The sequence below is a fragment of the Sapajus apella genome, unplaced genomic scaffold (assembly GCF_009761245.1).
Source record: "Sapajus apella isolate SASKATOON/1434 unplaced genomic scaffold, GSC_monkey_1.0 scaffold7, whole genome shotgun sequence".
NCBI lineage: Eukaryota > Metazoa > Chordata > Mammalia > Primates > Cebidae > Sapajus > Sapajus apella.
In genome coordinates, this window is record NW_022436947.1 from 34,535,634 (window position 1) to 34,604,797 (window position 69,164).

Genomic DNA, 69,164 nt, shown 5'->3' on the forward strand with positions numbered 1-69,164 from the left:
CTTTATCTTTCTTCCAGAATGTGTCAGTTCTGTCCTGCCTCAGGATACTTGCACAAAGTGCTCTTTCTTCCCAAATACTCTTTTTCTTCCCCTTAAGTGTATCTAGTTGATTCCTACCCCTCTTGCAGATTTCAGCTCAAACATGTTTCTCAGGGAAGCAGTCTCAGACTAGGTCAGGACCACCTTTAAGACTTTGCTGCACCTCTTATATCATTCTTCCATACCACTCACCGTGGCTCATAATTAATACTTGCTCAATCTCTGCCTCGCACCCTAGACTGTAAGCTCTATGAGAGCGGGAACAGGGTCAGTTTTCGCTTCACCACTGTAGCCCTAGGCCCATGCACAGCACTTTTACTTGGCACAGAGTAGATGCTGGATACATAAACAAGCCAGTAATGACATTTTACTGTGAAGGCAGGCAGCCAATGCAAGGGACAGAATGTTATTAATTCTATGCCTCCAACAATAAATACAAAAGGACTCAAACAAGAAAAAAAAAATATGAATAAAATTTCTAGTGACATATTTATGTACCTTTTAGGAACTGGACAAGAGGGTGGCTGGGAAAGAATATATAACTCCATACCCATATGTCCTCTGCAGCACTGTCAGATTTGTTCTAAAAAGGTACAACTTCCAATAATAGATTCTAAAAGAAAAGTTTTGGGGGGTAGTGGTTTGAATGGAACAAGAAAAGAATAGCAGTTTATATTAAAATGCTATCTTTTAGACTAAATTCTCATTAGATCTCTTTGTAAAATAGATCTACCATCCTCCTACCCAAAACACCTACAAAAAATGTATTTTAAAAATAATGGATCATAAAATAAGAAGCATATGTGATCAGAAAGAGAAAGCTGAAGGTAGGAAACCATGGTCTATACTTTCAGAAGAGAAAACTATCTCAGGAACGCAAACAATTGTGGAGATACTTTAAACCTGGTGCTGGGAAAAATTTTCTGTTAAGGATCATGTTGAAAGTATTTTGGCCAGAGTAGGGTCTAGGCATGAAGACGCTAGTGAGCACAATTTAAGGCAGCGCTTATGCTTGGGGTCACGCAAGTGTAGGGCCAGCCTTAAAAAGGAGTGCTTCCATATTGCACCTGGGTGCCTCTCTTTCCTCAACTACTCCCAGCCCTGTGAGTCAGGAGGTCTCTGTAGCAATTAACTCTTCCAGGGAGGAGAAGGCAGTACAGATGATGCATACATGAACAAACATTGATGTGTTTCAGCCAAACATCCTTTACAAAAATAGGCAGTAGAGTGAGTTTGGCCCAAAGGCCGTAGTGGCTGACCCCTGATCCAAGCTCAAGATCCACAAATGCAAGGCCGTGTTTGGGCAAGAATATGAAAGACTGCAATAAAAAGAATGAGACATCAGAAGAGACCTCTGCCCTTTTAGCTCGGTTTCCTTGACTCTATATTGAGCAGCAGACAGTATTGGTATGTTCAAAAATGTCATTTCCCCCCTCTCATATTTAATGCAAGCGTGACTGACTAAAAATTCTAGTTTAAAAATAATTTTCCTTCAGAACTGGAGATATTGCTTGTTTTCCTCCAGTATTCTGCATGGCTGAATCGAAGTCCATCAGCATGTTGCTTATTATTCTTTGGTAAAAACTTACCCTTTTTCCTCTGGGAACTTTTAGGATTTTCTCTTGATCTTCAGAGGAAAGAAAAAAAATTAACAAGGGGGAATAGTAACTGGAGAGCATAAGAAAAAATGTCAGGATGTGCCCCAATAATATGAATGAATGAAGTTCTTCTATTGATAGAAAAAAAACTCTATTTTTTTTAAATCCAGTCATATGCTTTTTATAAGAGACGTACCTAAAATGAAATGACCCAACAATTGAAATCAAGTTTTGGAAAGAAAATAGCTAAAGTCAATGTCAATAAGAAGAAAATATGGTGATGTTAATTTTGCATGCAATAAAATTCAAGATGAAAAGTCATTAAATGGAAAAAGGGGAATATTTTAATGAAAAAAGTAGAACAGTAAAAACCCTTAATTGACAATACGACAGCTAAAGCATAAAACTGAAAATGTTATTAATACAAAAAGAAATTGACAGAGTTGTGGGGCAAGATGGTGGAATAGAATCAGCTCCAGTCTTCAGCTCCCAGCGAGATCAACACAGAAAGTAGGTGATTTCTGCATCTCCAACTTAGGTACCTGGCTCATCTCATAACTGTACCTGGTTATACAGTGGGTGCAGCCCACGGAGGGCGAGCCAAAGCAGGGTGGGGCATCATCTCACCCAGGAAGTGCAAGGGGTAGGGGAACTCCCTCCCCTAGCCAAGGGACGCCATGAGGGACTGAGCCATGAGGAAAGGTGCACTCCAGCCCAGATACTACCCTGTTCCCATGGTCTTCACAACCTACAGACTAGTTGATTCCCTCAGGTGCCTACACCACCAGGGCCCTGGGTTTCACGCACAAAACTGAGCAGTTATTTGGGCAGACACCAAGCTAGCTGCAGGAGTTTGTTGTTGTTGTTCATACACCAGTGGTGCCTGGAATACCAGTGAGACAGAACCATTCACTCCCCTGGAAAGGGGGCTGAAGCCAGGGAATCAAGTGGTCTAACTCAGCAGATCCTACCCCCATGAAGCCCAGCAAGCTAAGATCCACTGGCTTGAAATTGTTGCTACCAGCACAGCAGTCTGAAGTCAACCTGGGACACTCAAGCTTGGAGGAATATGGGTGTCTGCCACTACTGAGGGTTAAGTAGTCGGTTTTCCCCTCACAGTGTAAACAAAACTGCAGAGAAATTCAAACTGGGTGTAGCCCATGACAGCTCAGCAAAGCCGCTATAGCCAAACTGCCTCTCTAGATTTCTGTACTCTGGGCAAGGCATCTCTGAAAGAAAGGCAGCAGCCCCAGTCAGGGGCTTATAGATAAAACTCCCATCTCCCTGGTAGAGAGCACCTGGGGGAAGGGGTGGCTTTGGGTACAGCTTCAGCAGACTTAAACATTCCTGCCTGCTGGCTCTGAAGAGAGCGGCAGATCTCCCAGCACAGCACTCAAGTTCTGCTAAGGGACAGACTGCCTCTTCAAAGGGGTCCCTAGTGCCTCCTGACTGGGAGACATCTCCCAGCAGGGGTCAACAGACACCTCATACAGAAGAGCTCTGGCTGGCATCTGGCGGGCACCCTTCTGGGACAAAGCTTCCAGAGGAAAGAACAGGCAGCAATCTTTGCTGTTCTGAAGCTTCCATTGGTGATACCCAGGCAAACAAGATCTGGAGTGGACCTCCAGCAAACTCAAGCAGACCTGCAGCAGAGGGGCCTGACTGTTGGAAGGAAAACTAACAGAAAGGAATAGCACCAATGTCAACAAAAAAGACGTTCACACAAAAACCCCCTCTGAAGGCCACCAACATCAAAGACCAAAGATGGATAAATCCACAAAAATAAGGAAAAACCAGTGCAAAAAGCCTGAAAATTCCAAAAACCAGAATGCCTCTTCTCCTCCAAAGGAACATAACTCCTTGCCAGCAAGGGAACAAAACTGGATGGAGAATGAGTTTGATGAATTGACAGAAGTAGGATTCAGAAGGTGGGTAATAACAAACTCCTCCGAGCTGAAGGAGCATGTCCTAACCCAATGCAAGGAAGTTAAGAACATTAAAAAAGGCTAGAGGAATTGCTGACTAGAATAACCTGTTTAGAAAAGAGCATAAATGACCTGATAGAGCTGAAAAACACAGCATGAGAACTTCATGAAGCATACACAAATATCAATGGCCAGATCCATCAAGTGGAAGAAAGGATATCAGAGACTGAAGATCAACTTAATGAAAACAAGTATGAAGACCAGATTGGTGAAAAAGAATGAAAAGGAATGAACAATGCCTCCGAGAAATACAGGACTATGTGAAAAGACCAAACCTATATTTGATTGGTGTACCTGAAAGTAACAGTGAGAATGGAACCAACTTGGAAAACACTCATCAGGATATTATCCAGGAGAATTTCCCCAGCCTAGCAAGACGGGACAACATTAAAATTCAGGAAATACAGAGAACACCATAAAGATACTCCTTGAGAAGAACAACAGCAAGACACATAATTGTGAGATTCACCAAGGTTGAAATGAAGGAAAAAATGTTAAGGGCAGCCAGAGAGAAAGGTCAGGTTACCCACGAATGGAAGCATATCAGACTAACAGTGGATCTCTCTGCAGAAACCCTATAAGCCAGAAGAGAATGGAGGCCAATATTCAACTTTCTTAAAGAAAATAATTTTCAGACCAGAATTTCATAATCAGCCAAACTAAGCTTAATAAGCAAAGGAGTACTAAAATCCTTTAGAGACGAGCAAATGCTGAGAGATTTTGTTGACACCAGGCCTACCTGACAAGCAGTCCTGAAGGAAGCACTAAACATGGAAAGGAAAAACCAGTACCAGCCACTGCAAAAACAATGTGCAAAAATCACAAACATTACTATACACGAATGACAGAGAGCCATATCATGAGTGAACTCCCATTCACAATTTCTACAAAGAGAATAAAATACCTAGGAATACAGCTTACAAGGGATGTGAAGGACCTCTTCAAGGAGAACTACAAACCACTGTTCAAGGAAATAAGAGAGGACACAAACAAAAGGAAAAACATTCCAAGCTCATAGAGAGGAAGAATCAATATTGTGAAAATGACTATAATGCACAAAGTAATGTATAGATTCAATGCTAGCCCCAGTAAGCTATCATTGACTTCTTTATAGAATTAGAAAAAACTACTTTAAATTTCATATAAAACCAAAAAAGAGCCCATATAGCCAAGATAGTCCTAAGCAAAAAGAACAAACCTGGAGGCATCATGCTACCTGACTTCAAACTATACTACAAGGCTACAGTAACCAAAACAGCATGGTACTGGTACCAAAACAGATATATAGACCAATGGAACAGAACAGAGACCTCAGAAATAATGCCACACATCTGCAACCATCTGATTTTTGACAAACCTGACAAAAACAAGCGTGGGGAAAGGATTCCCTACTTAATAAATGGTGTTGGGAAAACTGGCTAGACATATGCAGAAAACTGAAACTGGACCCCTTCCTTACACCTTATACAAAAATTAACTCAAGATGGATTAAAGACTTAAACATATGACCTAAAACCATAAAAACCCTAGAAGAAAACCTTGGCAGTACCATTCAGGACATAGGCATGGGCAAAGACTTCGTGACTAAAACACCAAAAGCAATAGCAACAAAAGCCAAAATTGACAAATGGGATCTAACTGAACTAAAGAGCTTCTGCACAGGAAAAGAAACTATCATCAGAGTGAACAGGCAACCTACAGAATGGGAGAAAATTTTTGCAATCTATCCATCTGACAAAGGGCTAATATCCAGAATCTACAAGGAACTTAAACAAATTTATGAGAAAAAACAACCCCATCAAAAAGTGGGCAAAGGATATGAACAGACACACCTCAAAAGAAGACACTTATGCAGCCAACAAACATGAAAAAAAAGGCTTATCATCACTGATCATTAGAGAAATGAAAATCAAAACCACAATGAGATACCATCTCACACCAGTTAGATGGCAATCATTAAAAAGTCAGGAAACAACAGATGCCAGAGAGTATGTAGAGAAATAGAAACGCTTTTACACTGTGGATGGGAGTGTAAATTAGTTCAACTATTGTTGAAGACAGTGTGGTGATTTCTTCAGAAATACCATTTGATCCAGCAATCTGATTACTGGGTACATGCCCAAAGGGTTATAAATCATTCTGCTATAAAGACACATGCGCACTTATATTTATTGCAGCACTATTCACAATAGCAAAGACTTGAAACAAAAACCCAAATGCTCATCAATGATAGACTGGATAAAGAAAATGTGGCACGTATACACCATGGGATACTATGTAGCCATAAGAAAGGATGAGTTCATGTCCTTTGCAGGGACATGGATGACGCTAGAAACCATCATTTTCAGCAAACACAGGAACAGAGAACCAAACACTGCATGTTGTCGCTCTTAGGTGGCAGTTGAACAGTGAGAACACATGGACACAGGGAGGGGAACATCACACACTGGGGCCTGTCAGGGGTCAGGGACGAGGAGAGGGATAGTGTTAGGAGAAATACCTAATGTGGATGATGGGTTAATGGGTGCAGCAAACCACTATGGCACTTGTATAACTATATAACAAACCTGCACGTTCTGCACATGTATCCCAGAACTTAAAGTATAATTTAAAAAAAAATTGACAATTGCACAAACATACTAGGAGACTTTAATATATATGCACCGAAATTGATGATCAAGTGAACAGAATTAAAGAATATAATTAACAAATTTGACCTAAAACATATTTACACCTTTTCAAACAAAGAGAGAATGCATATTATTTTCCAACACTCATGAAATAGCTACAAAAATTGAATGTAAGTCAAAGGGAAATACTTCAAATTCCAAGAAATTCTTGAAAGCATAAATCATAAAGTTTTGATTCGCTGATAAGAATTATGTAAAAGTAGGAATTAAGAGAATAAAAACATTAAAAAATGTTTCTATACAATTCAAAGTGTTCTGACATTAAAGCTAAAATTAAAAACTTTTAAAATAAACTAAAAATGAGAAATAATTATCTAAAACTTAAGTAATATAGTCAAAGTAGTACTCAGGAAATAGTATATCAACTTTAATATATTTTAAAACAAATTGTAAACCATGTTAAGAAACTACAAAAAACAAAAAAGCAAACAATAAAACATGAAAAGTGAAATGCCTTTGATGGAAAATATGATTTGTTCAGTAATATTACAAGTGTTTCCCTTGAAAAGAGCAATGAAATATATCTTTGACAAGTCTAATTATGAAACAACAAACCACGTTAGGATGGAAGATTTGTCTCTATCTCCATTAGAGATGGAGATTTGTTTTAACCTTTGCAGATTACTGAAAGTATTTCTATGATGTGAATGATCTTCCTGGAAAATATACATAACAAAACTTTTGAAGAAATTAGAGAGAGAAAGAAAGAATCTGAATAGATAGAAACTACAGAGAAATTTAAAAGGTGTCCAAACATCTCTGTTTAAAAAAAAAAAAATGCAGCCAGGCATAGTGGCTCATGCCTGTAATCCCAGCACTTTGGGAGGCCAAGGTGGGTGGATCATGAGGTCAGGAAGTCAAGACCAGTCTGCCTAACACAGTGAAATACCATCTCTACTAAAAATACAAAAAACTAGCTGGGCTTGGTGGTGCATGCTGTAGTCCCAGCTACTAGGGAGGCTGAGGCCGGAGAATGCTTGAACCCGGGAGGCAGAGGTTGCAGTGAGCCAAGATCATGCCACTGCACTCCAGTCTGGTGAACAGAACAAGACTCTATCTCAAAAAAAAAAAAAAAAAAAAAAAAATTATCAGGGGGAAGAGGACCATGGCAGCCTTAAGTTTCAACCTCCCCAAATCCCTCTCAAGAAACAGAACAACTGGGATAAAAGTAATCCTTTTTCCCTTTGTGTTGGTCACCTTGCATAGTAAAAACATCATTACTGACTTGTTGATTTATTCAGCCTCTGCTTTGCTGCAAGTGTTATGCTAGGAGCTGGGTCTACAGTGGTGATGAGAGAAGTGACCCTGTTCCCGGCTCTCATGGAGCTTGCTAGCGAGGGAGGTGGAGACTGATCAAATATTGAATTGTATGCTCTGGGTGAGTGATATGAAGGATGCAAAAGGTGCAATAATGTCTAAAAGGTGGTCCTGACCTAGTCTGAGACTGCTTCCCTGAGAAAGTGATGTTGGAGCTGAAATCTGCAGGTGGAGTAGGAATTAACCAGGTAAACTCAAAAGAAAGGAGCATTTAGGGAAAAGGAATCATTTTTGCTAATGGCCTAAGGCAGCACAGCCCAGGAATTGGAAGAAAGCCCAAGTGCCCTTTTGTGATCCATTCCTTGAATGTAGTTGGAACTTGAGCTTGCTTCCAACTAGTAGAATATGTCTGAGGTGGTGTAATACACATGAGCACGTGTACCTGATCACATTACCTAAGATGGCAACACATTGTGTAGGGAGACTTTATCTCCCTTGCTGGCTTCAAGGAAGCAAGCAGCACATTGGGACAGTTCACATGATGATGAATAAGGGTGGCTTCCCACCAACACCCAGCCGGAAACTGAGACTCTTAGTCCAACAGCCTACAAAAATGGAGTGCTGCCAATAGCCACATGAGCTTGAAAGTAGATCCTGCCTCCTCTAAGACCTCAACCCTGGCCAGTACCTTAGTGATAGCTTTGTGAGACCCTGAAGCAGAGGACCTGGCTAAGCCAAGCCCAGACTTTTGACCCACAAAAACTATGAGATAATAGATGTGTGTTATTTAAAGCTGCTAAATTTGGTAATTCATGACCTGAGGACTAATGATCACTCTCATGAGGGAAAGTTAGGTGGCATGATCATGGCTCACCGCAGCCTCTATCTCTCAGACTCAGGCAATCCTCCCACCTCAGCCTCCAAGACAGCTGGGAGCACACTCTCATGCCACCATACCCAGCTAATTTTTTGTAGATATGGGATTTCAAGCCCAGGCTTGACTCAAACTCCTGGGCTCAAGCGATCTGCTGGCCTCACCCTCGTAAAGTGCTGGGATTACAGATGTGAGCCACTACACCTTTTATTTAACTGTGTGCCTGTTTTCATTTGATAGCATAGTGGGGTGACTGTAGTTAACAATAATTTATTAAATATTTCAAAATAGCCAGAAGATAAGATTTGAAATGTTTCGAACACAAAGAAGTGATAAATGATTGATGCAATGGATGGCCTAAGTACCCTGATTTGATCATTATACATTTCATGCATATATCAAATATCATATGTACCTCATAAATATGTACAATTATGTATCAATAAAAAAATAAGCAGAAAAAAAGCAAGGCAGCATTCTACCTTGCTCACTAAAATATTTGCTCTTAAAGCCTTCCGCTACCACGGAGGCAGCCTGATTACCTTTAAGCTGACATGTTGTGAGGAAGCCCAAACTAGCACATGCAGAGTGATCACGTGAAAAGTCCCTAAGACTACAAGAAAAGAGAACTGCCCAGCCAGTCCTTGCACTAGCCCCTCCTCATTCAGCTCTAGCCCCCATCTGACTACAACAGAGACCTCAGCCAGAAGCACACATCCAAGTCCTTCCAGAATTCCTTACCATACCAACTGTGAGATAAACAATTTTTTTTAAGTTCTAGGGCGATTTTTTAATAAAGCAATGGATAACTGAAACAGATAGTAATACTATAATAAACATTGATTTAATTTGGATAATAATATTGAAAACCCAACTTGTTATTTTGAAAAGTAGTTAAAAAAAAAGTATTTATTTTGTATGAACTCTGTATGTCCAGATACCCAAGTAGTATGTAACAGAAAGTTTCCCTGTGTAGATGTATTTCTGCTAATAGATAAAAAGAGTGATTGAATATCATCACTTTCTAACCCCAAATGATGAATGAATCTAAACATTGAGCATCAACAAATGCCAACATCACAAAAAAAGAGTAGCAAATAAATATAAGTGCTTCCTGATGGACGAACATGCTACCTTTGAACATGTATTGCAACAAAACAAAACACTAAGGACCAAGCCTGTGGATTTACAGGAACTACAATTTATAGAAAATACAAAGGATTGTGAAAGATGTGAAACTATGTCATAGGCATGCATTCAGCAAAATCCAGGCCTGTAGGATCCGCTACTGTAGACACTAGCCATGTGTGGCTATTAAGTACCTGAAATGTGGCTAATCGAAATTAAGATACATTGTAAGTATAAAATATACACTAGATTTGTATCCAAAAAAGAATGTATTATATCTCATTAATAATTTTTATAATGATTACATGTTGTGCCTGGATTCTCATTTTATGTCTATCGGATAACACTGGTCCACACCATAAGAAATTTCATGATAACTTAATTTTCTCAACAAATAAATTGCAGGGGGAAAAAAGTTATAAAAGAAAAACCTAAAACTCAAAACAGACAAAAAATATGTTCATTTATAATGTGTGGACTTCATTTGTGGTTCAAACAAATTTAAAAATATGATTTATGATCCAGTTGGAAAATTGAGCACTGATTTGATTTTATTAAGAAATTATTGGGCTGAGCACTGTGGCTCATGCCTGTAATCCCAGTACTTTGGGAGGCCAAGACAGGCAGATCACTTGAGGTCAGGAGTTTGAGACCAACCTGCCAACATGGTATATGGTGAAAGCCTATCTCTACTAAAAATACAAAAATTAACCAGGTGTGGTGGTGCATGCCTGTAATCCCAGCCACTCAAGAGGCGGAGGCATAAACATCACTTGAACCTGGGACGTGGAGGTTGCAGAGAGCCAAGATCATGCTATTGCACTCCAGAATAAATTCTTTTTTTTTTTTCTACTTTTCAAAACAAGTTGGGTTTTTAATATTGTTATCCAAATTAAGTCAATGTTTATTACAAACAGAAAAAATGCACCAGGCCAAGTTTTATTGTAGAACAAGGTCTAACAAATAACTGGTAGGTAATATAAACTTTTCCTTTGCTATACAAAGCTTCTCAGCTCATTCTTTTGAGGCTATTATAACTCTAATGGTAAAACCAGAAAAAGATATAGTACAAAAGCCAGAAAATTCTAGGCCAATATAATTCCTGAACACATCTATGAAAGTCCTAAGTAGTATATTAACAAATCGAATGTAGCAATGTGCTAAACACTAAAGGCCATTTCATGTAATTTATTGCATGTAAAGATTAAAGAGAAAAAATGTGGAGAATTTCAGTAGGTAACAAAATTGTGTTCTATAAAAATCAATTCCCATTCATGTTTAAACCAAAAAATAAAATTGTTAGCAAACCTGAATATAGAAGTCAACTTACACTTTTTACCCTCATGCTTCTGAATTCCATAAATATTCAAGATACTTAATATGTTCACTACTTGTGTAATTTTTTAAAAATTGAATAAGTCATGTATAAATGACCACATTTACTGCATAACTGTCATATCATTCACTTTCATATCATTGTCAGAAAAGCCTTTGCCACAAGATCAGAAGTAATACAAACTTCTAAAAGTGTAAAAGTAATGGGAATGAATAAGAGGACATAAATTTATGATTTTTAATATATATCCATATACTAATTAGAATTCAGGGCCCATGGAGTATTAATGCCTTCCCAAATTATCTAAGTCATATTTCAGTAGATTCACAAACAACAATAATTAGTTTGAGGATATGCTAAATGTCCTGATTTGATCATTATACAATTTATATATGCATTGGCACATCAGTTATACTCCATAAATACAATTACAATGTATCTATAAAAAATAAGAAACTGGTACCTTTAATAAAAAATAATTAGTTTCAATTATTTTATTGTGAAGAAATTTGTGAGTTCTTAGTAAATTTAATGGTTCTGGCACACAGTTTTAAAATCATTCTTAAAACTCCTTGAACATTGTTGGCACATGAAAGACTATACTAGCATATTAAGAAGGTGGGGACAGAATAAGAAAAAGATAATCTTCTGAAAGTAAAAACAACATGTAATGTGACCATAACAACAAAAGCTGAAGAAACAGCTTACAAAGAGTTAGAAAATGACCAATCCTTGTGTCAAGAAGACATGGCTCAAATGTCACTTAAATTGAACTGTTCCCCCTCTGCAATTGCTATGTAACTTGCATGGCATATTAAAATGGAACCTGTGAAATTTGTCATTTTTATGTGATACTATCCAACAGAAGGATGCATTGATTCTAGAAGGCCAACAGTGCTAACCTTGACAGAAATTTCCTGGAATAAAGAAAGCTAGTTTCCCAGACTTAAAAGGGTTAATGAACATATATTTTGAGAACATTGAACACTCTGTATTTCATCTTATTCTGCACCTACCAAGCCGATTATTGATATGTGAACTGGTTTTCAGAGGATACCTTCAATACAGATAATAAGATCTCCTTGTCAAATCAGGTTTATTTTATGTTACAGTTTCTTAAATTTTCCCTCAAAATCAACTAGCAATCAGTTGCTTGCTAGTTGAGTTAGCATTTCTCAGACTTGATGAGCTTTGAGCAAACTGGTGGATCTATATCTGGATACTCTAAGACCATGAAGATGCCTTTAACATATTTTTTATATAAAGAACACAGTAGCTTCCCTTTTGCTTCTGTCTTCATTTGCAATCGATATTTATTACCAAAATAGGAAATCATCAATAATAAATACCCAACTTGTTAACATTTATTTACTGTTTGGCCCTTTTCTTAAAATGTATTTATTTGCCTATACCCAAAGAATGGACAACACCAGAAAACGAGAAAATTATACAAGACAGAAATTTCCAAGATCTTCTTTCATTTGAAAAAAATCATTAGTCTATTCCCAAAAGCTTGACTTATGCTGACTTGGTCCCAAGGCATCCTACAACTCCAGAAACACAGGGGTCAGGAAGAGAGAGGGAGATGGGAAACCAGCACCATGCAGAATGGAGCTGGGGAAATTGAGAGCTGCAAAGCCTTGTCTGAAAACATATAGCCAGGAAATTCCAGCAACAAAACTGAAGAATGGACAGGGGCACAGATTTATTCTTAATTATGGAAGCCTGCAGAATGAGTGTCCTCTACAACAGGAAGTCTTGAGATAGGCTTTTCTAGGTTGGGGTCAGTAACTCAAGAATATCAAGATTCTTGGCTCTTTCCCGTTTTTTTCCTTTTGTTATTCTAAATGTATTGAAGATTTATCTGTGTGTGGTTACAAGATGACTACCATAGCTCTAAGCATCGTGGCCTCACACAAAAACACAGAAGCAAGAAGGGAAAGTGGTGTTTTGTTTTGTGTACATCTCCATCTCATTTTATTAGATGTGAAAACCCTTCCCAGAAGCCCCTGGCATATTTTCCTGGGCACTACTGGCTAGAATTAGATATGCACCCATGCTGTAGCTGCAAAGGAGGCTGAAAAGGGAGAAAGTTGGCATATTTAGTCTCTACAATGGGAGGAAAGCTCTATCAGCAAGGAAGGAGGGAGTTAGGAATGGACATTGTGTAAACAACATCAGTGATCACCGCATCGCTGCCAACTAGGAGCCCAGGTGCCTTAGGTGTCTCCTGCCTCAGAGTAAATTCTATGTCTAAATAAAGGAACCTGCCCCTACACTTGATCTCCTCTGTCTCCTTTGTTAGGAAGTAATAATCTCACCATTCCAGACAGTTCCACCATTCCCAAAGACCTCTTAACAATTTCCTTCCACAGCCCCAGGCAGTCTTATGCAAATAGAACTCCTGGTGACTTTCATGATACTCCAGAATCAACTCCAGCAGCATATGTAGATTAATATCCTGCTTCCTTCTTCTCTCCTCCCATCCCCACCACCAAATTTTTGTTACTTTAAAGCAGCAGAAAGCCATGTTTCCTCCTTATGCGGGCTCAGAAAAATGTGTATGGGCTAGCAAAAATGTTTGTACTTTTTTCTAGGGTAATCATTAATATTTCTGAGGAGTAATGACAAGACGACTTACTCTCACATACACTTATTGAACTAATCTCATTTCTTTATAACCTTATGTCATGTGCTCACTATATCATTATACAGAATCTAACACAGTATCAGCTCTCATGTTGTCAGTAACTGTTGTTAGGTACCATCTAAATCCTTTTTAACGCATCATGCCTAGATTTTAAAAACTTAATGTGAGCTCTTTTTGTCATTACTACTATCTGAAAGCATTTATTAGGCATCTAATTCCATGTGGTACTATTCAGGCTGGTACATAAACAAAAGCAATGCAACAAATTTTCCCTAGCAGTTTAATATCAAATGTACACATGGTAATGAATAGACTTAAAAATTCACAATTATCAACTGACAAAGAGGGAGGCCAAGCTCCGGTTGGTCTAAAAGTGGTGGCACATCTCATAAAGGCCTTTAAGCAATTTCATTAATGTCTCTTGAGCACTTACTATGCTCAAGACCCTGTTGGGCCTATAGGAATTGATGTGATAAAATCTCTGCCTTCTCGGGACAAGTAATCTTATAGGGAAACATATACATATTACCTGAGAATAAGTTCTCCTCCTTCTAAAGGACAGTTTATGTCCCCTCAGGCAGACTTTAGCTTTGCTCTGCTGAAATCTTGCCTTGAACCGTTGCTCACTTTGCCACTTCTAGCAGCCTATGGTGCACAGGCCGTAACTTCCTTTGAGGGATGGTGCCATGTTTGCAAGGGCCTCCACAGAAGGCAGGGAAAGATGGGGCAGGCTTTGCTTCTTTTAAGACCATGCCCTTTCTTAGACTGCATCCACCTCATAAATTATGGATTAAGACACAGTTATACTTAATTGACTGTCACAAAACCTCAAAACACAGTGGCTTCCGTAAAATTTAATTTACTCTGAGAATAAGCAATACAAGAGTGGCATAATGGTTCAGGAATCTATGCTCTGTCTTCTTCCTGTGCCATTCTGAACTCCAGACCTTAATGTTGTGGTCTAAATTGGCTGCTCCAAATTTTGCGTGAATATGGCTGCTGTGTGCAGCATTTAACATAGCAGATAAGGGAGAGAGCATGGAAACCAGTCATCATTGTAGTCTACGTGAGGGAGGATGGTGGCTTAGACTAAGAAGGTAGTTATGGAAAGAGAAAGAAATGGGCAGATCTGAGATGTTTCAAAGCAGCATAAACAGGATTTGTTGAGACATAAGATGTGTGTGGGGCAGTGAGGAGAGATTCATGAGGGTTGTGCAGAGGGAGGAATGTGATGAGTGATGACTTTTAGGGTTTGGCTTTAGCTACTGGCTGATTCCATTAAATGAGTTGTGGGAAAGCAGAGATTTAGGGGATCAAATCAAGCATTCAAAGTAGACATTTTAAGCGTGAGATTCCTGTTAGACAATTATGAGAATACCTGCTTGCCTGCTGAATTTTTGGATTTCTCCTTCCTATGTCCTGTTGCCCTCTGCTCACCTCCTGCTGTGCACCAGCCACAGGTTCCCTAAGAGCCCACTGATGGGTACCGGTCTACTGCTCGGGGACCGGGAACCCCTGTCTTAGAGACAGTGAGAAGGGAGGGTGTATTAGTCCATTCTCACACTGCTATAAATAACTACCTGAAACTGATGATTTATAAGTAAAAGGTTAAACTGGCTCACAGTTCTGGTGGGGGTTGAGGAGATTAACCTGGGGCAAAAGGAGGGACACTTCGCTTCCTGAGCCAGGAGAAGAAAGAAAACTCCGTGTGTGGAGCCCTGTACTTGTCAAGATTAGCAAGGTTATACTGTGGCAACAATCCCACAATCTCTGTGGCTTACAACAGAAAAGATTTATTTCTCCCTCATACCTGTGTCCAGAACCAGTCGACTCTGACTTGATTCCATGTTGTCCACATTTCAGAATTTAAGTGAGAGGATCAGCCCCTATCTGGAATACTGCAATCTTGGTGGCAGAAGGAAATGAGAGAATGCCAAACCATACACAAGCTCTTAAAGCTGCTGCTGGGAAGGGAAACACACCATCTCGGTACATATTTCATGACTGGAGCAACTCCCACGATCATGTCTGAGTTCCCCAGAACAGGGACATAGAGAGGGGCTGTGAATATGGAGAACAACAGTAAACAGGGGGTTTGACCATGGTAAACAATATCATCTATGACGGAGCCATCCTGCTTTTGTTAGTGAAAAAGTTGCTCCTTCAGTCATTCAGTAAATATTGAGTAAGCCCCTACTTTGTGCCTGGTGCTACACTTTTCTTGTAGACCTCTAAATAAGACAGACCTTGACTCTTGTAGATATTACAGTTTAGAGAATTTCCACCTGATGGCCTTAGTTTTTCTTATTGGCATAGGGGACTACATCATCTGCTGAGAGAGAGGAAGTTGTTTGAAGTAAGGAGTTTGAGGAGAGAGGTAAATATTTCAAATCACCACTGAACAAAAAGAGAAGGAAAGCTGAATGGGGAAAATATAAGGATTGCCTGTCAGCATTACAGCTGTCACTGTGTTTGGCAACCTCACAGCTATGTTCCCTGTCAGTTCACAGTCACCTGGGTACTCTAAGAGCAAAAAAGGTAAGGATCTGGAAGGGCTAGGAGACATGGGAGCCAGAGGTGATGTTGAAAATATGAAGGAACAGGGTCTGGCTAGGTAACAAGGCAGCAAGGTCACATGGGCAAATGCTGAGCAAGAGATAAAGGTCTTGGGAGCTAAGGTCAGGTGTATTGGGAGGAGAGTGAGTGACCTAAAAAGGCCAGATGAACCAATCAAGAAATGCATTGCTGCAGTTTAAGGTTTCACAGGTGGGGCGGTTCTTGGTCTTAGAAGAGTTTAGGGTGTGGAAACTGGGTGGGGACTGGTTTATGATTATCCCAGCCTTAATTGTTCCTGAGACACTGTCACTGTAGTCAAGGGTTATGTCCATGTGCAGCTTTATATTGATTCATTCAAATGTTGAGTTTACTGGGAAGAATGAACAAATTCCCTATACTATTGTGTCTCCCACTACTCACTCCAGATCCCAGTCAATTCATACCTGATTGGAAAAAAGAGCTGAGGAAAATATAACGTTTCTTTTTGAAGTCCTCCAGTGCTTCTTTTTATGGTACTTTCTGGATACTAGGTGTTCATGCATTCCTCTTGAGTTGAATCATGTTGAGATTGTTCCCTTTTCTGCTTTCTACTCAATAGCAGGAGTTTTCAGACTCCTTTCGGCATCTAAAAACATTCAGCAACTTTGAGAATCATCCTTCCTTGGAGGAGGGCAAATATGGTGCTAATCTGTGTCATGTAAAGCAACATGGTAACAACAGAAGGTGAGAATGGAAACAGAAGGAAAGAAAATGGGAGAAGGGAAAATATTTTAAATGGTTACAAGAAAATCAGTGTTTTTTAGTTCAGTTTTATTAAGATCTAATTTATATGCCATTCACCAATTTTAAGTTTAGAATTCAATGAATTTTGACAAACGTATATAATTATGTAACCACATATATCATTCTTATCACTCCAGAAATTTCCTCAGACTTCTTTGCAGTTATTCTGCTTCTCTTAACTCCAGTCTCTGACAACCACTAATCTGCTCTCTTTCACTATAGCTTTGCCCTTTCCAGAATTTCAAATAGATGGAATCAGACAGTATTTAATCTTTCATGTTCAGCTTTTTCAAGAAAACCAGTCTTATATGGAGGATGTGTAAATAGCATGTAGGTTAGGGAAAGGTAAGGAAAAGAAATAGTAAAGTTCACCAGTCTGGGTGTTCACCTCGTAAGTAGTTATACCACCCCCAAAAAAATCAGATTTTATGTGCTAGTTACATTTTTAAATGCTCATTAGAGGCCAGAGGCAGGGGCTCGTGCCTGTAATCCCAGCATTTGGGAGGCCAAGGCGGGAGATCACTTGAGGTCAGGAGTTCGAGACCAGCCTGGCCAACATGGTGAAACCCCTTCTCTATGAAAAATATAAAAGTTACCTGGGCATAGTGGTATGTGCCTGTAGTCCCAGCTACTCAGGAGTTTGAGGCACGAGAATCGCTTGAGACCGGGAGGTAGAGGTTGCAGTGAGCTGAGATCGCGCCACAGAACTCCAGCCTGGGTGACAGGGCGAGACTACATCTTAAAAAAAAAAAAAAAAAAAAAAAAAAGATAAATACATAATTATTAAAAACAAAAACATGATGTATATTGGTATCATTGATATGATTTGATTTTTTTAATTTGTATTTTATTACATTTGTATTAGTTATAATTATATCATACATATTTATAGTATGTATTATTTATTATATTTTATTTTATTTTGATGTTATTTCATGTACATCAGTGATAAGCAGACCTCACTTAGGAAAACACTGAATTCAAAGCTCTTGATATTCTTACATACTTCTAACGGTCTTATTCTCCCAGTCATTGATTTGGCTAGTGAATCCTAAATAAGTGGCCTTTAGCAAAATTCATAAGTAATGATGACTTCTGAATCCCCACATGTAGCATCATAATGTGCACATTAACCATATTTTTAGAGGTAAATTTAACCTTTTATTTTTGCTTATCTTTATTTCCCATTGAATTTGGTTAGAATTAGAAAAATGTATGTTTGAATAAAACGGAAAACAAACAACTAATAGATGGGAAAAATGAGACTTGACATGCAGCAGACATAGATGCAATAGACGTCCTGTGTGAGATTTGAAGGCAGTTTCACATCAGATAGATGATCTACTCAGCATTGCCGGTTAGGAGAGTGCAGCAGAGTCAGACCACAGATACCATAGAAAGGGTATAATTACATTTTGTAGTGGAATGTCTGTGGAGAGTCTATATATGTGCACTCATTCTTACTGTGTGTGGATGACAGCTGCTCTATCACTTTTGTACATTTAGAAGAGGACTCCTTGCTGTACGTCTCTTTGTGTGGTTGTACAGGCTTAGCCGACTGTGTCATTATAGAGTGTAGCACCAATAAATTACTGATCTATGAAGGCCATGTCTTTCTGTAGTTGAGGACTTTGCCTAGGAAATTAGAACTCTGGGAGGTTCCCAAAGGGCCTTGGAAGATTAAATAAGAAAAAAAAGTCCAAGTTTGATTTTTAAAAGCTCCCTTTTTACATTTGTGTTTGTGACAATTGTTGCTAATTGGTGGGTCTAGAGGTTATAAATGGAGATGGATAGGACCATTGTCAGAGGTTGCAGGCAGGTGAGCTCCTACCTACTTCGCCATTGATTTTTACTGAGGTCGAATCAGGTCAGATTGGAGTATCTGAGGCAACTCTGAAATATAAAGGTGCAGCCGAGGCTGTTTGCAAGGGTGTGTGGCAACAGGAGAGGCATAGATACGCTCCCTTTGTCTGAGTAAATGTATGAACCCTAGGTCTTTCATAGCACTCTAAGGAGAGAGATAAGGAGCTGCATGCCCAATTGGCAGTGCCTGATTGGCTATTGGTAGGAAAGGTAGAATAATCCAGGGCTTTGAATCAAGTGAGGGGGCCCATTTGAGTCTATGTGTTATTATTTGTCATGTTGTGACCTATGAAAAACAGTTTCTCAGATCCTTTGGTTGAAGGATTGCCAGGCTCAGGTAATCCTTCCACCTCACCCTCACTCCAGAGAATCTGAGACTACAGGCACACGCCACCAAGCCTGGATACTTCCTGTGTTTCTTGTAGAGACGAGTTTTCACCATGTTGCCCAGGCTGGTCTCAAACTCTTGGGCTCAAAAAATCAGTCCGCCTCAGCCTCCCAAAGTGCTGGAATTACAGGCATGAGCCACCAGGCCCAGCTTTAAACGCTAGCTCTTAAACTGTCTTTCAGGGAAGGCCATTTCAAGATGAATCTTGGCTTTGTTTTCAGTGATAATTTCATAATTCTAAACCCCAGGTAATTCTGAATTGGACCAGCTTAAGCATGTAGTTCCATAGAGAATGTGCCTACTTCTATCTCAGGCAAATGGTGGTTGTTGTATTGTCATATTTTCCTCTGGAGACTGCTGTGAGGATTCACATCACTAAGACTTGTGCGGGCCTCACCCTTTAACTTAACAAGCAATGTCAGTACGATAACATTTTTCGCTTGCACTTACATAAGACCTTTTTATTTTAAAACTGCAAATTCAACTCAAAGATTACAAGATCAAATTTTGCATCTTAAAAAAAATACTACCATAAACAAAGCCCACATTGTAATCAGAATCCTACTTTCTTTTCTGCATAAAGCAGCATAGAACAATGGTCAGTTACAGATGCATGAAGCTAAATAAATTAAGAATTTGTACTGTAAATAAAGTAGGTTATATAAATTTTAAATGAAGAAAAAAGCAACAAATTAAGGACAAAAATGATCTTTTCCTTCTTTGAATTGTACTCTTATAATTAATATTTTTTAAAAACTCGCAAAATCAAATTCAAAAATAATTTGTTTAAATGCGTTAAAAAATTATTTTCCCCAGTAAACACAGGAATGATCAAAAAAAAAAAAAAACCACAAAAACCCTCTTGTTTTTTGCTGAAAATAATCTAATTGTATTACTATTTACTACATTAGTGAGTGCCTGGAGATACCTCCCACTTTCATATTTGCCTTGTATTGTATCTACGTGTAGATGGAGGTGACTGCAAAAATATGTGCTGACTTCAAGACACAGTGCGGACTGAAGTTGTCTTTATCTGAGGAAGTCTCAGCCATGCCTCCAGTTCCAAGATGAATTTCAATTCACAAGTTCCAGTACCACCACCACCACCATCACTGGCCCCAGAGAGAATGAGACTGCTAGTAACTTGAAAGACAATCTATAAAGATCCTGTAATCGTTTTCACTATATCACTTTTTCCTGGCTACTTGTATCCGATAAAACTTCAATTTATTTTTAAGCTATTAAACATGAGGACAAAGAGAATCTTAGCTTTATGCGAAAACGCAACCATGCATGAGAACTGCTTGTGTTTCTTGGAATGGTCTGCATTTGGGTGAAGTCATCAGACGTCATTACACTTCTTTATTTGGGGATTGCCGACTCGTTTCCCAGGATTTAGACTATAACGATGATAAAAGTCAGTTTCACACCCTGTCAAAGACTTGGCCCTTTGCCTTTTCCTTCCCGGCAACACTTGGTTGGTTCAATTAGGTCTTGTCCCTTCATTATCTGTGAGGACTGAATTCAACCCCCGCCTTTCAACGCAGGCTCTTTGCTTGGGGAAAGTCAAACCATCCCTTAAAGGATCAAAGAGCTCAGCCGTAGACGGAGCCGCCGGAAGAAAGCGGAGTTGCTGCGTCAGATGAAAGGGCCGCATCAGACTCACTCCTCAAGGCAGCTCCTGGGATTTTAAAGACAGGGTCAGGGGGATCAGGAGGGACAAGTGGGATGGAAGCGAAAGGCTGGATCCTTAATCCAGGCCGGAGACAAAGGTGAGTAACTACTCGTGGTGAACGGGAGATGGGCAGCGGGAGGCTCCTCGCCCCCTAGCCGGGTGGCGTGACTTCAGCAGCACTCAGAAAACCAGCCAGGACTGGGTAGGACAGAAGGTCCCAGCCGGGGCTGGCGAACCGGCTACTCGCTGGTGGGGCGAGGCTAGGAACGCCTCCTCCAGGCCCCGCCCTCCCGCGCTGGGCCGGGAACTGGAACTTAGGCAGGCGCCCGGGTCACGCGCCGGGGCTGCCCCGCAGCCTCCAGCTTCCCGGGGCCGGCATCTCGGAGGAAAAGCGCGTGCCTCACGTCCCTCCCCGCCCCGCCCCCTGCGCACTGCGCACGCGCGGCCGCGTTCCGCCCCTTTTCCGCCCCGAGAGGGTGACGGGGTGAGGGCGGGGGAGCCGAGGTGGGGAGGCCGCCAGAGCTCCCAGACTGCGAGCACGCGAGCCACCGTCACCCACGCCGCGTCACGGCTCCCGGACCCGCCCTCCTCTGACCCCTCCCCTCTCTCCGTTTCCCCCTCCTCTCCCCCTCCTCCTCCGACCGAGCTGTGGCTTAAGCAACGGAGCGCGGTGAAGCCCATTTTTCTCCTTCCTCGCAGACGCGCTGGGGAGCTCTCGGCGCGCGGCCCCTGCCCTCCGGCCCGAGATGAATGCTGCGGCAGAAGCCGAGTTCAACATCCTCCTGGCCACCGACTCCTACAAGGTAGCGCTCGGGGCGGGGGCAGGTGACGAGGAGCAGGGCGCGCTGGACACTAGCGCGGGGCTGGGGGGCGGGGGCGGCTGTGGCGGCTGGGGCTGGAGTCGCGGCGCGGGGAGGCCCGGGCGGCGGCGGCGACTGGGGCAGGTGAGGCGGCACCGCAGTGAGCAGGAGGTGGCTGGAGGAGGATGGAGGGCTGGGCGGCGGAGGCGGGGCCTGGGGGCGCGCGGCGGCGGGGGCGCGGCGGGGTTTGAGGCGGGCCCCTGCGGATTCCCGGGCTCCGGGGCTCGGGGCTCCGGTCTCCAGGCTCCAGGCTGCAGGCTTGGGCGTCTCCACCGAGCGCACGCCCTCCCCTGAAGCGCGGCCTTTTGGCCTGGAGCTGGGACCAGTTAGGTAACGGCCCCAGGGGCCCCCGGTGGAGAGAGAGCGAACGGGGCTTTCCCCGCCGAGCCAGCCCGGCGGGCTCGCCCCTCGCTGTGCAGGTAAGTCTCTTCCAGGGGGCTTGTTGGGAGAAGTCCTGGTGCGGGCGCCGGAGCAGCCGCGGTCCTCTGTCTGCGACCCCGGCGCGAAAAACACTCGCCTGGCCCCTGTGGCCGTGCTGAATACCCCTTTCCACTCCACCCGGCCCGGTTTCAAACTCCTTTGCACCTAGTGGTTGCTCGTGCTTCTTACCCCTTGGTATAGAAGCCCATCTGCTCTTAGTGCTTTAGTGTCACTACAGGATTTCTGTGAAAAGGAAAGTGAAACACGAGGATTTAAAGGAACTGTATATTAACCCTGGAGAACTTGTCTAGAGGGAAATAGCACAACGTTGCGTTCACATGCCCTTTGAACACTTGCAGGGGTAGCTGCCACATTCTGTTGATAGGAAGCACATAGTAGTAGTAAAGGGAAGAGGTAAAGTAAATTTTGCTTCTTGAGCAACATGGTGATTTGGAATACGGTGGTAAAACATAGTACTCTCATGTTTTTGTTTTGCTTCTTTTTTTCCTTTGTTTTTAGTCCTCCTCCAATATTCCAAGAAAGTGTTTTAGAGAATCCCATTTTACTTAAGCCTTGTTTCTTTCCAATCAGCTTAAGATGCTGTTTATGATATTTAGATAGGTTACTTAAATCGAGCCAAGATTTATCAGCAAGTTGTCTTTTAGATGCAGTTTTAAAGTATGGCAGAATCCGAACACTATCAAGTATTATTCTAGATAGTATTGTCAGGTATACTTGATAATACCTTAAGTATGGTCTTTTACTTGGTTCTGAAACTTCCTCTTGTGTTCTCTTGGTTCAATCATAGTGTTTTCAGAATTTTAAAATCGATTTTAGAATAGTTTCATTGATAGTTTTGTAGAATTTTTTTAAACAAAATCAAAATTATTTTTATGTTTTTTTTTTTTTACGTTAGCCAAATGTAAAGGGGAGGTTGATTAGTCTAAATTTTAAAAACAGAGGAGTGCAATTTCCTTTAGTTTGCAGTCCCTCTAACTATTTTACATAAGGAATGTACTCTTAACATCAGTTTTCTGGGGTGCTTTTAGTTAGAATAGTGAATTACCTTAAAGTTTTGTAATCTGGTGAACCATACTTAATTGCACTATTAGAATTTGCACTTATTTAATAAAGTTTACTTCTGTTGATTTTCAAGTCAGGCTAGTGTATTTTGTCCCTTTTATAATAAGAAACTTCAGGAGACTTTGATCTTAGATTTTTCATTCTTTTTCCCAAAAGTCACCTCTAGAGGATTCAGTCAAGTTGATATTTTTTATACCAGTGGCTTACTACAGTATGCGACAGTAGATTGTGTATTCCACGTCTCATTTAAGTCTTTAAGTTTCATTTCTCTTACGTTTTTCTGGGTCCTTATAACCTATTTTACATTTTTGTCTTTTTATCTTAGAAAAAAGGACAAAAATCATAATCTTAGGTTAAAGTAATGAAACTTTTACTTAAAAATTATGTGAGAATGTTACAAATCTTCATTAGTACTTACAAACTATCGGTCAAAGTAGGGGTAGTTTTAGATGTGTTGATGAAGAGAGCAAAATATTATTGATTTCTTCTTTCTAAAACTGAAGAAAGAATAATTGATTTCCTAAGCACTACAAAAGTTATTTTGCAAGTAGATGGTAGGGTAGCTAAGCACATGACAATGGGAATTTTGTTTTGTCTTGTATCCTATGAAGAGTGTCCAGGTCATTTTGGACCAAAGGAGCATTTGAACTGTATACATCTGGTTCTGTAACCTCATACTTTATTGTATATAATAAGGAATTAAGGATACAGACAAATGTGGTTCCTCCACTTTCATCCTGGTTCTTGTTAAAAATAAGAGGGACGACACAGTTTAAACCACATTGCACATTAGTTATGAAATGTGCTGTCCAATGTAGGTTGCTTCTGCAAAGGTCATCTGTAAGCTGGTTATCTATATTTCAGCATAGTTTTAGCCATTCATTAATATTATATTATAAAGGAATACAAAGATAAGTACTATTTTGAAATCCAGGATGGGGGAAAGTTGATTTATAGAAGTTTCAAAGAGCTGTGCAATTTATATATGGTGATTAGGAATTGAAGGCAGCTTTTTCCAAAAAAAGAGAATTTTGCTTCCTCTAATGGCAGGATAACAAATCTTTGTTGCTTGTCCTTCACTGCTTCCAAGCAGATGCTTCTGTATTATCACTGTTTCTCCTGAGGCAACCTAAGCCTCATGGGGAGTGGGGTACTGTTGCAGTTTGTACCCCAGGGACTACCTGTGCATTTTTAAGATACATTCATGAACGTATATGTGACATTGTCCATATATTTCAATTTTTCCATTATGTTTTTTGTTATAAATTACAGGAAAAACTTGAGCAACATAAATATATATAAATCATGAATATATTTCATAGAGAAATTATAGGTCATTAATATTTAAGCTGGTGTTTTCGTTGTGAGTTAATGAAATCTGGTTTAAAGGTGTGGCAAAAGAGATAATCTAAGTCATTCGAAATTCCATGCAGGAAGTTTAAGGGAAAGAGGCAATATGATTATAGGTGGTTTTATAATTTGTTTCCTTCCCCAAAATAATGTAACCCAAAATCCTTAAGTCATATTTATGTGCGAGCATTGCTTCAAAGCCAGATAGCAGTGAATTATTTTCTGGGGCAACAGACAGATTTGCAGGGCTTGAGAAGTCTTGAATAATACTAAAAAGAAGAATCAGTTATGGTTTTTGCTGTTTCTAGCACATTAGCTTTGAAGCAGCAGAAGGTTTTAGCCAGTGTTGGGCAGAGTGTATTGCCCTTACATATTGTATAGCTAAGATTACTTGCTCTGTGACTGTAGCTATGTTATGTGATCTTACATATACAGCTTATTTTTTAAATGTTGGCTTGTGATTATTAGCAGTTTAAAAGTATAACTGAAAAGGGAAGTTAGTAGTACTCGCAGTTGGTCTTGTGTGATCCCATTGCAGAAGGAAAGATCTTCAAATCAACCCTAAGACATCAAATCAGCCCTATAGGACATGTAGAGAACCATCTAGAGAAAACTAGGCTTTCTTCTTCCAAAAGCATTCTTTTCAACTGAAATATATGTCTTGTATCTCATACATTTTTTTTTGGAGACAGAGTCTACAGAGTCTAGCTCCCTCGCCAGGTGCCAGGCTGGAGTGCAGGATCTCGGCTCACTGCAACCTCCACCTCCCGGGTTCAAGCATCTCATACTTATTTTTTTTTAACTGTCATACTTGGAACAAGGATATTTAGTCTTGCGAATATAGTTTTTTGATGAGAGTGGATTGCCCAGCACTCCATAATGAAAAAAGCTGTCCATTATTTGAGACTTAGGGCTAGACCCTTTTTGTTCTAGGCACTAAAATAATACCATTTATTATCTAGTATGTAATAATTTTTAGAAGTTTATCTTTTCATGAAGTAAATTAATCACACAACTGAAGAGTTCTGTTCAAAGAACTGCATTTTTCTATGTGTGTCTGTTTTCTTTACCACACATGTATTGATGTTCAGGCGGTGTTCTTTTAGCGGCAGGAGGGCCATGCGAGCTTAGGAAGCATTTTCACTGGTAAGGTTTGGTGGGATCTTACTAGGTATTTTGCTTTGTCTACATCCTCTGAATAATTTTGTATTTATTATAGAACCATTTTCTTTAGTAACAAATCAAGTCAGTGCTAAAAAGTTAACATGATTTAAGAACTTCCCTTTTGTGTTCACTTTAATTTAGAATACCATGAAACTGTTTGTTAGCATGATTTAACAATTTAAATTGAGCACTTCATTTCCCTACCATTCGATAGCCTTCCCCATTTTTATAAATGGCACTGTTATTAACCCAGTTGCTAAGCCAAAAATGTAGGAGGTATTCTTAATTCTTCCCATTTATTGTGTTCTACATCCAATTTATGAGCCTAGTTCCCCTTTACCTCCAAAACTAGGCAGATTCTCCCATCTAACCTAAGAGCCCCTAACTCCTCCTTCCACTTTGGTCACCCTGTAATCCATTCTTATCCACCACCAGGCTGATCCTTTTAAAAGGTGAATCATGTCATAGTCACCCCAGCTTAAAGCATAATGGCTTCTCATAGCACTTGGTATAAAACCCAAGCGCCTTGGGGTAGCCTGTAAGCCTTACATGATCTTATTTTTGCCTCCCTCTGACCTTATCATGTACTTACTCCTCCCGCCCTGCCCCCATACTTTTAAGTACCAACCACACTGGCCTGTCTTCTGTTGTCACCTATGCCAAAGCATTTCCTGTCCTCTTGTCATTTAGGTCTTGATCATGTCACCTTCTCAAAGAAGTCTTCTGGCCCCCTTTAGCCCATCATTCCCTTACATTTTCGTAGCATCCATCTTGATCTGAAATTACTTGGTTTGTGTATTTTTTTTCCTCCTTCTTCAGCCCTTATTAGTCCAATGAAAATAGAGACTGTGTCAGTCTGTTTACTTTCTCATCCTCAGTGTCTGAAATAAGTACAGAGTATGTATTTGTGAATAGATGAAGTATTTATAAAATAACGGTTGATTTGGATGTAGGCTATGTTTTCTCATTTTTCTGGTGAAGGTTCAGAATGGCCCATTTAGTAGCAAGTAAAATGAAGAGGACAGTAAACTAGCAAAACGAGAATCATCATAAATCCTTTTGACTATATTGTTAGAAATAATTACTAAAGAAGCTCTGCTTTAAAAACATTTTCCCATTAAACAGCATGTATATAAGCCCTATAAGCAGATCTAAACATGCTCTGTATTCTTCTGTAAACTTGTTGGATGTTGGTAGATGGTTAATAAATTGTGTTTCTTGGCTGAATACCTGAAAGTTTGCCTAGGTAACTCAGATTCATTAGCTATATTCTGAAACATTTGTCTTAAGGTTCTCCAAAGATTTTTAGAGTTGATACTTTGTTTCTAATTAAGCAATTTAGACAGTTTTGTATTTTAAATATTTGTTTTCAGAGAAGGCATTCTGAGTAAAGATAGGTTTTAAAGTACTATAATTAAAGTACATAGCTGCAGTATGCTTTAAAATTATAAACATTTAATTGTCTAGAACTGGAGCTGTATTTGTACAACAGAAAATTTTCAGTGTACTTGTAGACCAAAATATGGAAATAGCTTAGAGACATTTCCATTTAACTTTTGACTTTTTGTCCTCTCAGAAAAAGAAAATAATATGCCTTCTAGTAATTTTAAATCTGATATAGAATGCACCATTAAGTGTCTGAAAGTAAGAGTCAAACTAACTGTGGAGAAATACAACTATGAATGAGACTTATAAACTTGTGCTGTAAGATCAGACCTTTTTTTTTTCTTCTGCCTCACTACTTAGTCCCACTAAAGAAGTTGGAGTTATTTACATTGTAAACTGGACATTTTCATTTTTACATACATCTTGGGTATGTTTTTAGGTAGGAGGTGCCTTTTTCTAATCAGTTTCATAAGTAGTTGAAGTAGTGGTCATATATTTATTACTAGAGACTCATTCATAAATATATTTGTTTTTGCATTTTGGTGAACTGACATAGATTTCATTGCTGTGGATTTTGTATTAGCTGTCTTGGTTAGTTACTTCTTATAGTGGGATCAGTCCCTGGATTCTAACCCTGACATATACTTCTAGGTTTTGATGAGACTTCCCTGTATCTTTTGGTATATAGCTATCTGTTATACCTAAAGAAAACAGAAAGCTCCAAGTATCCTGCCTGACTTAAACTCTCAGATCACCTGTTACTGTAAAGATTTACCTCCAACGTTGTCTGTGTGCAGCATTAGAGACTATTTTTATAGAGTTGCAAGTATGCTACCATTGGCAAGGAAACAGCATGATCTTTCAGAAACTTCAATGGAAATATATTCATCCTAGGATTCTTGTGCTAAGCTACGAAGATTCTTTAGGATAGAACCAAGTTTTACTGAAATTGAGACTGGGTACCCAAAAACAATGTTGGCTTTCCTATAAACTTGAGATCAAAGCTAAACAGGAAAAATGGTTTATGTTCACAGTGATCATTCATGAAAAATGGTCTGCAAAGATTTATTCCACCATTGCCATGATTCACCCTATATCTAAAACAATAAGGCATTATTATTCTTACTCTTTCAATTGCACACATTATTCTTCTACTTTATTTTTTTTTATTGGTAAAATGTTTTAATATGGTTGAAACATTGAAATAAAATTCAAGACATAATGAACATTCACTTTTTACTTTTTTCTTAAAAGCACATAAATTTTTACATAGTGGCTCTTACCCAAGTTCATGGAAAAGCAATTTGTACTAAAGAAGACCTCTTCATACTTTTAAACCCCAAGAGGATTTGATGTTTCATTGTATAAGAATTTATTTTCCAATTAGGTGGGTGATTTGAGAAAAACATTACAAAACAGGAATTTGTTTCCTTTGCTTCCGCTGCTGTTGCTGTCATCCAAGTTTACATAGTGTCACTATGAAAGCTAAACGTGATCATCCTCAGTACCTCATTATACAAGTAAAGTCGTCATGTTAAGTCACTGACTGTTGACTTAATGGAATTTGCCACATTTAGGTAGTAACAATACCAAATTCTGCCGTCTTTCAGTTCATTCTTTTCTGTCACGTGTGCCCCTTAGGCAGCTGCTTCTCTCTTGGCCTGGATGAAGGACTGTTCCCCAAAACCAAATGAAATACTTTTCCAACCTAGAGGCCTTGTAGTAGGTTTAGTGGGCTTGTATGTAAAATTTAATGCTCTCTTGTGGTTTTAAGATACTGAACTATGAAAATATCTTAGTAAGATACTTATTTTTTATTTGGTATAGCCAGGAAAAGAAATTGGTTAATAGCAAACAAGAAGTATCGTTTCTCTGCTTTTGAAATAACTTAAAGCCTTTTTTGTTGTGATTTATAGTCTACTCATCTGATGTTTTCTAACAGAAGTATTTTTGTTTATATAGGTTACTCACTATAAACAATATCCACCCAACACAAGTAAAGTTTATTCCTACTTTGAATGCCGTGAAAAGAAGACAGAAAACTCCAAAGTAAGGAAGGTGAAATACGAGGAAACAGTATTTTATGGGTTGCAGTACATTCTTAATAAGTACTTAAAAGGTATTGCTTTTCCTAGTATATTTAAAAGACTGCTTATTACTCTAGGAGTTCTCTTGGAATTTTTAACAAATCTGTTAATTTGAATGCATTAAATCTTATAATATTGTGTGTGTGTTTGATGTTCTAAGTATAAGAAAAGTTTTCTGAAATAAAAGTTTTTGTTTTTGTTTTTGAGATGGAGTTTTGCTCTCATTGCCCAGGCTGGAGTGCAATGGCGTGATCTTGGCTCACCACAACCTCTGCCTCCCAGGTTCAAGCAATTCAGCCTCCCGAGTAGCTGAGATCACAGGCACGTGCCGCCACACCCAGCTAACTTTGTATTTTTAGTGGAGATGGGGTTTCTCCATGTTGGTCAGGCTGGTCTCGAACTCCTGCCCTCAGGTGATTTGCCCGCCTTGGCCTCCCAGAGTGCTGGGATTACAGACATGAGCCACTGCGCCCAACCGAAATAAAAGTTTTGAAAGGAGCTTAGAAAAGTCAGTAATTTTTGGAGGCTAATCTGGTTTGTTATATATTAATCATTAATTCAGAGTAAAGAATTTGTTACTGAACTGGAAACTCCTTTTGAATTATGGTAGCAATCATAATTAGAATATTTTTATATTAGCCAGTTTTACCTTAAAGACTTATTTTTAAAAACTACCTGTGTCCCTGGACTTAGTTGCAAATGCATATTAAAACAAAAATCCCCCAAATTTCTGTGTTTTCTTATTTGAAAGGCCATTTCTAATCCATTTTTGTAATGATGTTTCTAGGGGGAAAACAGTTCCCAAACACATATATCTTGGAAAATTTTCTCTCTAACCTTTTGAAATAAACATAATCTCAGAATTGAATATAGATTAAGTTGAATTTTAGGCAAATGATAACTCTTTTCTATAATCGTGACTATTTTAAAATTAGGCAGTTCAGAACGATAGTCTTATACTACTGAAAACCTAGCTAGATATCAGAAGTAATTATTAGTAGCAAGAATACCAAAGTTTTGTTTTGTTTTGTTTTTTAAGACAGGGTCTCAGTCACCCAGGCTGGAGTGCAGTATCACAATATTGGCTCCCTGCAACCTCTACCTCCCAGGCTCAAGCGATCCTTCCCACTCAGCCTCCCAAGTAGCTGGGACCACAGACTCACACCACCATGCCTGGCTGCTTTTTGCATTTTTTATAGAGACAGGGTTTCACCATGTTGGCCAGGGTGGTCTCCAACTTTTGAGCTCTCAAGTGATCCCCCACTCCATGGCCTCCCAAAATGCTGGGATTACAGATAAGAGGCACTATGCCTAGCCCCAAATGAGTTCGCTAGTTATCGTGTATAAAGTTAACAGAGACTGATAGCATATAATTTAGTCATATAACTTAAGAAATTTGTAAAATGTTATTATTAATTATAACTAAAATGTATTGATTACCTATTCTAGGCCAGCATTATTGTAAGTGGTTCATATGTCTTAACTCATTTTGCCCTCACAATCATCATATAAACGGGCAGTCAACTGTTACCGTCATTTACAGATAAGAAAAGTTAATTAAAAGTGTGTCGTTGGATGGGGCAAAGTTTAGTAATTGTGGAAGTTACTGTCTTATCAGCCCTAAAGATGAGACATTCTTTATGAACAAAGTGAGAAGGTTCATCTGGATGTAAGAAGCTTTTGAGTCATCTCAAATTTGAAAAGTACCAAAATTAATCTAGAGAAAAAAAATTTAATTTTTAAAAACTATGCAAGTATTTATTTTAAAAGCAGATGTGTAACAGAAAAAATTAATAAAATTTATACTTAGAGAGAGTGATTGGAAGTACAAATTCCTTTTCTGAGGCCGGGCGCAGTGGCTCACGCCTGTAATCCCAGCACTATGGGAGGCTGAGGTGGGTGGATCACGAGGTCAAGGAATCAAGACCATCTCGGCCAACTTGGTGAAACCCCGTCTTTACTAAAAATAACAAAAATTAGCTGGGCGTGGTGGCGCGCGCCTATGATCCCAGCTACTAGGGTGGCTGAGGCAGAAGAATTGCTTGAATCCGAGAGGCAGAGGTTGCAGTGAGCCAAAAAATTGCACCACTTCACTCCAGCCTGGTGACCAGGCGAGACTCTGTCTCAGAAAAAAAAAATTCTTTTCTGACTCTGCTGTTTACTCTGGGTGAGTCATTTAATTTGTCAGTTATATTTTTAATCCATATAATGGGTGAAATAGCCAAAGCCATTAATTCTGTGACAATTCAGCAACTCACAGAATATCTTTAGCAATGTAAACACGACATGTATATTCTTTTAGGTAAAGTAGTAACCAAAGAGAAAATCCAAGAAGCCAAAGAGGTCTACAAAGAACATTTCCAAGATGATGTCTTTAATGAAAAGGGATGGAACTACATTCTTGAGGTAAAAAAATGGTTTCATGTTTTGATCTGTTTTGGTTTTTCTTTTCGTTCAAAACTTCTTGAAAAGGAATTTGTTTTTGTTTTTGAAACAAAGTCTCACTCTGTCACCCAGGCTGGTGTGCATTGGCACGATCTCAGTTCACTGCAGCCTCTGCTTCCTGGGTTCAAGCAATTCTCCTGCCTCAGCCCCACAAGTAGCTAGGACTACAGACAGGCACATGCCACCACGTCCGGCTAATTTTTGTATTTTTAGTAGAGGCGGGGTTTCACCATGTTGGCCAGGCTGGTCTCAAACTCCTGACTTCAAGTGATCTTCCCACCTTGGCCTCCCAAAGTGCTGGGATTACAGGTGTGAGCCACCACGCCCAGCCAGAATTTGAATAAGACATTAGAGTAATTTGTATAAGACATCAATTGTTTTTTGTTTGTGGTCTGCATATAATGGCTATTTTAAACATCCTTTAAAAGTTACTGGTAACATTTTATCCCTCACCCCATATCCCCCACGTTAAATCATTAGCATATAGGATTTATGGCACATCTAAGTAATTAATATAAATGAATTAAAACTTAAATAACATTTTTGAGAAAGAAAATTCATTCTTGAAAATACACTGTAAGTAGGAAAGGGCATGGTTATTTGGCAGTTTCAAAATGTAGGTCTGTTTTCTTGACTGAAAATAGATGCTTGAGTCTGTCACTACACATAATTCTTGGAAGTTTCTCACTGAATAGTGGGAGTGGTTTGGTGCTGATCCACAAAGTTGGTTTTTAGTCTTTATTGTATTGTATTTATATCTAGTGTGTTTGAATTCATTGCTTAAATATCAAGGCCCTCAAAGACAGTAATAGAATTATGAGAGTTGAATATACTCTGCTGGTTTCCTTATATTACAAAGATGATTTGGGAATGGAATCTGTTGGCATCTCTTGATGTTGAGTGTTACTTTATCTCACAAACGAAAGTTTTTTACATTGTACAGACTGTCAAACACAGAATAAATAGAAATACTTTAACCTTCATGCCTGTATGACAATACTGACTTGTACTATTTGGTAATTAGGGGTCTTGGAAAAGTCAGGTGAGCACTCTGTGCTGCATTTTTCCCATATCTTAAGTAAGGTCAGTAGAATCTGGAGCTAACTCCTGCGCTTGCTCCGTTTCTCTTCTGTGAGCTTTGTTGTAAGGATAAATACAGTAATAAGTTAGGTGCTATGCTTATTACTATACTGTCAGGTGGACAGGGCAATAAGTTGTTTGATTATATGATCAGAAAATTTTGTGGAACTAAAGCTTCTCTAGAGATAATCTGGTCTAACCCCATTTTACAAACAGAATCTGAGACCCAGAGAAGGAATGACTTGCCCAAGGTCTCCATGCTGTTTTTGAGTATGAACTAGGACCTATAGGGCAGTGTTCTTACTGCTGTACATTCTGCCTCCGGTGTTAAACACATTTTTCCTTTATTTAATTACCTGGTCCCAAATCACATAAATTATTAGGATTTCTGAAACAACTTGCCTTCCTAGTGAATAGTTAGGGACAGCTTTTCGCTTTTAAAGGGAGGGATGGAAGGAGGCCAGTGTCACATAGCAAATAGCCTTATTTTGGAGGCAATTACTGCATTAAGAAGAAGTCAGTTAAGTCAGGCTTGAATGTTAATTGACAAGATCTGTATTTGGCCTATCTCATAGTTTGAGGTCCATGACCAGAATAAAGAGGGAACCTATTTCGGTTCTTCTGCAGAGATTTTTTTTTTTTCCCTAGCTCTCCTTCTCTCAATTTTGTTTTCTTTTGTTCTTTAATGACAATCCTTGGCCGGGCACAGTGGCTCACACCTGTAATCCCAGCACTTTTGGAGGCCAAGGCGAGTGGATCACAAGGTCAGGAGTTCGAGAACAGCCTGGCCAACATAGTGAAACCCCTTCTCTACTAAACATACAAAAATTAGCCGGGTTTGGTGGCACAGTCCCAGCTACTCAAGAGGCTTAGGCAGGAGAAGTGTTTGAACCTGGGAGGCGGAGGTTGCAGTGAGCTGAGACCATGCCACTGCACTCCAGCCTAGGTGACAGAGTGAGACTCCATCTCAAAAAAAAAAAAAAAAAAATTATATGCATATAAATCCTTTATCTTTCAGTCCACAGCCTTTGTTTTGTGAAAATGACCAATTCAGAATAAAGATAATGTTCTTGGAATATTTTTAGAATATGTTGGAGTTAACTCATCCTTTGTCTTTTTCTGAATGAGCAGGGAAAAAAGCAACAGTTTTGATCAGTTTGGAATTTTCTGCCCCTTCTAGTGATAAATATTCTTAGCAGAAGCACATGGCAGCATTAAACTTAAAAATTAATATTGGTACCTATGTTGTTAATAATTTTAACTAATTTTATTTTAGAAGGATAAGGATATTCTGAGTAGATTACAGTAACATCTACAATTGCAATTTCTGTGACAGTAAATTTAGCTTCTATAAAATGTAAAGAACCTTTTGTAAAACAGCATATAGTTGAGTATCATCTGTTGAATGAATGAATTTATTTTCTCCTACCAGAAGTATGATGGGCATCTTCCAATAGAAGTAAAAGCTGTTCCTGAGGGCTCTGTCATTCCCAGAGGAAATGTTCTCTTCACAGTGGAAAACACAGATCCAGAGTGTTACTGGCTTACAAATTGGATTGAGGTGAATTGTTTTTTGTCGTTTTCATTTTTATTTAACATTAATTGAATAAAGACCATTGAACTGAGATTACAGTTTAGAATTTGTTACTAATAAAGGTATATAATCTCCTACAATTTACTTAACCTTTCCAGGCTTCAATTTCCTCATCTATAAAATGACAGACTAAATAATCTTTAAGTTTCCTTCTAGTAGAATAGAATGTTCTGAGATTTTGTTTAACAAATTATTGAAAGTGATTGTTTTTAAAACTTAGTTGGCTTTCCTCTAATTCACTGCAATTTTAAATGTGTATTATCTTAGAGCAAACTTTTTCTAACAGCACATTTCTAGTAACTTAACAACATTCAATGAATGATAAATGTTCAAGTTAGACTAAAGAACTTTGTTCCAACTTTTAGTAACTACTTTCTTCATTTTTCTCTAATCAGTTTAGGTCCTGGGATCTACCACCTGTTACTTTTCAGTTTCTCATCTAAATATAAGCAAGAATTCATATTGTTTAATTTTTCAGGAAGAGTATATTAAAAGGAAGGGTACATTTTGGGCTTTGGATTCTACACAAGTCTTTTTTGTTGTTGTTTTTCTTGTATGTATACCTAAGTAGTCATGTTTTCACATGGTCAGAGCTTTGATAATAATACTCTACTTAGCTTCTGAACAGTTTAATAATAGATTTTATCTGTAAGAGGAAATTAGAAAGTAATGGTGGAAATAACACCTTACTATCTGGAGGTATTTACGTAGTTCTTAGAACTAATTAGTTTATTAAAGTAATTTGCTGTTATATTGTAAAATAGTACATTTGAGGCTCACTTATAAAAATTGGAAAAAAAATTGAAAGAGGTCCAAGAATATGTTAGAAACACATTTTGCTAAGTTGACAGGAAATTAATAGACTTTGGATGGGCCATTAATAATAGACTCAGAAAAAAGGTACAGTTAAATAAGGGTTTTAAATAGTCTGTACTAAAACTATCAATTAACTGTGAACTGTAAAAGAGAATGTATCTTACTAGTTTCTGTACAGCTGTAAATAGTGTTTGTATTGGCAAATATGTGGTTTTCAGGGGATGGTGTTAAAAAAACACAAGAGTAGGAGAGTTGTTCATATCATCTAGACTAGGTTTTTACCTTAAATACCAAAGATCCCAACCAGGTAAATCTCACTTAGAAAATTCATCCTCTGTGGATTAACCTTTTTCGTATTGTTCTTTTTAGTTGTCTGACTGGTGATGTAGTCAGTAAGTACTCTTACTCATGTCTTATTAAACTTTCCTAAAGCATATATTTATGGAAGGAGAGAACTAGATAGCATTCCACCTTGCTTCATTATATAGTTTTTCTTCTTCTGAAAGTGAAGAACATTGGTGTTAAAATTAAATTTTTGTTTTTTAATAAAGAAAAATAAATTTTAATAAAGTTTTAATAAACCATTATTTTTGGTATCTCTCACTAGGAAACCATAAAGTAAAAAAAAAAATTATTTTAAAGCGGTAGTTTAGCAAATATTTAAATATCATTTTTAATAAAAGGAGTTATTAAACATAAATTTAATATGGGACTGTTTGATACTGTTTTTTTAAAAGTACATAGACCCTTGCTTTTAGTCACTTAAAACCTGAAACAATTTATATTGAATTTATCTTCTTTATACTAATATATATTATTTCAAATTATTTCAGTCCTAAATAGGCATTTATATCTAAGGCATAAAAATTTATAGTCTGATACTGTCTATTCCTTATCGTAGTTTCTGATAGAGCCTTTTTTTTTAATGTGTGAATCTGAGTATCAGACCTCCAGGATAGAGTTCTTCGTAGATACTTTGCATTCCTTGTGGGGATAGAGGAAATTCATCCTATTCTTATCAGTCCCCAAGCCTAAGTTTACCAGCTTATATTTGAAAGCTGTTACCAACCCCAATAAACTTACTACTTGCAAATTTGCAAATGTTCTTTAAACAGACCTTGATTTAAAACATTTTAAATAATAGCACTAAATAGTTTTTCTTTTCATTCTCTTTCCCAGCATATGTTCACAGTTGTTAATAACTATTGATTGTTATTCGCCTGTTAGTAGTACACAGAATTTTAAAATACACTGAAATTATTGGGTTTTATTTCAGTATTGCTGCCAGAACAAACTTTAGTCCTCTCACATTTCATAACAAATTTAAGAGCACCTAGGAGTTCTGCAAAGTTGTCTCAGGCTTACGGGGTTGGGGGGGTGCTGAGAAACCAGTATAGTGGGCTAAACTTACCCCCTCTTCTACCAAAAAGAAAAAGAAGAAAAGGAAAGATGAGTTTAAAACAATTATACTGACCAGGTGTCCTCATTTCACAGATGGGGAAATTGATCCCTTAGCGATGGACAGACTGATGAACAGAATAGGTGCAGCACCCTTTCTGCTGTACTACACGATTTCTCATTCTTTTAAGCCTTTATCCTATGCAGTGGCATTGTAATAAACACTTCTGAAAAGAAATTTACAGGTTTACTTCCTTTAGTCTTAGTTTCAACTAATAATTTTATTTTGATTTGTGTGGGCAAATTGCTATTTTGGAAAAGTTTCCAACAAGGCCTACTTTATTAGACCTTGGATTAACCCAAACTAACTTGCCTTTTTTTCCCTTGCTTACACCTACAGTGATCTTTTTAAAAGGGGAGTGATTTTGTTAAGAGTATAATTTAAGCTGATTTTGTTGGACTATGGAAAGGAAACGGTGATGTGAAGGATCACTGTGTCTGATAGTTATTTCTCTCCTTCCCTGGCATTTTTCGAGGGGTAAGGTCAATCTTCTACCTTTATAACTCAACTAGAGTTTTTCACATATGTTTTATATCTTATACTCCTAGATAATATTAATATTTGAGTTGAATTAAAATGTGAGAGTTGATTGAATTAAATTCAACAAGTGAATATTCATTAAGTACCAGCTATGTACCAAAAACAGTGCTGGGCACAGAAGTTAGAGTAAGATGTCTCACTTAAAGGGCCTTTGAGGGAGAGGTGGCAATTCATTCTTAACTAACCACTAATATCATTAAAAATTAGTGCTAAGTTGGTAGCAGAAAATAGGTAATTCTGTCTAAAGGAATCATGAAATGGAAAATAAGCTTTTAATAAGGAGAAGGAAGAGCTTAAGAAATGCTACTGTGTTCTTAGAATGACAAATAGTCCTATGGCGTCTGTAGCATAAAAGTAAAAAATGTATAGACGATAAACCTTGTGATGGTATACAAGGCAAGATGCTGGAAGGCCTCAAATCCTGTATGAATGAGCTCCACCCCCACCCCGTGAACAGCAGATCACCGTTAAAGCCTTTTAAGGAAAGCCAAAAAAAAAACTTGTTTTGGAATGATAACCAGTGGCAGTATGAGGAATAATTAGAGAGGCTAAAGGTTAGAGATAGGATAATCATGGGCACTGGCAGTAGAATCGAAAGAATAATTTCAGAAGCAGAATGGTCAGAGGTTGGAAGTGACTGGTTATAGAGTTTAAGAATTGCATCAATTTTCTATTGTACAACAAACTACCCCAAAACTTAATGGCTTAAAGCAACTATTATTTCTCCTGATTCTGTGGTTGACTGAATGGTCCTCTGCTGGTCTTGCTTAGACCTATACATCTGCATTTAGCTGAGAGTTCAGCAAGGCTGGACTCTCTATAATGGCCTCATTCCCATGTCTGGGGCCTCAGCTTAGATAGCTGTGACTACCAGGTCTCACTCCATAAGAGGCTTCTTCAGAGCATGGTGGTCTTGGGGTTCTAAGAGAATGAGAGTAGACGCTGGAAAACCTCTTGAAACTGGGGCTTGGGAGTCACACAGGACTGTCTCCACAATCTGGTTAGTCAAAAGTAAATCATAAGGACAGCACAGAATCAAGGGATGAGAAAGTAGATTCTATCTCTTGATGAGAAGAGCTGCAAAGGCCACATTTAATCAGTCACAGGAGTCTAATGAATGCTGCAGGGTTTTTAAAAACGATGACCAGATTGGCAAGTTCAAGGTTAATCTTTTTATTTGTTTTTACTTGTTTTATTTATTTATCACTTGTATTCAGTAAAAGCTTGCTTTGTCAAATTTAGTTAATAAATATCTTTTTAGTTCAGCACAGACATTGCATCATCTTAGCAGCTCTTTTTCAAACAGATTTGAAGCTGCTTCTAGTGACATACTATCTGGTTTATAAAACAAAAATAGAAAAGTATGATCTTAGAATGGAAAAGTTAATTTCTAAGCCATGATAATTATTATGGTTGCTGTAATTAAACATACTTTCTGTGGAGATTCCTGGCAGCCAAGAAAAAAAGGGAAATCAAAACACTGTTCTTATCAGAAAGAGGAACCCAGCATTTCTTCTGTTTTCTCATTTGGGAACTTAGTAGTCACTGAATTATAAAGTAGACCATGACCTTGATTAAACAACATATGCAGAAATGTTTCCTGTGACTTACTTATATAAGTATTTTATCAAATATATAAATATTTGATATATTTGATAAACATTTGATATATTTTATAAATATTGATAAATATTTGATATTTATATATTTGGTAAAATACTTATATATTTGATAAAAGCTACATACATAAAGCATAACTCGGTAAATAGATTTCTGTAGTAATAAGTTAAAGTGCTTCAAGTATATAACTTAGTTGTCCTATTCAATCCAAGGGAAAATTAGATTCAAGACTACCTAGAGGAGTAAACGAACAACTTCTTTAGACCAGTACTAATCAAAATACAGTTCTATACTTAATGTGAACTAGCATCAAATAGGGCATGCTGGTCCATGCTGGTCTATGCCCTAGTTGATGCAAGTCCACGTTAAGTACAGAAATGAAGAGTAAGCATTTAGACACTTAGGGCAGTTTGACATTGCCTCAGCATCCCAGTTTGAGTGTACTTTATAAACTATTGATCCATGACAGATTGAAACTTTCAAAATGGGTCCTTTTATCACAGATAGTCTTTCAGAATGTTATTTGCTTCTTTGGAGCTTTGGATAGAAACTTGGTAATGTGAAGTTCTCTGTTGTGTGGGCCTGCTGTGCTTATCTTCTTTGTTGCTGATTTGAGAGCTGAGCAATGTACTATATCTGGAATGCACACGACAGGCATCCTACTGTGCAGTTGAGTGTCTAGTTAATAGTATGGAAGCTCCAGGACATACCTCCAACAAAAGCTAGGATTTTCCTCAGAACGAACGCAGGATTTTATGTCTTAATGTTTGTGGTTAATTTTGTTACTACAGACTATTCTTGTTCAGTCCTGGTATCCAATCACAGTGGCCACAAATTCCAGAGAGCAGAAGAAAATATTGGCCAAATATTTGTTAGAAACTTCTGGTAACTTAGATGGTCTGGAATACAAGTTACATGATTTTGGCTACAGAGGAGTCTCTTCCCAAGAGGTAAGTGACTGAAACCAACCTCATTTAATATAGAGTACCACTATAAACTTTTGGGGTTGTTACTGGGATTGATCTTGGTTCTAAGTAGGCCACATTTTGAAATTCCGAAGATTCAGCCAGCAGATACATACTCAGTATCTATTATGTTCAGGGTACATGGGATATGGCCTTCCACAGATGTCCCTGTCCTTGATACATTAGATGGACAGATGGATAGAAATAGACATAATAAATATATCAGAGGTGAAATAATTCCATAGAGAAGCACAAGGCAGGGTAAGAGAAGAGAGAGTGATGACAAGTGGGGTGGAGCACTATTAAATAGCTAATATTTAATATTTATTAAATATTAATATATCAAATAGTTGATGTTTAATTTAGTAATTAATATTTATAGTTATTAAATAGTTTAATAACATTAGTTAATAACTGTTACCTCTTTGAGGAGATAATAGTTGAATTTTTTAATATTTAGGAAAAATTGAATCTCTGTCATTAAGAACTGTTATCTCTGATAATAAATACTTTCCTAAGAATAGCTAAAGACAATTCCCATGGGAGCTACGCTATATACCTTAAATATGGTTGACTGGATGGTCCTCTGCTGGTCTTATTATTATGTGGGTTTTTCTTTTTTGGATTTCGGTTTATGATTGATTTTCCAGACTGCTGGGATAGGAGCATCTGCTCATTTGGTTAACTTCAAAGGAACAGATACAGTAGCAGGAATTGCTCTCATAAAAAAATATTATGGAACGAAAGATCCTGTTCCAGGCTATTCTGTTCCAGCAGCAGAACACAGGTAAAAAATTCTGTTTATTTACTAAAACTACTAACTTTTTTTACTCTTGTATTTGTGACTCAGCGACATTTTACCTAACTGCAGAGCCAGGTACCTACAGTAAATCTTCATGAACTTGAGCAACACAAACTCAGTATCTATACAGAAGTATAAACATTAGTCTCAGAGAGGTAGAGAAATTCTAGCCATTCTAGAAGAAACAGCTTAAGAGCTTTTTTCCAACACTTGCATTGTCATAGAAATTTTCTTTTTAAGGAATTTTTTTTGTTACTGTATTGCCAAATGTAGATAGATTTTATTCATTAAATTTAGAAGCACTCACTTACAGTACTGTCCACTTTTTGCCTTTTCCTTGTCCTTCTATATGACTTTCCCTGTATTTGCCCTGGAAACTGTCATCTGTACAGTACCTTCAGTTGTAGATGAGAAAGCAAGACTTTTTGAGGAAAGAAAGGGTGTTCAGATCCTTTTTACACTTCCTTACTAAACCGTCTTTAGTTACCCAAGAAAGAAATTATAATCTAAACCACAGCTGCCCTGGTCCTAGAGCTAACTTTATTGAAAGTACATGGGGTTTTTTAAGTGTTTGTCAAACCTTATTTCTGGTTTTTATAACAAAATTATTTACTATGATCATTAGGGAATGTTTAAGTTCTGCTTATACTTAAAATTCCAAAATGCTAAAAACAGCAATGAGTTTAGAATCAAGCTAAGCCTTATTGTTACTACTATTTGAGCCATATTAGTTGACCGGTGTTCATATGCAAGGCAGTCTACTGGGTGCAACAAGCGATAGAAAGATATTTTTTTAAAACTGACCCTATCCTCAGGATGAAATAATACACTAGTGATAGTCTGCTCTGTTGGTTAAGTGCTTGTAAGGAGGTACAGTTAAAATGCTGTAGTGTTACAAGGGAAGGAAAGGAAGAATCATATTCCACTAGGAAAGGAGGATCATATTTCACTAGCAGTATCAAGAAAGATTTTATAGAATATGCAAAATCTTCTCTTCTTGAAAGATTGGTAAAATTTAATGGCTAACATTGGGCAGTTATTCATTCTCTGAGTAAATATTTATTGCATGCTTATCTTGTGTGAAACATAGTGATGAAAGCAGAGAGAGTGAATGTGTTGAGAGAGTAAAGGCTGAAACAGATTTCTTAGGGAGCATAGGGGAGACCGAGAAGACAGGTTCAGGTTAGTAAGGGCCCTCATGTTTTGACATTGAATGTTAACTGTGTGCACATCATGCTAGGTTATTCTAAATTAGGCATTTTTAAATGGAAGCAGGCACTGACATTTTTGAGCAAAGAAGTGATGTTATCAGATAGATATTGTAGGAGACATTTTTATAGCAGGATGTCTGTCCTATGAATTGGAAAAACCGGAAGATAGTCTTTATGGGAAGCTATTCCAACAGTTTAAGGTGATGAAGTCCAGAACCAAGATGCCAAATAAATGGAAGGAAATAGGTAAACATGAGCAATGTTTGGGAGATAAAACTGCTAAAACTTGGTGTTTTGAGTTGGGACTCTAGGGAATAGATTCAGCTGACCTTTATGAGCATTGTGGTATTAGTAAGGCCTTGTTGAACACTTTTACATAAAGTTTCAAGACTAGCAACCTGGGAAAATAACAGTGTCTTTAACAGATAAAGTTTTAGAGTATTTTTATTTTGGACTTAGATGTGCATCTTTTAAAAATCTAATGTAGTATGCACATATTAGACTCTTGGCTGTTGGTTGTTTCAAAGTAGTAACATCATTCTGAGAACAAGGACAGTGGCTTTAGGGCTTTCTTGTTAAAAGGAAAAGGATGCTATATGTGGGCATGAGATAAAAATCCATTTTATTTTTATGGTCTCATTCATTGCATTGGTAAAATTTATATACAGATGCTTCACATGTTCTTAATAGAAACGTCTTTTAAACAAGAGCATAGTGTACCAAAAAGGATTGGATTGAAAGTTGGGAAACCTGGGTGACCTTCCGGCTGACATAGTGGGTGGCCTTGAGCAAGTCACTTGTCTCTCTCAAGTGCTTGTCTCTGTTCATTTCCTCCATCCAACCAAACAAAAGGAGGGCCTAAAGTTTTACATCTCCAACACCACAAGGTCATTGATGATAAATGAACTAACATCTAAAATAACTTAAAGAGGACTGTATAAATTTAGAAGTTTACATTATTATATGTATCTTAATAGAAGAATCTGTACCTAGAAATATTTAATTACAGAAGCTTTTTTTCTCAAACTTGGGAAGGTATCAGATTTAATTTGGTGCTTGAAATTGGGATTAATAGCATTGGTAGACTTCATTAATGATCATTTATTATCTCTAGAATTCATTTATAATCTTTATATATCAAATACTAGAAGAATAGAGGTTATGATTGATCTAGCTAGAGTGTGCTATAGCAGGTGTCTGTGGGATGCCGATATGAAGATACTCAACTTTCTATCAAACAAAGTAGATCTGGAGCCCAGAAAAGAAAGAGGCTAAAATACACATGCTGGAAACCCTCATGCAGGGACTTTTTTTTTTTTTTTCCTTAAGCTTTGAATATTTCACAGAAGGTGTTACAGAAGACAAGTACCTAAGTCAGAGCCATAAGAAATATTGCCATTTGGCAGGTTAGATTGAAGAAGGAGAGCTCAGCGTCTGGGGTAGACTGAAAAGGGAACCATAGAAATAGAAAAATAAAGGTGAAACATGGGAGATGTCATTGAAGTCAAGAAAGAAAGCTTCAGGAAAATTCAGGTGTCTTGGAGAAAGCAAGTTAAGATCGAACAATGAAGTTTGCTAGACATGATACAAGTAGATGGTTAGATGACTCACTGTTACAACATTGTAAGCGGTGTCTTCTCCATTGTTGGTATTCATTGATCTTAATTCTCTCCTTTTTAAAGGGAATTAGCAGTTCTGAATATAAAGAGGAGCTTCTTTTCAGTCGTATCTTAATTCCTTTAGCCTACAGATGCATAACATAGAGAATTGACATCATAGCTACTGGCAGCCTCTGTAGCTGTTAAGAAGAGTGTTCACTAGTGAGTTTAATATAAATAGGTTTTCAATTTTGGATTCTAGGTTGTAGTCTTTATCATCTTGAAATGTACATGCTGCATTACCCCAAGTATACCATTGACAATATGGGAAAAAGATGAACTCTACTCCTTTAAAAAAAAAAAAAAAATGTATAAAGTGATAATTTCAGACATAAAGTCTGACTCTTTAAACAGTTATGAATTAAACTTATGCTTACTTGGGCTTTACAATAAATGAATGTGCTATCTTTTTATTATTTACTGGGGAGAACAGATTAGAGACAAAGACTAGAAAAATTAGGGAAAATGAAAAATTGCTTGGCATAATGAAATAATAATTTTCAGAAATGTTAAGTTCTGTTTGAGATCTTTTAAAATTATTTACATTATGTGTTAACAAATATTTATGCAGGTTGAGCATCCGAATTCAAACTGCTCCAAAATCTGAAGCTTTTTGCTCAAAAGAAATGCTCATTGGAGCATTTCGATTTCAGAACTAGGGATGCTTAACTGATAAGTATAATGCATACATTCCAAAATCTCAAAAAAAATTGAAATTTAGAATACTTCTGGTCCCAAGCATTTAACATAAGCAATACCCAATCTGTAATCACTTATTAAATATGAATCTATCCAATAAGAAGAACTGGTATTAAGGACATTGCAAAAGTCACTATAACCATTCTTATCCAAATAGAAACTCTCATACCTTATTTTCCATCTTAATTATGTTTTGCTTAAACTTTGAATTTTTATTTCCTGGGCATATATTAATTTGTAGTAGATAATCTACAAACAAAGTACATGACTTCTTATTACTAGCCATTTGAAGACATAACAGGTAGTTGACTATATATATGTATGGTGTAATATAAATAATTGCCTCTAAGATTTTGAAAGGTAAAAAAACAAAATGTATGTCTTTATTATTATTGGTATATAGTTTCAGAAATTCACAGAAGGGAGCCAGGTGCTCGCATTGCCTAACACAATAATGGAAGTGTGTATGCATTCTCTCTAATATCTTGACGTAATGTAAAAAGGGCAGTCACCAAGTGCTTTTTGACTGTTTTTAAATCAGTAGATTCAAGAATACAAAAAAAAAAAAAAAAGTTGGTTGAAAATGACTTAAGAGCTAGGAAACTTAATAACTGTTGAAAAGGAGTAAGGCTACTTACAGTGTTAAAAACTAATTGGCTAAGGTGTAGTTGACTCAGATATTTCATTTGCCTTGATGTACATTCGTTAAACTAAGTCAGTCACCTTCTCTGTGATAATGATGGTTTGGTATAGTAAACATGAGATGTGATTAAAGGTGATTCAGGAATAGATTCTGTGTCTGCATAAGTAAATCTGTATTTTCATTTTGTTTTCTAGTACCATAACAGCCTGGGGGAAAGACCATGAAAAAGATGCTTTTGAACATATAGTAACACAGTTTTCATCAGTGCCTGTATCTGTGGTCAGCGATAGCTATGACATTTATAATGCGTGTGAGAAAATATGGGGTGAAGATCTAAGACATTTAATAGTATCCAGAAGTACAGAGGCACCACTAATAATCAGACCTGATTCTGGAAACCCTCTTGACACTGTGTTAAAGGTAAATTTTCATATGTAACTTGACTATTAGAATACCTGTAGCCCAGCTGCATCAACAATACTTTTCATTTACACACACGCAATTTCAGAGCTGTCTGGACCAGTCCCTGATTTTAGACTTGCAGCCCACAGAGCGTAATAGATTTGCCCAAGGTCACACATTAATAGCACAGAAGGATATCAAGAGTTATGGATTATTTTACTGTCAATAAGACAGTAAAATAATCTTTTCTGCTTACCTGCAAAATTAACAGCATTGCCATTTTAATTAATCTTGTGATTTGGGCACTAAACTTATTGGCAGTTTGTTTCTTTTTCATTGTAAGTCACTGCTAGACCTTTAAAGTTGTTAGCACAAAAGAAATATGAACAAGGTGTTATGGAATAAAAATAATTCAAAAATACTATTTAAGTGGAGATACTTTAGAAATACTATTGATTGATAATGTAGCAATGTTGCTTTTTGTTGTTAATGTTCAGGACTTAGTTTGTCTTCTTCAAAAAGTAATAGCAGCCGGGCACGGTGGCTCAAGCCTGTAATCCCAGCACTTTGGGAGGCCGAGGTGGGTGGATCACGAGGTCAAGAGATCGAGACCATCCTGGTCAACATGGTGAAACCCCGTCTCTACTAAAAATACAAAAAATTAGCTGGGCATGGTGGCGCATGCCTGTAATCCCAGCTACTCAGGAGGCTGAGGCAGGAGAATTGCCTGAACCCAGGAGGCGGACGTTGCGGTGAGCCGAGATCACGCCATTGCACTCCAGCCTGGGTAACAAGAGTGAAACTCTGTCTCAAAAAAAAAAAGTAATAGCAACAGCAGGCTTATTTGATGCCTACTACTAGAAAAGTATTATTTTAGGTGCTTTACGTAAGATGTGTCATTTAATCTCTACAAAAAACCACAATGATAAATATTACTGTTCCTGTTATAGAAGAAAAAACAGAGGCCTGGAAAAGTTAAAGTAACTTGATCAAGGTCACCCAGAATATAAGATAAGGAGTCAAATATCCAATATAGGTCTTTTGCCTGAAGCCTTGCTGCTTGACCACATTGTTTCTCAGTTAATGAGCAGATGATAGAGTACTTACCCTTTAAGGAACCGGGACAGAGAATTAAGGAAGTCTTTTCTTACTCTGTTAAATGATAGGCCAAGCTGAAGGTCTTGTCTTAGCCTACAGTATTTGGTGTTAGCAAACTTGATAGGTTTCATGTTTTTACTGTTACCTAATAAAAAATGTACACAGCTAGTTACAAGAAACTGATTTTGTTAATATGGAATTTTCTCTTTATTAGAATCTTTAATCAGTTTATTTAGGAAAAGGACGTGATTGTTGCGGAAAGACAATGACAAGTGTCTCTTCCAGGTCTTGTTTCTCTGACCAAGCTTTCTGAGAAATTTCATATTGATGTACAAAACTTTTAGTGGTTAGTGAATGAGTAGGATCATTTGCGTATTGTGCAATTTGGCTTTAATTAAGAGCAAAGGAGAACTTAAAGACTATGGGTTCTAGATGCTGTGTCTGCCTATCACAGTTCCTCTGAACTTTGTGATTGAAATGGATTTATGTTTGAGTTATATCAGACAAAAACCAAAGTCATTGGGCACAAGCAGAGTAAGTCCAAATCAAAAGTATAATCATGAGTTAAATGATCTTTATATACTTCTTTAAAATATTATTTAATCTCCTAATATTAAGGATTTTTGTCTTGAATCTATGTAATTTGAATAATGGTTTATATACTTCTTTAAAATATTATTATTCAGTCTCCTAATATTAAGGATTTTTTTTCTTTAATCCATATAATTTGAAAGTTCTAAGGGAAAAAACTTGTTTTGAGCCACTTTATGGTATAAATTCACTTCATAGGAAATAACATCCTTGTTATTAATGTACTTTAAAGGGGTTGGGACCAGATTTTAGAAGGCATATAAAGTAGTTAATTTTTATATTCTCAAGATTGTCTATCAAAGCAAAATCATTTAACTTTGAAAGCTCTTGTTTTCAGCTTCAGTTATTTGTGTTGCATGTGTATTTTTCCGTATAGGTTTTGGAGATTTTAGGTAAGAAGTTTCCTGTTACTGAGAACTCAAAGGGCTACAAGTTGCTGCCACCTTATCTCAGAGTGATTCAAGGGGATGGAGTAGATATTAATACCTTACAAGAGGTATGTGTTCTATAGTAAAAATTTCAATAAGGCAGTTCTTATAATTAAGCTCGTTTATATTAGTTTGATCAACAACACATTACTAAATATAATTTTAAGTCTTCATAAGTGTTTATGTTGGTATAAATCTCTGCATTGCTTAAAGTGTAGAAATACTAGTTTACAATATGGAAGTGCCAGCCAAGCCATACTTATTCTTCCAGTAGTCATTGACCACCCTGCACGCTGAATCAAAACAAGTATCACTGTGAAACAAGAAAACGTCAGTCAAGAAATACTCCTTGGAATATAAAACAAAGCCTTGACTCGCTGGCATAGGTCTGTGTTTTCATAGACTGGAGCTTCACATACTCTAACAATGTAAAACTCAGATGATATTAATGGGTGCTTTTTCAGAAATTATAGAATAGCTGTCACCTCTTCTAAATTATGCATTGAATGTCATCACTATTAGATTTAGCCAAATAGTTTAAGTGTTATGCAGACATACCTTATTTTATTGTGCTTTGCATTTTTTATGAATTGAAGGTTGTAGCAACCCTGTGTTGAGCAAATCTGTTGGTGCCATTTTTCCAACTTGTGTTCACTTCATGTCTCTATGTCACATACTGGTAAATTCTCACAATATTTCAAACTTTGTCATTATATCTGTTATGGTGATAAACGATTAGTGATCTTCAGTGTTACAACTGTAATGGTTTTAGGGCACCACAAAGCATACCCAGGTATGACAGGAAACTTAATTGATGAATACTGTGTGTGTTCTGACTTCTTTACCAGTTATGCATTCCTTGTCTCTCTCCTCTCACTTCAAGTCTCCCTATGCCCTGAGACAACAATATTTAAATTAGGTCAATTAATAACCCCACAATGGCCTCTGAGTGTTAAAGTGAATGGAAAAGTCATATGCCTCTCATTTTAAATCAAAGCTGGAAATGATTAAGTTTAGTGAGGAAGGCATGTTGAAAGCTAAAATAGGCCTTTTAAGCCAAACGGTAGCCCAAGCTGTGAATGCAAAGGAAAAGTTCTTGAAGAAAAATAAAAGTGCTACTTCACTAAACATATGAGTAAGAAAGTGAAACAACCTTATTACTAATAGGGAGAAAGTTTGAGTGGTCTGAGTAGAAGATCAAACTAGCCACAATATTTCCTTAGACCAAAGCCTAATCCAGAGCACGGCCCTCATTTCAATTTTGTAAAGGCTGAGAGAAGTGAGGAAGCTGTAGAAGAAAAATTGGAAGCTAGCCTAGGTTGGTTCCTGTGGTTTAGGGAAATAAGCCATCTCCGTAACATGAGTGCAAGATGAAGCAGCAAGTGCTGATGTAGAAGCTGCTGCAAGTTACCCAGAAAATCTAGCCAAGATCATTGATGCAGGTGGCTACCCCAAGCAACGGATTGTCAGTATAGACAAAATAGCCTTCTACGGGAAGATGATGCCCTCTAGGACTTTCATAACTAGAGAACAGAAGTCAGTGCCTGCTTTGAAAGGATAGGCTAACTCTCCTGTTAGTGGATAATGCAGTTGGTCACTTTAAGTGGAAGCCAGTGCTCATTTATCTTTCTGAAAATCCTATGGCCCTTAGAATTTGCTGAATCTACTCTGCCTGTGTTTTATAAATGGAACAAGGCCTGGATAACAAGCATGTGTTTACCTCATAGTATACTGAGTATTTTTTAAGCCCACTGTTGGGACCTACTGCTCAGGGGGAAAAAAAATGCTTTCAAAATATCATTGCAGATAGCATCTAAGATCTAATGGAGATGTACAAAGAGGTTAATGTTTTTCATTCCTCTTAACACAACTTCCATTCAACAGCCTATCAATGAAAGAGTAATTTCAAGTGTTATTATTTACAAAATACATTTATATAGCTGCCATAGATGGTGATCCTCTGGTAGATCTTGGCAAAGTAAGTTGAAAACCTCTGGAAAGTATTCACCATTCTAGATGCCATTAAGAACATCCATGCTTCATGGAAGATGTTAAAATGCAGCATTAACAGGAGTTTGGAAGAAATTGATTCCAACCCTCATGAATGACTGAGTCTTGATTTGACTTCCAGACTTGAGTGGAGGAAATAACTGCAAACGTGATAGAAATAGCTAGGTAACTAGAATTAGAAGTGGAGCCCGAAGGTATGACTGAATTGCTGCAGTCTCATGATTAACCTTGAACAGATGAGGAGTTGCCTCATAAAGATGGATAAAGAAAGTGGTGTCTTGAGATGAAATCTACTTCTGGGGAAGATGCTGCGAACATTGTTGAAATGACAACAAAGGGCTTGGAATATCCATAAAATTAGTTGATAAGACCAAAGCAGAGTTTGAGAGAATGGACTCCAGTTTTTGAAAGAAGTTCTTGTGTGGGTGAATGCTGTTAGACCAAACAGCGCCACATGCTACAGATAAAACTTTCGTGATAGGAAGGGTCAATTGATGTGACAAACAACATTGTCACTTCAAGACTGCCACAGTCACCCCAACCTTCAGTAGCCAATACCCAGATAAGTCAGCAGCCATTAACACCCAGGCAAGACTCTCCACCAACAAAGAGATAACTCACTGAAGGCTCATATGACCATTAGCATTTTTTAGCCATAAAGTATTTTTAATCAAGTTATGTTTAAGGTATGTATTTTTAAGACATAATGCCATTATTGCATACTTCATAGACCACAATGTGGTATAAACATAACTTATATGCACTGGGAAACCAAAAAGTTCCTGTGACTCGCTTTATTGCAGTGGTCTGGAAGCAAGCCCATAGTATTTTCAAAGTATATCTGTATTATCTTAAAATTTTTGCCTCTTGTTTACTAAATAAGCTTCTTAAGGGCCATAGTTTCATCATAACTAACACCTAAAATACTCTGTAGAATATCACTAACAATGTAGGCCATCTGTGTTCAGAAACCAGTGACATTTGGATGTATACCAATCTCAGGTGGTATCTACAGCTATGAAACCTAAGTTTTTTTTCTCTTTGAAACAGTTTGGTCATGGTTGAATAAGGTCAGTACCCAAATTATGGTAGTTTTCCAAAGATTGATTTGGAAGGGAGAAGTATTGTGTACAAAAAACAGTATTTCTGCAGTGATGTGTATGGGTGTCTGGAATAGATCTCTTGTACTAACAAGGATGAGGTTTTTTTCCACCATCTCTCCGAAACTGCCTTGCTTAAGAGAATTTGGAATTCCCTTAGCTCTTCTAAGACATTTAGTGTTGGACATAGAGACTTTCAGGTGGAAAAGAAGAAATAGAAAAGTCTGCAGCGAGAAGGGAGAAGACCTTACACATAGAAATCTCAACTGGCACACACACACCTAATTGCCATTGTCCTCTTACCTCAGCTGAACTGATAGTCTCTTGGTGTCAGTTAAGTTCTGTTCCCCATACCTGCCTTTGAGGGCTTTAGCAGGTACACATACCCGACTCCCCCTTACAGATGAAAGAACATGGCAGGGTACTGTATCTGTTTCAGAAATCCCATTAGCCTGCCCATTGCTGTGCCTACCTTTCCTTGTTCTAGCAGCCAGATCTTAAATTATTCAGGCAAGTTCCTGGATTCAAATTGGGTTTTTCAGTCAGGTATTCAGACTTTCCTTTCAAAATCAGAGCTCTTTGGCTTTCCTTTATTTTCCTTTTTTCTTTTCTTTCCTTGTTTACGTGAACTTTGGGAATGTATGTGCAATTTTTTTTCTTTTTAAGACAGGGTCTCAGTCTGTTACCCAGGCTGACTGTAGTGGTGTGATCACAGCTCACAGCAGCCTCAACTTCCCAGGCTCAGGTGATCCTCCCACTTCCCAGCCTCCTGAGTAGCTGGGACTGCAAGTGTGTGTCACCATACTTGGCTAATTTTTTTTTTTAATGTTTTATAGAGATAGGGGTCTCACCGTTTCCCAGGCCAGCCTCAAACTCCTTGACTTAGGGATCTTCACACCTCAGCCTCCCAAAGTGCTTAGATTGTATGCATGAGCCACCATTCCCAGCCTGTATGTGCATTTTTATAGTGGAGAATCAACTCAAAACTGTACATGTAGTAAAACTACATAAACAAGAATTAAATATTGAGATAAATACTCTTTGGCATTAGTGAAACTTAAACAGAACAGTTAGAGGATTGAATAGTTTTGTGTCATACAGATGTACTCAGGAAGCAAAAATACCCTTTTTTTTTGAGATGGAATTTCACTCTTGTTGCCTAAGCTGGAGTGCAATGGCGCAATCTTGGCTTACTGTAGTCTCTGCCTCCCAAGTTCAAACGATTCTCCTGCCTCAGCCTCCTGAGTAACTGGGATTACAGGCGCCTACCACCACGCCTGTTTAATTTTTTGTATTTTTAGTAGAAACAGGGTTTCACCGTGTTAGCCAGGCTGGTCTGGAACTCCTGACCTCGGGTGATCCACCTGCCTCAGTCTCCCAAAGTGCTGGGATTACAGGCCTGAGCCACCTGATGTCTGGCCAGAAAAATACCTTTAAAAAGCTGGGCCTGTTGGTCTACCTAAAGGATAATACAGATGATCCTCTCAATTTAGGATAGAGTTGCATGTCAGTAAACCAATTTTCAAGTTGAAACTATTGTTAAGTGGAAATGTAGTTAATACACCTACCAGACTCTGTAGTTTAGCCTCGCTTACCCTGCAGGTGCTCAGAACACTTATTAGCCTGCAGTTGAGCAGTCATCTAACACAAAACCTATTTTACAGTAAAGTGTTGAATATCTCACATAATTTATTGATGTTCCGCTGAATGCGAATTACTTTTGCACCATTATTAAGTCAAACCATTGTATGTCTGTAACCATCTATACTTGTAATTTCTTTACATTGCCGGTAGGTCAAAATATGGTCTTAGAAGCAGTAAAAAATTCATTTAGCATTTTTGCTCTGTACATATACTAAATTAGATGCTGTAATTTTGACAAAATGAAAAATCTGCTTTATTTGGAACAATTACTTTGTCCTTGACTGTCACCCTCACTCTTGAACTTTGCTACTGTGACATCCCATGAGGTTTACAGTATAACCCTGCTGTAGGTTTTGACTTTGCACTGTGTACCAAAATGAAACCTCTTATTTAGGAAAATAAAAATCTCTTGGGTTGGACTAAACAGAAAGTGGCTTTTTCTATTGTGTTTCAGTTACGGATTCTGGATATCATTGAAACCTGTATTGGAGTGATTTATTACAACATTAAAATAGTATTGCATTCTCATAGTTGGCAAGAGGAAGCTTTCTTTGAAGTCTCACATGTGTTAAATGCTTTTCTTCCCAGACTCAAAATTCACTTTAACTACAAATTGTCTAAATTTTAAAACTTTTGGTAAAGAAACTTGGCCTGAAATACAGTGATACAATATTAGATGATGCTATTGTTTGTTATTTCCTCATTTTGTTTTTGCTTCTGAAGCATGTCTAAAGTGAGGTGACAGGTCAGAAACTATTTTGTATTTTACCTTACCCTCCATCTACCTATTTCCCCTTCTTGTTCTACTCTTGGTATTTCTTCTGTATTGAAATTCACTTTGTTCACAAAACCTCAACTCGGGCCTTGGGAACCTTTAGGTTCATATACAATAAGGACATGAGACTAGATTTGTGTACATTCTAAAGGAATCACTTTTAAATAAGTTTTGTATGTTTTTATCTTGATTCTTCTAGATTCATCTTGATTCAAATTAGGTGGTTGGCATTTTTAAAAAAAGTTGCATTTCCAAATGTAGGTTTGTTTAAAAATAAAGTTACTTGGGATTTTTTTGTTTTTTTTTTTTGTTTTTCCTTTGCTGTGTCGAAAATAAGGGGAAAAAGTTGATTTGAGAGACTATTTGGTGAGAATGTGGTAACATTGTGTTAATGATACACATAAGGCTGTTAAACTTAACGATTTTCTAATAACTTCTGAAAGTTCTGTTTAACAAAAACAGAGCCAGTCTTTCCAATTACTTCCTGTTTGACTGTTCTCATGAAATAAATGGTTACCATACTTCACTTGCCACATTCTATCATAAAAGTGATTGAATATATTAAATCAGGCAGTAGATGGTAGGTAAATAACTTGACTTTGGTGAACGAAATAGAAATGACATTGGTAAGAAACAAATTTTTAGTTTTCAAGTTGTATGTCCCTTGAAAGAACTCTTTTAGCTGCTGCCAGAACTGTTCATACAGGTCTCTCTAGCTGGTTTGTAACTACTCATTCTCCCAAAAATTATACAGTAATAAATCTTAAACACCCAGAGCATCTGTCTGTAATTTTGTTTTTGGCACTGGAGCACCAGCCAGAGTAAAATGACTCTACCGGTATATCAGATCTTATATAGAAGTATTTTGTACTCTTTTGCCACCAATATCTTGAGTCTTAGGTGTTCCATTATGTATTATGTGTAATTACATGATGTATTGTGACTTATTAGGGATGATTACAGTCATTCTTAGAGTTGCGTACATTGGCTCCCATTGCTTGTGTTGCTGACATCTAGGCAATAACTCAAGGAGGTGAATGAGAGAAGTTGACTCAAATAAGCTTAGATGTTTCTAACTAGTTTTTTCTTACTTTCTCTCATTTCCTTCACTCCCCTAACCCTACCAGAACCACAGCGACGGCAATGCAGATTGAGGAACTATGAATGAAATTTTTGGGGGTGGGTGGGTCTTTAAAAACAAAATGCGGGCTATTGTTATCTATTGACTGTTATAAAACAGCTCTTGGATGCTTCATTCACCAATATTGTCCTTTGAAAATAATCTCCATTCTTTTCCGAATTACTTAGGTTTTGTTTGGTTTTGTTTTAATCTTCTAGATTGTAGAAGGCATGAAACTAAAAAAGTGGAGTATTGAAAATGTTTCCTTCGGCTCTGGTGGAGCTTTGCTACAGAAGTTAACAAGAGATCTCTTGAATTGTTCCTTCAAGTGTAGTTATGTTGTAACCAATGGCCTTGGGGTATGTCACCTTTTACTTCTGTGTTAGTACCTTCCTCATATATCTAGGTAGAATACGTAATTTGACAAATTGTCAAAGATTGATGTGACCCTGAACTGTTAATATGTTGTTGGGTACTACTGACCTTAACTCAGAAACAAGGAAAGAAGGGAGTTATTAGGTAATAATAGACCTAAGGAGACAGAGATTTGGAAAAAGCAAGAACAATAGGGAGAAAAGATTATTTGAGATAATATAGGTCATTTTCCACTGCCTCCATTTATACCTTTGAATCAAAAAGTAATATTTGAGCGGGAATGTCAGCTCACCTAGCCATCATATATTAAAGACAAGCAAGTATGTAATCACTGACCAAACTGTTTTAGGAAGGTGGAATATGTGGTTTGGATTGTTGTATCACAGTTGTTCCAGTAGCCATAGAGCAGCTAGGCAACTGAACAACAACCCGCTCCCTTCTTTTTAATGTCTGGAGAGCTGGAGACTGTAGAGCAAGGGACCAAGACAGAAGGATGCTAAGAACTCCTGAGAACACCTGAGTTAATTCCCTGCTTTAGTCTTTCATCTTTCTTTGGAGAGTTCTGGGATTGACTCATTCGTTGCTGCTTGTTCCATTCCACTTATTTCTATTGCTTTTCTGCCTATCTTTCTGATGCAGAAAACTCTGCTGTCTTCAGGTTCTGTAAGTCTTTTGCTTCTGACAATAACAAGGTAACAGTAAAGTACCAAAAGAGGGGTACATTATGAAATAGGAAAGCCTTTACCTTAGTAATATTCTTGTTGCCTCTCCCAAGATTGTGTGTGTGTTTTTGGTGTAGTTGGTATATAGCTGGGCTTTTTTCAACAGCATGTACGTGCTATGCTTACTATCAGTTTAAAGGCAGTTTGTAATATAAAAAGAGTTACCTTAAGGTTACATATGCGAATGCTCACAAGACTTCCTACAAATGGCGTATTAGGTGTTCTTTAGTGGCAAAAAGGATATCCAAGATGTTATACTTTTTCTTTATTACAAATCACTATCCTTCAAAATAGGCTTAAGGTGTAAGGTTTCTAAAAGCCAGATGTGGGTTAGTTCAGTTATACCTATTAAGTGCTTAAAACTTAAATGTAAATTATGTATATGCTTTTTTGTAAGGGAGTGTTGAGACATTTCTGATGATTAGTCTTCTATTTCCCTAACTTTCTTAATTTGGATTTCAGATTAACGTCTTCAAAGACCCAGTTGCTGATCCCAACAAAAGGTCCAAAAAGGGCCGACTATCTTTACATAGGACACCAGCAGGGAATTTTGTTACACTGGAGGAAGGAAAAGGAGACCTTGAGGAATATGGTCATGTATGTATCTATGCTGACTGGTTTTTTAAACAATACTAGGTTGGCTCACCAAATTAATAAGAAAGGGGGCTGGGCATGGTGGCTCATGCCTGTAATCCCAGCACTTTGGGAAGCCAAGGCAGGCAGATCACGAGGTCAGGAGTTTGAGACCAGTCTGCCCAACATAGTAAAACCCCATCTCTACTAAAAATACAAAAAATTAGCCGGGTGTGGTGGTGTGCACCTGTAATCCCAACTACTCGAGAGGCTGAGGCAAGAGAATCATGTAAACCCAGGAGATGGAGGTTGCAGTGAGCTAAGATTGCGCCGTTGCACTTTAGCCTGGCCGAAAGTGCAATACTCCGTCTCAAAAAACAGAGAGAGAGAAAAGAGGTTTTTATATTTTTTTGTGGAAGATATAGTGGTTTTATTATAAAATGCCCAATTGCTGACCTGGCCTACCAAAATAAGATACAAAACAAGTTTCTAGGTCATAAATACAGGGCCTGTGTAGACCTAGGGAGAAATATTTCATAAGTATAGTGATTGACCGCAGGTTTATACATACTATCCAAAAGCAAACTATGTTATCTTAGTAGGGTGAAATGTGAAAACACGGTGACGTGATCTGGATTACATAATAAATGGTGAAACCTTGATTTAACCAAGTTTTCTGATTCAAGTCAACCAAACTAGAAAAATCTACAGCATGCTAAAGTAGTTAATATGATCTTATGATCTTTAGCATACAAACGTACATTCATATTCATGAACTCAAGTTATAAAATATTTGGTTTTCAAGCCACTGGATTGAAAAAAAGCTGCTTTTGACAGAAACTAAACATGAATACACTATTACTCCCTATTTTGATTCTTCATACTACATCACATTTACTGCTTATTACATGTTACTTTTATATTTTTTAAGGTTTTGAGTCAGAATTGAAATGTTTTTTGTTACTGTTAATGAAAAATATATTTGTAAATCAAAGTTTTAGAATTAGATTCCTTTAAATAGACTGTTAGGCAATTCTTTGAGTAAACGGCAATTCTTTGAGTAAGCTTTGTGTAACTTTTGTACCTACTAAGATTTTGGCAGATTTAGTTTATCCCAGATGAGCTAAAGTCACTTCAAACTAAAAGTAAAAACTTGTGATTTTTAAAAGACTCTAATTTTAAGAGTATGTGAATGATACTAGAACATTTGAAATAGTCATCAATTTGTAATCATCTAGGCAATTTAAGAGTAGAAACTAGCATGCCCTTATATTTAAATTTATGAAAGAAAATGCTACAGCTAAAGCACTGTGGTTTGAAGCAGCACAGTAACAAAAATATTAGATAATGCCATCTGCACCTCAGTCTTCAGACTACATGGAAAATTGAGATTACTTCTGTGGATTTTTCAGAGAGAAACCAGAAGCATGTAATTCCTTAATGAGACAGGAGTGGCTTTACCCAGACCCAAAGGGAATTTAATTTCTGTCATCTGTCTTTGCTACTCTGGTATGGATGAGGAGGTGGATTACCTTTATCATTGACTTTTGGAGTATAAATGAAGTCTTTAACCCACTCACTATGCATTAGTCAAGAACGCAATACCTGTTTGTTTCTATTTTGGGATTGGCTTTTGGGTTTCTTTTTTTGAGACCCAAATTGAGTGACTAGCAAATTTATTAAACGTGCAGGCTGCTAAGTTTCATCAATGTTGAGCCTGTTGGCCAGGAACAAAGGAAGGTTTACCAGGCTGTTTTGCTGCACAGTCACAATGATTGTCAGTGACAGTCATAGTTCTCCTAGGCACCCAAGCATCGTCCTTCCACTGAGGAAAAAAAAAGGTCAGCTAGGCTTGGCTTTCCTTTAAGAAAACCAGTTTAAGAATGGAGTATTTATAGGTCATTTCTTTTCATAAAAGTTAAATATTTCTGCATACCAGGCGACTCAGTGATATGCCATTTTAGATACTACCTTGCTCCACTAGTGTTTTTTCTGCATCAAGTCAACTCAAAATTTGAACACCATTGGCATCTCTGTGTATTTGACTGGTTGGTTAATCTAATTCATCAAACCAGGATTCGAGTATTTTGCTTAATAATGTAATATAATCATGAAATTTCCATTTATGCAGGATCTTCTCCATACTGTCTTCAAGAATGGCAAGGTGACAAAAAGCTATTCATTTGATGAAGTAAGAAAAAATGCACAGCTGAATATTGAACTGGAAGCAGCACCTCATTAGTCTTTGTTTTATGACTGGGTGTGTGTTGCGTGTGTGTATGTAATACATAAAGTTTATTGTACAGATGTGGGGGGTTTGTCTTCTGTGATACATTACAGCCAAATTATTTGTTGGTTTATGGACATACTGCCCTTTCATTTTTTTTTTCCAGTGTTTAGGTGATCTCAAATTAGGAAATGCACTTAACCATGTAAAAGATTAGTGCTAAAGTAAGCTTTTTAGGGCCCTTTGCCAATAGGTAGCTATTCAATCTGGTATTGATCTTTTCGCAAATAACAGAAGTGAAAAACTTTTATATATTACTGATGATCCCATAAAACAGATTTGCATAAAATTATCATGATTGCTTTATGTTTATATTTAACTTGTATTTTTGTACAAACAAGATTGTGTAAGATATATTTAAAGTTTCAGTGATTTAACAGTCTTTCCAACTTTTCATGATTTTTATGAGCACAGACTTTCAAGAAAATACTTGAAAATAAATTACATTGCCTTTTGTCCATTAATCAGCAAATAAAACATGGCCTTAACAAAGTTGTTTGTGTTATTGTACGATTTGAAAATTATGTCAGGACATGCATACCCAATAGAATTACTAACCTCACTGCCCCTTGTAGAATATGTATTCATTCTACATTAAAGAAAATAATGGTTCTTACTGGAATGTCTAGGCACTGTACAGTTACTATATATCTTGGTCGTTGTATTGTACCAGTGAAATGCCAAATTTGAAAGGCCTGTACTGCAATTTTATATGTCAGAGATTGCCTGTGGCTCTATTATGCACCTCAAGATTTTAAGGAGATAATGTTTTTAGAGAGAATTTCTGCTTCCACTATAGAATATATGCCTAAATGTAAAATAATGACAAAAGGTGGAAGTAGTGTATTTTAAAGTAATTGCACTTCTAAATTTATTTTTCATATTCTATAGTTGGTATGACTTAAATGAATTGCTGGAGTGGGTAGTGAGTATACTTATTTTAAATGTTTTGATTCTGTTATATTTTTTATTAAGTTTTTAAAAAATTAAATTGAATATTAAATTGTATGGACATCATTTATTAATTTTAAACTGAATCCCCTCAAATACTGAAGCACATTCTTAAATGAAGATAAATTATCTCCAGTGAAAAGCATAACACGTGTTTCAATAGAGGAATCTTAACTAAAAGCAGAAAGTTGGCTAAATTCAAAAAGTGCTTAACATCAAAATATGCTGGAGTGATTAGCCATTAGATTCTGAATCAGACATCACATCTGACTGGAGACCAGTTTCTTTCAAATGATTCTTTTATATATGTACATCTGTTCTTCTGAGGCAGTGGTTGGCCAGCTATGGCCCAAAGGCCAAACTTGGATTCCACTTTTTTTAAATGCATATTGTCTATGGTTGCTTTCCCACTACACCAGCCGAAGGTGTAAACAGCTGCAATAGAATTCAAATGATTCACAAAGGCCAAAATGTTCATTATCTTCCCTTTACACAAAATCACACAAAAAGTTTCTTGATCTCTGTTCTAAGAAAAGGAGTGTGCCTTGCATTCAAAGGGAAATATTGGTTTCTAGGGAAGGGAGGAAGCTAAATAATTGATACGGAATTTTCCTCTTTTGTCCTTTATTTTTTCTCATTTAAGAATCTAATACTGAAAGACTGATTTAGAAAAGTTTTAACATGACATTAAATGTGAAATTTTAAAAATTGAAAAGCCATAAGTGTTTAAATAGTTATATGAGAAAATGTTTTATCACTAGAATAAGTGAGTTATCTTTATTAAATTTTTTTGTAAGTGGTATTAGAATATGTTTTCCAGATGATTCCCTAAACATATAATGAGAACAATAAGCATTACTTTTAGTAAGTCTTCTGTAATCTATGGTAGAAAATAATTTTAAAATGATTCTTTAATGTATTTGAGTAAAGATGAGTAGTATTAAAAAGAACATACATTTCTTCACAAAACATGCTAAGGGACGTGTAAAGAATCAAAAGAAGCTATTACCAATAATAGTTTTAATAATCACCCATAATTTTGTATTTAACCCGTTTAAACATTGAAATTATACTACAGACAGTATTCTCTGCATTCTTTGAATTTCAGCAGCTTCAGAATGAGTTTAATTTTTAAACTTGCAGTGAAAAAAAGCTATCCATTTGTTCAGAACCATAAATCAGGAGATGGAGATTAATTCTGCTGGCTCTTAGTCACTTGGAACTGATTAATTCTGTCACTTAGCACTTGGTATTTGGCCATCTCCATTCTGAGCACCAAATGGTTAACATGAATGTCAAATAGAATTCTGCTGTATGTCACCCTTTAAATCAGCCTAACTCTTCCAGACAAAAGCAAATAGCATTTATGAATTTAAGTCATTAGATTTTCAATTGACATTAATTAATCCCCCTTGATTCATTATATCATCAAGTATTTATATTTTAAATAGGAGGTAGGATTTCTGTGTTAAGACTTTTATTTGTACCCTATAATTAGAATTGTTTTTATGAGTATCCCTTATTTTCCCTTCTTAAATTGTTATCAAACAATTTTTATAATGAAATCTATCTTGGAAAATTAGAAAAATGGCAAGGTATTTATTGTTCTGTTTGCCATAATTTAGAACTCACACTTAAGTATTTTGTAGTTTTACATTCCTTTTTAACTCATTCAGTGGAGAGTGTCAGCTTTTCTCCCAAGTTGTATGTTAAGTCTATTCTAATATGTACTCAACATCAAGTTATAAACATGCAATAAACATGGAAATAAAGTTTAGCCCTATTAGTGAAGTGTTAAATTTGTGTGCTTCAAGTAATGACATTTCCAGACCTGCCTTTTCTAGGTATTCCTCCAGTTCAAAGAATTAGAAGATAAGAGAAGGGGAAGTGTCAAAGCTGACTCCTCTTTTCTGCTTTGTGCAACTATATGGATGACAGTGCCTCTTACTAAGGAAGAACACTGGAGGGACACCAGATTTGGGAGAAAAGAGCATGATTCCTATGTGAAGGCTTGAGATGCCTTTGAGACATCTAAATGTAGGTATTAAGTAGGTAGTTGATGATACAGGTTTACGGACAGAAGCGCCTCAAGGTATGACTGATGTATACAAGATATACATCATTGGAAGCACAAGGTCATTGGAAGCACACAGTAAAGGATACTTTTATAGGAAGAGTATAGAGCAGGAGTTGACAAACGGAGGCCATGGATCAAATCCAGCCCACCATCAGTTTTTGTAAATAATTTTATTGGAACATAGCCATGCCCATTTAGTTATCGGGCTATTTTCATGTCACAGTGGCAACACAGTTGCAACAGAGAAATTACGGTTGCAAAAACTAATTTACTGTGAGGCTGTTTACAGGAAGTGTGCTGATCTCTGCCACAGAGTATAAAGAGAATCTAGGGCTAAACCGTAAGTAATTCTTGAAGGTTAAGTGACAGAATGTGAGCAGACCCAGGAGAATGACAAGCATAGCTTAAGAGATGAAAGTTCCAACCAGAAGGAGTAAAGTCACAAAAGCCAAAGGAAACATTTTTCAGCTCAGAGACCAAATAGGTTGAATGCTGCTCAGAGACCAAATAGGATGAAGTATTTAAAGCAGCTACTGGATTTAGCCACCTGAAAGTAATTAGTACCTTAGACACGTTCCTTTCCAGCTGGTAGAAGAGGATGATTTCTGAAAGAAGCTCCCCTATATACCTCTTGGAATGTGGGTCGTGAAAAGGGAGAAGAGAATGGGGCAGTAGTACTTTCTCCTGGTTGTATCCTTATCTCTGAAAAAGGTCCAGGAAAGAGGGAGGAGTTGAAAATAAAAGCAAAAAGATCAGTGATGATTTGGGGTTCTAGAGAAGGTGGCAAAAGATAGGATCCAAAGCACTGGTAGGTATTGGCCTTAAATGGTAGGGGTGCCTTCTGTTCTAGAAGAAAGGAGAAGATGGGAGCTGGTGTGTGCTTTGGTTTCCTCTGAAGTTAGAGACCAGATCCCACTTGTAGGTGGTTTATTACACAGTCATGAATGTCCACCCCAGAGAAGCATCATGCTTCATGGTTAGCAGCAGAATTTGGTTAGGAACACAGTTATCCTGACCTGCTTCATGTATTTTTTTAAATTCTGTAATTGGCTACTGAGCTGTTATTTCTTTGACATAAACTAGGGAACACATTTTGTAATATTTATAAAGATGGATTCACGATCCTGCTTACAAACTCTCTAGAATTGGCTACACATTTTAATTCTGATGAGGTCTTTCTGACTAGCCAGAGGAGTTCTTCCAGGTCTCTGAGCCCCTCACTTTCTAGCCCTTCCTCTTCAGCTAACAAATGTGTTTCTTTTTCTCACATCCCTTTTAAAGAACTTCCTTGATAACACCAGCTCTAGCCTCCCTTCTCCCATTTACATTCTCTCCATTTACTGCCTCACCTCCCATTCAGTCATCTCCCATCTGGTTCTCACCCCCTATTCGACAAAACAGTGACCACCTAATTGCCAAATGAATAAATTTAGTTATTATATTATCTGAGGGCTCTCCTGCATTTGCTACTGCTACTAAATCATTTCTTTACTTCTTTCTTCTATGATGTTTTTGGGTTTTCTAATCCCTGTGACTCTCCCTTCTCTTTCTTAGTCTCTTCACACACTTTTAAATGTTGGCACATCCCATTTATCTCCATGTTCATCTTGGCTGATGTCAGCCATTCATGTGGTCTCAGCTATGAACTGTCTACTACAGCCTCCATGCATTTATGTCTCCAGCCCAGACCTGAATCATTGTACCTGTCAGTAATACATTTCCACTCAGATGCAACAAGTCCAAGCTTATCATATTCCCCCAGAACTCACCATATTTATTTTGAGTCTGATTTATTTTGATTCTGGCTAATTTGGCAGCTAAGTCAGCCCCCAACATGAAACTTCCCTCTCCATTACCCTACGCATTTAATCAGCCACATAATCCTATTGATTTACCCACTAAATATGGTTGTAATCTGTGTCTTCTCTCCAACTCTTATTTCAAGCTCTCAAATTTCTTCCTGAAGTGCAGGCTGAGCATCCAAGATCCAAAATCTGAAATGCTCCAAAACATGAAATTAAGTCTGGAATGCCTACGTGACACTCAAAGGAAATGTCCTTTGAAGCATTTTGGAGTTCAGATTTTCAAATTAGGTATGCTGAGCCAGTAAGTAAATGCAAATATTCCAAAATCTGAAATCCAAAACACTTCTGGTCTCAAGCATTTCTGAAAGGGATACTTAACTTGTAATACAGAAATTATCCAGTTAGTTTTTCTAACTCCAATCCAGCCTCCCTCCACTCTGCTACCGGAGTATTCTAACAAAATCAGAGTGAGAGTCCCCTGCTGAAAGTACCTCAGTGTTCCTTTAGCCTGCAGGATGCTCAGAATCCAGTCTGACCCTCCCTGATCGGGCCTGTGCTGCGTGTATGTCCAGTATCATGTCCACTCCTCATTTCCTGTCCAGCATCACTGACTTGCTTTACCTTAGTACGCACACATGCACACATGCTCTACACCATTTTCTACATTTCTCTGCCTTTGTGTATTCTGACCCCTCAGCCAGGAATGCCTTCCTTGTAGGTGGTACTTATTTTAAGTGACATTGCCTTAAGGTGAACTCATTTTAGGTGATAACACCTCCAAGAGACCTTGAACAACTCACCTGCCATCCCCACCTCACATGCCCTTCCTCTGGCTTCTGTAGGTGCTGAATGTATTTCTAAATTAGCATTTAAGATCCATAGGTCAGTGTCCTATATGAGACCTTCATCCATATCTCCATCAGCACATAGTAGACATTGAAATGTCTGCCGAGTAAATGAATGTCATTAAGATAAACACTTTTAAGGTGTTTTGATAACTTATCTGTAACACTAGTATCCTGAACGTTAGTGTTTTTAAAAAATGAAACATTTTTGACATTTTTAATTTTTTAGAAAAGGTGGATGACTTTTTAAAAGTATATTCACATATTACTATCTTTTTTAATTCTTAAATTCATGAAGTATAGCTTAGGTGTTTCATCAGAATATATATTAGAAAGCTATGGTATAAAGAAATTATTTGCCTAAGGTTACCTTGTATGTAGTTCAGTAGTTCATAACTTTTCTTGGGTCTTAGGTTTCTGAGAATTTGATGAGAGCTATGGACGCTCCAATTAGAAAAATTCTCACTTGTGAATAAGCAAATTCGCATAAAATTTGAGGAGGTTCACTTCACAGGCACCACGTTGAGAACTCTCAGTTAATTACAGAGCAGAGACTAGATTTCAGGGCTGTTTCTAGCAAATGTTCCTCCCTCTGTTTGAACTTCTAGTATTGTTCTTAGTAATTTTAAGGTTTTAATTACCTTAAATTGTTTTTGGAACAATTTTAAGGTTTTAATTACCTTGTTTTTGGAACAAGTCAACATAAATATAATTTTAATTCCACTGAAAGATTCTACAGACTTCACTGATGCAGATTCCAAAATTATTGGCTATTTTAAATGCCTTTTTTTGGTAGGTGGAGAAACAAGCTTAGGAAGTGAAATTAAGAAATCTGGCCATATGATGAAGGAAGATGAAGAATAAAACCCAGGAATCTTCTGTACAAACTAGCAACACCAAGCTTTAGACAAAAACTTTCTCTGTATTTTTATAACTAGAAGATTCTCTTTCTTAAAACTAGAAAATTCTGTTTCCAGAAGTATAAACAGGCTAGGTCAAATCCAAATGAAAATAGGACCCCAAGAGGTAACCAAGCATTGAAGGTGCTTTTGCCTTATTTACAAAACCTGGGGACTATGAGCTTCACTTTTTAGTGCCTGAAAGGACATGATAAACAGAAATCAAAGCCCCTCCTACCATAAAGCAGGTCTCCAAAGGGTTCCACTTCAGGATGAGGATGAATCAGTGGTGCTCTATCCCCACACCCCTAAGGAATGCCAAGAAAAGTTGCTTTAGCTTGAGCAAACCAAGAAAAATGTAAGAAATGGACATTGCAAGCTGGCCCTTGCAGTCCAAATTCACCTCCCCTACATATTACAGAAACCTTAAACTATAAACTTAAACTGGACTGGCAGAGTCCAGAGTTCCCTAACTGCATGACAGAAGAAAATGCAAATTCTCCCTGAAGGGATACTTTCATCCTATGCCTCAAAGAATTCACAAAATAATGTTCTAAGGAAAATGAACAGCTTACAAAATAACTAATCACATAGGCAACAAGACACCATGAATGAGGACAGCAGAAAAATCATTCACAAAGGGTTCAGATAGTGAAATTATGAAACATTAAATCATTGTGCTTAATATATATATATATATATATATATATATTTATATTTTTTTTTTTTTTTTTTTTTTTAATGAGAACAGGTGCTGTGGGTCTTAACACTTTGGGTGGCCTGTAATCTTAACACTTTGGGAGGCCAAGGTGGGAGGATCACTTGAGGTCAGGAGTTCAAGGCCAACCTGCTAACATGGTGAGACCCTGACTCTACTAAAAATACAAAAATTAGCCACAGATGTGGTGGTGCACATCTGTAATCCCAGCTACTCGAGAGGCTGAGGCAAGAGAGTCACTTGAACCCAGGAGGCAGAGGTTGCAATGAACCGAGATTACGCCACTGCACTTCAGCCTGGGGAACACAGTGAGACTCTGCCTCAAAAAAAAGAAAAAAAAAGATGAAGAAAAATGAACACTTAAATATCTATCTGCAGCTAATAGGAAAAAATTTTAAAGGCCTTACAAATTTGCTACAGGGATTAATAGAACTTGTGAAAATAAAAAATTCAGTAACTGAAATTAACAACCGGATTAGACAGCTATAAAGGGCACCAATGACTTGGAAGGCAGGTCAGAAGAAATTCAGAATGCAACACAAAGCAAATGGAATGAAAGTTAAGCAACATGAAACAGTGAGAAGGCCTCATATGTCAAATCAGAGCAATGGAAGAAGAGGAAAGGGAACATAGCTATATTTTAGGAGAGAAGGGTTATGGATTTACCTGAACCGATGAGAAGCAACAATCTAAAGATTAAAGCTCAGTGAATCCCAAGCAAGATAAATTAAGTCCAGACACATTATAGTGAAACTGTAAATCACAAGTAACAAAGAAAGTATCCTAAAAGCAGCCAGAGAGGGGGAAAAAAAAGACTGTAATCTAAGGAAGGAAACTGACTGCTCAACTCTCAACAGCAACAGTTGGAGCCAGAAGACAGCACAATGTCCCAAAAAGAAAGAACTGCCAGCAAGGAAGCCTGTTTCCCTAAAACTCATGAACAGGATGAAATAAGGACACTTTCAGATCACCTCAACCTGAAAGTTTGACACTAGCATGCTGTCACTAAACAGAATTTTAAAGGATGAAGAAATAAAGAGCAAAGTATTAAGTATGTATGAGCAAACTAAAACATTGTGAAATAATGTCTTATGGATTCAAATTAAACAACATTTAAAATATACAAGGATAGCATTTATTAGAAGCAGGATAAATTGAATTAAAAGTGTTCTGGGCCGGGCGCTGTGGCTCACGCCTGTAATCCCAGCACTTTGGGAGGCCGAGGCGGGTGGATCATGAGGTCAAGAGATCGAGACCATCCTGGTCAACATGGTGAAACCCCGTCTCTACTAAAAAAATACAAAAAATTAGCTGGGCATGGTGGCACATGCCTGTAATCCCAGCTACTCAGGAGGCTGAGGCAGGAGAATTGCCTGAACCCAGGAGGCGGAGGTTGCGGTGAGCCGAGATCGCGCCATTGCACTCCAGCCTGGGTAACAAGAGCGAAACTCCGTCCCAAAAAAAAAAAAAAGTGTTCTGAGACATGAACTATCAGGAGGAGTTAAAGTGATTAATTTTACTCTATTGCACTAGTAGACATAGAAATGAAGTATGTTACTTTCAAACTAACAGGAAAAGGTGGTGGGATGGTTAAAATACTTGAAAATAAAATGAGAGACAAAAAAACAGTTAGGACAAATACCAAAAAAATATAATGATACACAAATTCTGTATACCTAATGTAAATGATCCATATATCACACATAAAATCAGTTAAAAGAAATTTTAAAATTTATTTGCTCCTTACAAGAGACACATCTAAACCAAGATGCAAAAACATTGGAAATATTTTTAAATGAGCAATTTACTGGAAATAATTGCTTTCATTTTCCTTTCAGTCAGATGACTTGTTTGCTCAGGGTTTCTGACCAGGGCTGGCTGAAACAACGCGTTGTATCACTGGGCTCCAGAACAGTGTGCCAACAACGTGTGGCACTCTAAAGGGACAGAGCATTCCAGCACTGTGCTGTGGCTTTATTTACCAAGCTTTTGGGATAATGTGTGCCTTGGGCAAAGAGCTCTCTGTCTGCCCTCAGATCATAATGCTGCACAGGATGTCACATTTAGAACTGTCAGAGAACTGTTCAGTGCAGGGAAAGATACATTCTGAGAAATAGCACCTGCTGTGGAGTGTTCCAGTTTTTATATTTTTCACACCCATTCTCTGTATCTTTTATCAGGGTTTAGGTGCTTTATCTTTTATATCAGTAAGTGGAAGAGGGAGGGGGGATCAGAATTACCTGTGGGGCTTTTCTGAACCACATACACTTACTCCTGAAAATCAGATAGACACCAGGATATATGACTGTGCAAAGGACCTGTGTAGTTCAGATAAACCACCAGAGAATTTTTAAACACATATCACCTCCCATAGACAACCACTGCAGTATATAAACCACTACCCAAATATGGATACAAGACTTCATCCCTAAGTGCTTTCTAAACCATATGACCACCATTCTAAACTTCATTAGTCGTGTTCTCCCTTCGGCTTAGCAAGGCACAACGGATAGCCAAGAATGGCTCTGTGAGGTTTATACAACTTGTCATCACCCTAGCCTGCCTGGTGAAGGAAAGGTCTCTGTATTTTTCCTGCAGGGGCAAAAAGGAGAATGACTTAGCTCTGGGAAAAGGACACATGTGTAAATCATTTCCAGGCTCTGCAAATTCATTAACCTGTCCAAACACTTTACAATATGCATGTATTTTATTATCAAAAAATGACACCAAGCATTTTCTATAAACAAAACCATAAATTTTGTCTTGTAAGTCAGACATTGGGGTGTCCAGGACTCCGGGAAATGAGGGGGGTTTTCCAATCCTGGAGCGAGCAAGGAGAGCTTTCTGCTATTGAGGACCACTGGCCCACTGAAAAAACAGAGGGCCACAGAACCAAAAAGCAGTTGAATTTAGCATTTGTGTGAGAGTATGTGTATGTATATGTATGACTGTGTATGTATGGGTGTATCCATAGGTGTGTATGTAGAAGAGAGAGAAATGCCTCATTCTTTCTCAACTAGTTTTTAAACTAGGAGCAGGGAATAAAACAATGATATATAGCACAAGTAGTTTAAAAGCATATTGTAATTCCATATTATGCCCAAGGACACTTAAAATCTTTTTCTTTTTTCTTTTTTGAGATGGAATATCTCTCCGTTGCCCAGGCTGCAGTACAATGGTGCCATCTCGGCTCACTGCAACCTCCACCTCCTGAGTTCCAGCTATTCTCCTGCCTCAGCCTCCCAAGGTAGCTGGGATTACAAGCACATGCCACCACTCCAGGCTAATTTTTGTATTTTTAGTAGAGATGGAGTTTCACCATGTTGGCCACGCTGGTCTCAAACTCCTGACCTCAGGTGATGCACCTGCCTTGGCCTCCCAAAGTGCTGGGATTACAGGTGTGAGCCACTGCACCTGACCTAAAATCTTGATAGGCAAAAAATTTAACTCACTGGATAAAATTATTTATTTGGCAGGTCCTTATTGGTTTCTACCACTAAACACTGTGAGGGCAGGAAGAATGCCTGACCTATTCAACTGTGTATTCCCAGGGCCTGAGCACAGGCCTGGTCCATGGTAGACACTCAGCAGTTATGTGTTGAGCAGAGGAAGTTTCGTAAACCTACAGTCTCCCTTCTACCTCTTGCCACCACCACTGTCAAGCTACATATCATTCTCCGCCCGCTTCCACGCCATACCTCCGCCTCCTTATTACATGGAGCCAAATGCTGGTGTTTTTACGGCCAAAAGTGATCACTGGGAACTGACCAATGATTCAAGCAGCTCTCAGTCATCTGCAGCTTGTGAGGAATTCTGGACTAACACTTCCATCTGCTTTCCCCAGAAAAGATCCAAATAAATTATTCTCCTGACAGGCCTTCAAAACTGCTGCAAGCAGCATGAAACTGTCTTCAGGAATTTACTGAAGGCCTGAATTTCAAGCATTTAGAATTCCCTCAACAAAAGCTCTCATCCTCCAGACCACAATTTTTGTTTGACTTTTTTTTTTTTTTTTTGAGACAGAGTTTTGCTCTTGTTGC

The 69,164-nt window shown here is 37.7% G+C and overlaps 1 protein-coding gene across 1 annotated transcript; it reads left to right on the forward strand.

Moving 5' to 3' along the window:
• The first annotated feature begins 21,268 nt into the window (after nt 1-21,268).
• On the forward strand, nt 21,269-60,566 carry NAMPT (nicotinamide phosphoribosyltransferase). Its single transcript, XM_032276321.1, has 11 exons — nt 21,269-21,625; nt 29,048-29,204; nt 31,475-31,578; nt 34,130-34,258; nt 39,518-39,676; nt 40,342-40,478; nt 44,899-45,124; nt 47,172-47,291; nt 54,091-54,231; nt 55,432-55,566; nt 57,674-60,566. The coding sequence occupies exons 1-11, from the start codon at nt 21,569-21,571 to the stop codon at nt 57,782-57,784; spliced, it is 1,476 nt and encodes a 491-aa protein (XP_032132212.1). The 5' UTR covers nt 21,269-21,568; the 3' UTR covers nt 57,785-60,566.
• Nucleotides 60,567-69,164: the final 8,598 nt, after the last annotated feature.

Excerpts from the sequence above, each read along its gene's own strand:
- NAMPT (XM_032276321.1), top strand. The coding sequence starts at position 21,569 with ATGAATGCTGCGGCAGAAGCCGAGTTCAACATCCTCCTGGCCACCGAC. Across the intron at positions 45,125-47,171 it reads CTCTTGACACTGTGTTAAAG|GTTTTGGAGATTTTAGGTAA; the intron begins GTAAATTTTCAT and ends TTTTCCGTATAG. Across the intron at positions 55,567-57,673 it reads ACCTTGAGGAATATGGTCAT|GATCTTCTCCATACTGTCTT; the intron begins GTATGTATCTAT and ends CCATTTATGCAG.